At 41.1% G+C, this 72,089-nt stretch overlaps 3 protein-coding genes and 1 pseudogene across 5 annotated transcripts; all 4 read right to left on the reverse strand.

Moving 5' to 3' along the window:
• Positions 1 to 5,686: 5,686 nt before the first annotated feature.
• On the reverse strand, positions 5,687 to 9,427 carry LOC139408357 (zinc finger protein 271-like). Of its 2 annotated transcripts, none has more exons than XM_071152131.1 (3): positions 9,179 to 9,427; positions 8,504 to 8,657; positions 5,687 to 7,987 (listed from the first exon to the last, which is right to left on the reverse strand). In XM_071152131.1, exons 1-3 carry the CDS (start codon positions 9,308 to 9,310, stop codon positions 6,174 to 6,176), a joined length of 2,100 nt encoding a protein of 699 aa, XP_071008232.1. In that variant the 5' UTR covers positions 9,311 to 9,427; the 3' UTR covers positions 5,687 to 6,173. The 2 variants fall into 2 exon arrangements, with proteins under 2 accessions (XP_071008232.1, XP_071008231.1); XM_071152130.1 differs by having other exon boundaries at positions 5,974 to 7,987; positions 8,498 to 8,657; positions 9,179 to 9,398.
• A 7,255-nt stretch (positions 9,428 to 16,682) lies between these two features.
• Positions 16,683 to 25,715, reverse strand: LOC139408356 (zinc finger protein 665-like). 2 transcript variants are annotated; one of them, XM_071152128.1, is made up of 5 exons: positions 25,491 to 25,714; positions 21,317 to 21,337; positions 20,872 to 21,163; positions 20,589 to 20,684; positions 16,703 to 19,070 (listed from the first exon to the last, which is right to left on the reverse strand). In XM_071152128.1, exons 1-5 carry the CDS (start codon positions 25,632 to 25,634, stop codon positions 17,314 to 17,316), a joined length of 2,310 nt encoding a protein of 769 aa, XP_071008229.1. In that variant the 5' UTR covers positions 25,635 to 25,714; the 3' UTR covers positions 16,703 to 17,313. The 2 variants fall into 2 exon arrangements, with proteins under 2 accessions (XP_071008230.1, XP_071008229.1); XM_071152129.1 differs by lacking the exon at positions 21,317 to 21,337 and having other exon boundaries at positions 16,683 to 19,070; positions 25,491 to 25,715.
• Positions 25,716 to 29,870: 4,155 nt separating this feature from the next.
• Positions 29,871 to 34,276, reverse strand: LOC139408358 (zinc finger protein 708-like; annotated as a pseudogene).
• Positions 34,277 to 37,172: 2,896 nt separating this feature from the next.
• LOC139408359 (gastrula zinc finger protein XlCGF57.1-like) lies at positions 37,173 to 41,419 on the reverse strand. Its single transcript, XM_071152133.1, has 2 exons — positions 41,134 to 41,419; positions 37,173 to 40,521 (listed from the first exon to the last, which is right to left on the reverse strand). The coding sequence occupies exons 1-2, from the start codon at positions 41,327 to 41,329 to the stop codon at positions 39,368 to 39,370; spliced, it is 1,350 nt and encodes a 449-aa protein (XP_071008234.1). The 5' UTR covers positions 41,330 to 41,419; the 3' UTR covers positions 37,173 to 39,367.
• Positions 41,420 to 72,089: the final 30,670 nt, after the last annotated feature.

The following is a 72,089-nucleotide window of genomic DNA, read 5'->3' on the forward strand; positions in this document are numbered from 1 at the left end:
GGCTGAGAAAGGCTGGACTGAGGGCTTGTAGGCCTGTTGTAGGCAGGTCCTCACCAGACATCACCGGCAACAACGTCGCCTATGGGCACAAACCCACCGTCGCTGGATCAGACAGGACTATCAAAAAGTGCTCTTCACTTTGGTCGGGTTCACGTTTATCGTCGAATGAGCGTTACACCGAGGCCTGTACTCTGGAGCGGGATCGATTTGAAGGTGGAGGGTCAGTCATGGTCTGGGGCGGTGTGTCACAGCATCATCGGACTGGGCTTGTTGTCATTGCAGGCAATCTCAACGCTGTGCGTTACAGGGAAGACATCCTCCTCCCTTCCTGCAGGCTCATCCTGACATGACCCTCCAGCATGACAATGCCACCAGCCGTACTGCTCGTTCTGTGTGTGATTTCCTGCAAGACAGGAATGTCAGTGTTCTGCCATGGCCAGCAAAGAGCCCGGATCTCAATTCCATTGAGCACGTCTGGGACCTGTTGGATCGGAGGGTGAGGGCTAGGGTCATTCCCCCCAGAAATGTCAAAAAACTTGCAGGTGCCTTGGTGGAAGAGTGGGGTAACGTCTCACAGCAAGAACTGGCAAATCTGGTGCAGTCCATGAGGAGGAGATGCACTGCAATACTTAATGCAGCTCGTGGCCACACCAGATACTGACTGTTACTTTTGATTTTGACCCCCCTTTGTTCAGGGACACATTATTTCATTTCTGTTAGTCACATGTCTGTGGAATTTGTTCAGTTTATGTCTCAGTTGTTGAATCTTGTTATGTTCATACAAATATTTACATATATTAAGTTTGCTGAAAATAAACGCAGTTGACAGTGAGAGGACATTTCTTTTTTTGCTGAGTTTATATAGTAGTAAAACATATCATATAGTAAAACGTGTTTACAAGAGTCCTGTTCTCAAACTACGTGTCAAATGATTTCATGAGAAAACGTTCCTTCTGTTAGGGTGTGGCCATATCCTTGGATGAATCTCAATAGTTGTAGATGAACTTGTTAGGCACTTTATTAGGCTACACCCTAACAGCATTGTAAACAAGCATTCTTAAAACACCTACACAAATGTTCCAACCCTGAATGATTGACTACTGGCTCTTTGCCACTTGAAATACAACATTGCGTGCAGTTCTGCATCCTCCTCACAAACAAAGTGAAACTAGGCCTGAGCTTTGCTGCAGACTGCTGTATCAGTCGCTAATACTTTTAAAGGCCCCGTGCACTACTTTCGTGATTTTTTTTCTCATGACTAAATTTTTTTTCTTGTGATTTTTAGGGAAGTGCTGCAGCACCCTCACTTCCCGCAGCTATGGTTGTGCTGAAGGATGGCATATGCTCTAAAGCAGTGGTTCTCAATCTTGGTCCCGGGGACCCAAAGGGGTGCACGTTTGTTTTTGCCCTAGCACTACACAGCTGATTCAAATCATCAACTCATCAAAAGGCTTTTTGTGCTAGTGCAAAAACAAAAATTGATTGAGGATTGAGAACTTCTGCTCTGAAGTGTTGTCATGTTAGTCACCTACATTACACCTAATCTCGTTCACAAACACTTCCACCCAAACGCACGGAAGGTTTGGTGGACCAACGCATCAAACTTGGCCTTTATTAGTTAGGCTTAGGTTTCAAATCATATTTTAAGAAAATTAATTGTGGAAATAGGCAGGGTTTAGCCATAATTATGACTTTTTGACTGTGTTTAGTGACTATGACAAATACTTTTCTCAGTAAGTTCACTCCTAAAGAATTCTATGGTCACTCCCACTAAGGCCAACTTTGAATGGTTGATATCCCAGGCTTTTGTGTGCAATAGCCTGGGGACAACATTACATAAAGAACTACTTACCTTGATGAAAGCCCCAACCTAAAGAAATTGAGTGTCTTTCTCCTGAAATCAAGTTAGTTGTTCCTCAGTACACAAACACGCACACAACAAAAACGAGCCCTATCGCGCGGTGCTTGGCCCAATCAGGTCTTTGACACATTCACCCACTCCCCCGCTAAAAGATCAGCCACAAAATATTGGCACCAGTCTAACAAGTTGTAATCAGGTTGTAATCAAGACATCGCCTCCAGCATGGGAACAGAAGAGGAATACCTGGTGCGGTAGTCTCATCTTGGTTCTGACACACACACACACAAACAAGCTTTGCAGGTCCATCAACTCATTCAAATACCTCTCACAACCTACAGTAACCTGTGGATCATGAGAGAACCTTAAATCAGCTTTACTTGAATAGCTTATTTATTGACACTTTATGTAGTGTCCTGTAATACTTAGTTTGAAGTGAGACACCTTCGGTCTTTCATAACAAATACATAAAGACTCTATATCACATGGCCCTGTACTTACTATAAAGTCAAACACCTTTGGTCATTCAGAACACATACATAAAGGCTTAATGATGTAAACAAAAAGGTATTAACACTTAGTGATAATTCTTTAACAGCTTAAACAAATAAACATTAAAGACATGTTTAAACCATACTGTAACGACCCTGCCGAGGGTCATTACAATACTTTTTTATTTTACCTTTATTTAACTAGGCAGGTCAGTTAAGAACAAATTCTTATTTACTTATTTCCTTTTATTTGTCCATTTTTAAAACAATACAAATTCATGAAGTTTCAAAAAGCCTGCAATGCAATTACATTGAACATTACACAGGGCTGTGAATAGTGTAGCTTGTCACTGAGCTGGTGGATGAATGGTTATTGCCTCTTAACAAAAAGTGTTAGCAGGTCTGTTAGGAAATACCTTTGTCACACCATCTGGATAAGCGCATTTCTGTGCTGTGCCAGAAACTGTAAATGGGAAGATGGGAAACTCCATTCAATTCGTATTATTATATTTGTCTGTCATTTACTAATCTCATGACGTGCCTATGACACGTGGCTGTATCTTGAGGGATTTGTATTTAGCTGAACCTGCTAACTAGCTAAATTTCGGCTAGCTGGTAATTGATGTGAACCTACCGAAATTATTTGAATTAACGATTAAGGTGCATACAGTATGTAATCTAAACCAACACTTAACTATTACAAACTAATTTAAATTACAATAAATAAAGGTTAACTTGTTTTTCGCTGTACAGTGGCAGCAGAAGTGGGCATTTGATTTGTGAACCCATCACATGATTAGCGTCTCGTCAGCAACACAATAAAATACTTCCGAGTCAAGGAATTTCGAAAATGTTCAAAATAAAAGCCCCCCACGTGATTGTAGAAAAGTGTCAATAACCATTCATGATATATTCAAAATAATTGTTAAACATTAACAATGATTCGTATTTGTTCATATTTGAGTGACATTTGCATTCAACTTGGGTTTTAAAACATGTTCCAAGGTCAAATAAAATGTCCCCAATGCGAATCACTGTATATGGAATAGATATTGGCTTACAGCAAGAACGATTCAGGGTGCCCCAGTAAAAGTATTGTAGTGTGGCTGGCCTTTTACTCCCATATTCTAATGGCGGCTGAATCACATCACATGTGCGCTTACTGCACCACAGAAACCCGTAAAAACACCACTAGAGATTCACAGCTATAACTGTCCCTCTGTCAGGAGATACAACTCACCACTATAACTGTCCCTCTGTCAGGAGATACAACTCACCACTATAACTGTCCCTCTGTCTGGAGATACAACTCACCACTATAACTGTCCCTCTGCCAGGAGATACAACTCACCACTATAACTGTCCCTCTGTCAGGAGATACAACTCACCACTATAACTGTCCCTCTGTCAGGAGATACAACTCACCACTATAACTGTCCCTCTGTCTGGAGATACAACTCACCACTATAACTGTCCCTCTGTCAGGAGATACAACTCACCACTATAACTGTCCCTCTGTCAGGAGATACAACTCACCACTATAACTGTCCCTCTGTCTGGAGATACAACTCACCACTATAACTGTCCCTCTGTCTGGAGATACAACTCACCACTATAACTGTCCCTCTGTCAGGAGATACAACTCACCACTATAACTGTCCCTCTGTCAGGAGATACAACTCACCACTATAACTGTCCCTCTGTCTGGAGATACATCTCACCACTATAACCGTTGCTCTGTCTGGAGATACAACTCACCACTATAACTGATCCTCTGCTCTAGCCATTTGGTTGGCCTCCCTGTTGTTCTGTCTGTCTCACTGGCCAATCAGAACATGCTCCATGGCTAAATATGTGGTTGCTTCAAGTTGTGTATTTGCGGACTTTTATGTATTGCGTCCAATTTGAATGTTCATTATTACTTTTAGCAAATTAAACAAAAACGGGTGAAACCTTTAAAAAAAAAGTTTCTAAATACGAGATTCACCGGCACATCTTTCCTCCAATGGGCTCTGTGCTTCTGCTCTCAAAATCCATGCCATTCACTGTGTTACCGGTAAGACCTGCTTTTTGCCTCAACTTCTCATTAGCACTGCATGGAATGGTCACCTTTGCGCTTGTTTTTAAGGCCACGCCTCAAGCGAGCTGATGTTAGACCGGTAAATTGTCAAACCTGGCATTTGGGCTGGAAAATGCCAGTGCGCCAGTTTTTACATGACGAACTTGCAAACTAACGTACGTTTGACACTTGCACCACCACAGCACCAGCTGAAAATAGAACCCCGAGTGTTACAAAGCTCCAGACTAACACTTCCCCCTGCTGTCAGCTGGTGGAACCAGCCCATGATTTGGCCAACATCGCGCTTTATTAAGAAGTATGACACATACGACTAGAGGTGTTCAATAAATAAGTAGTTTCATCTAACAAGTCCAAGCTGGAATACATGATTCAATATATTTTTGTGCAACCTAATCCAGTGACGTTCATGAATTTTGGGTTGACAATTAGATTATAGTTGCTATTTGTTACTGTCAAAATAGGAATCCAGAATTTCCAGATTTGTTCAATAGAGATGAATTACATACATATTTATGTGCACTAATTAATATCATAGATATTAATTCATTATAAATGGAAAGAGGGCCTGTGACTGAACTTACACTTTTGTAAAGAAACAACAAACAGTACAGACGAGACTCCATCTTAACTCCTCCTCCACATTTACTGGATTGGTTGAACAGTTCAGAAGAGAACCTACCGCAACAGAATTTCTTGTCTGGACCAGTACGTAGGGGCATCTAGTTTGAGGAGTTTATTTTACACCTGCTATGTTAGGTTAGCTGCACGGTTACATTTGTGACCTGGATGAATACATCGCTACTAGCAGTGGGTATTGTATTTAGAGTTAGTGATCTAGTTAATGTTTGGAGTTTCCACTCCCTCAATTGTTGAACCATAAATTAATTAGCCTATGATATTCATCAATAACGACTCAGTACAACAGTGTTGTGTAGCACTGCATCTCAGAGCGCACAACTCCACGGTCTTTGTCACAAATGGGTTATTGCTGCAGACTACCACACCGGGTTCCACTCCTATCAGCCAAATAAAAGAAGTGGCTCCAATGGGTACATGATCACCAACACTGTACAACTGAGGAGTGGAAAAACATTGCCTGGTGGGACGAATCACAGCTCCTGTTCCGTCATGCTGTTGGTAGTCAGGATTTGGCGTAAGTATGGCGCCATCCTGTCAGGTGTCAACGGCACAGGCTGGTGGTAATAGTGTGGAGAATGTTTTCCTAGCACACGTTAGGTCCCTTGGTACCAATTGAGCAATGTTTCAACGAGCCGAAGAATTCAGGCTGTTTTGGCAGCAGCAAGGGGTTTGACTCAGTACAAGATGGGTGTACCTAATACCCTGGCCTCCGTGTAAATGCATTTATTTTTTACATAAAGTATAAAAACAAGAATTCCTTAAATTCCTGCCCAATTAGTCACCTGAATAACACACCCAGTGGTCCTATGTAGCTGACAGACAAAAGGTGAATACCTAGCTTGATACTTTCACACAAATTAATTTTTTTTATGATTTACACAATAGAAAAAATAACACATCGGAACCAATTCGGCATACTGTCAGAAATACACAATGCCTCAGACTGAACATTGACCATAAACTCTCCAAGCATTATGGCGGCCTGCATCTCATTTTCTACAAGGCGTTCTTGAAACCCAGAACTTTTAACCCTACTGAATACATCCATGTTGTTCCTGATGTCTGAAAGCAGGAAGTTGCCCCACTGTGAATGATAGAGATTATATCACTGAGTCGACATCACAGCAGCATTATGGCAAGCACTGCTGTCTTCACCTCCTTTCTTATTTCTGAAAGAGCGGTCTGAAGATTTACGAGACCGATCACATGTCGCTGCCACACCATTACAGCTATGGTTTTTGTAGTGTCTTATGTCAGAAAAGCCCTTTCCACATCTCTTGCAATAATAAGGCCTAACTCCAGTGTGGACTTGCATGTGGGCTTTGACGTTGTTGGCTTGGCCGAAACCTCTCCCGCAAACGTCACATTTGAATGGCTTCTCTCCCGTGTGGACTCGCTCATGCCTTTTGAGATTGGTGCCGACTGAGAAAGTCTTGTCACAATAACTGCATTTGAAGGGCTTTTCACCTGTATGGGTTCGCTCATGTCCTTCGAGAGCTTGCTTAAGAACAAATTTCTTTTCACAGTATTTACAAGGGTAGGGCTTCACCCCACTGTGAAGTCTCATGTGATAGTCAAAAGTATTTTTATAGGCAAAGTTCTTTCCGCAAATGGAACAAGAGTATTGCTTTTGTCCCGTGTGAATTCGTTGATGGTTTTTCAGAGTTAGCATGGAACTGAAGCCATTCAAACATACGTCGCAACTGAATGGCTTTGTTGAGGTTCCCGCTCTCTTGGCGGTTCGCTCTCTCGTTCTCTCATTTCTCTCTCGTTCTTTCTGCTTCTCTCCTTCAGCTGTGTGCCATTTTAGATGGTGTCGTCTCATTAGAAAATTGTACATAAAAGTCTTCCCACATAGGTCACACATAAATGGTTTGGTTGCCCCATGACGATGCATGTGAGCTTTTAAGAGGGTGGACTGAAGGTAGCTTGTCCCACACAATTTACATTTGTATGGTCTCTCCCCTGTGTGAAGCACTTGGTGTCTCACAAGGTTTCCTTTATGGCCGAAAGCAGCTCCACATGTCTCACATGTAAATGGCTTCTGCCCTGTATGGATTACCTTGTGTCTTTCAAGGCTGGATTTAGTCATAAAGCGCTTACCACACTCTGAGCATGAATGTGGACGTTCACCTGTATGTGTTCGCATATGATAACTCAGGCCACCACTCTGTGTGTAACTCTTTCCACACACAGCACAGCTGTATGGTTTTTCACCGGTGTGGATTCTCTCGTGCTCAATAAGCAGTTTCCTTGATGTGAAACCCTTGTCACAAGTCAGGCACTTGAACGGTCTCTCCACTGCATGAACAAGCTGATGTCGTTTCAGATCTTTCTTGGTAGAGAATGTATTTCCACAGATTTTGCAACTGAACGTTTTTTCTCTGTGACGCAACATGTGATGTTCGAGCTGCTTGGACATTCTGAATGTTTTGCCACACTGACCACAAGCGAATGGCCTCTCTCCTGTGTGAATTAGCTTGTGACGTACCAGCAAGCGGTTCCGGCTGAAGGTCTTGTCACAATCATCACACTTGAATGGTTTTGTGTGAGTTAGCATGTGAGATTCCAGTGACCCTTCCATGCTGAAGGTCTTGTCACAAACATCACACTTGAAGGGTCTTGTGTGAGTTAGCTTGTGTTGTATCAGCCGTTTGTTCCGGCTAAAGGTCTTCTCACAAATATCACACTTGAAGCGTTTGGTTTCTTTGGATCGTGTCCCTTTAGTAGTATTGCTGTTTTTCTGGCTTTCATGGCCGTCTCTCTCATTGCTCCCTGGCAGAGCAGCTCTCATATGCTCAACGTTGGAGTCAGTGTCTCTTGGGGAGGGGTCTGTATTCAGTCCATCTGTGTCTCCCAGAGAGGAGTCATTCTCCAATGAAGACATCTCTGTGGATTTACAGCAAACCTTTGCAGGACCTAAAGATAAAAGGAATATGAGTATATACACACACAAAACTATAAATAAAGTGGGCTTTACACATTAGCAAGCTAATTTCAAAATAAGTTGTCTTGTATTAATTGATTTCAGTGTCAAATCATTAAAAACATTTATTTTATGAATTCAAATGATTCAATTTATGCATTACACATTACAAATATTGAATTCAAATGGTTTCTGTTGTTGGCACTGAAAGCGCTCGATACAGAACGCCCCATTGGGCCGGAGCCTATAAATGTCCTGTTTCTGTTGCATGAGGCATCTTGATGTAGAAATAGACAAGCTGGAAACTTGTCTAATTTAGTTGGTCAAATAAGTCTACCAATATATGGTGGTCCATGCGATCCAGTTCCTTGGGACGTCCTAAACCCAATGAAGTTGGAAATTAAAATGGTTAGGGGGTGGACGTGTCATGGATTCCAGATTGCACTGACCCAACCCTTACGGCAATATCAATATTTTTTACATGAGCGTTAAAATAAGCATACTTTTACCAGGCTGTGTATTGTTTTCAAACAACTGGGTCATCTGCTCGACCTTGGTCTTCAGTTTCACGTTCTCATTTTGTAAACTCGAGGAAGCCACTAGGAATAGTTGGCAGATTTTACGAATAGCCTCCTCCATCATCAGATTCATAATTGTGCAAAGCTGTGTAGAGAGAGAGAAAAAAAATATGTTTTTCAAAGTTTATTTCTATTCTGCCGAAGAATAGTCATGGTGAAACAAGTATACTGACAAAATGACTCAATTACACCAGTATGTAACAGAAGGCATCTTTAGACATTGATCCTTAATGCATATAAATGAGGGCTAACACAACTAATGGTTATAGATAAAGACAGTAATGAAAATACTGATGGTCTATATTGACAAGAAAGCAAGAAATTGAAAAACATGTTACCTAAGTAACTGGCTAAACTATACGCTGCTACAGCAAAGAAGATGAGAAACCAATAGGTCAGAAAACTAGTTAATGTTAGCTAATAAGCTTAGCCGAAGGCTGAGATAGCTAGCTAGTAACGTTAGCCTGCTAGAGAAGCAAATTGCAGGAAGCTAGCTAATTTAGCCCTAGTTACATAATTTATCATGTGGGTAAAAACCAACGTTGGATCGACTAGATAGCCAACGTTACGCGTAGTCACCAGTATATTGACGTAACTTTAGCTCACCTCTCTCTCCGGATTGCTAACGTTAGCGTAAGAGTTTGGCCAAAGTTTGTTAATTTCTGTAATTGCCGCCTCGACAACAACGGCCATAATCGATGTTGTTTCTGATTGGTACGTGTTGTAAAATGTAGCCATGTTGCCCTCAGACTCATTAGCATAGAATAATAACCAAGCTAACTATATACTGCCAGCAACGGGAAGCTAGTCGTCAGAAATACTGAGACGGCCGTGTCTCCGTTTAACAATGAGAGTAGTTGTCCCAGACGCGGGAAGGCAAGGATTTGGCTAGAAGGGATACTGTTTTTGTCCAAATGAACTTTTCGTAGCAAGTTAGAAAGTACGCAGAATATTTGGATAATTAACGTAACAGAACATCAGGACATTATTAGATTAAGGTTAGGCAAAGTGTTTGCTAAAATGCCACCATTTTTTTCTCCAAACTGTATACAAAAGTTTTTTTTATATAACTAACCCAAGAAAGACCACAGCCTATCGTTTCCAATGAGAGCAAATTAATCCTAGTGGGCAGAGGAAGGACGAGCTAGCGTGAGCCTATCAGCGCGTTCTAGCACGTATTTGCATATTTCCGTCAGGGAACTTCTACTTTGAATTGAGCGTGTAAAAATAACTAAATTCACCCTTCCACTCCTTCTAAACAACACAACTTAGTCCACTGTCCGTAACAGATGTTAGTATTGGGAACAGAAAATTACGGAGATCAAGTGTTTCATCGATGAGAAAATGAGCAGAATGTAAGCCAAAATCCATCTTCTCCCACTGCCGGCCATTGTCCTTCCTCTCACCACCCTATTTGGTGTTGAGTGGAAACCCCAAACGGACACTTCACATTTATACATCTGGTAAAATATCTCTCATATCTGCGTATACCTTCTAGACATGACCGGAAGGCAGGTAGTCTTCGGTTATTACTAGTTACCACAGCCACAAAGTAAAAATAGGTTATATCGTACAAATTTACTAAAACAAAATATAGCTTAATTTACAGTTTGCAGTGTGGTTACGGTTAGTCTTAAAAATCGAATTTTAATAGTGACAACCTCAGTCTTTTCCTTCTATGGTATTATGGCAGGCTGCAAACATACGTTAGATGTGTATGCTGCCACCTACTGTGTGGGCTATTTTGGAGTGTGAATTTATTACACTTTGTGACAGATAAAGGACTATGAGTTTCTAAACCCAGAGGTGACACTTGCGAAACAGACTAAGCCGACTAGGTGGGGTTTGAGAAGTCAATGAGAGAAGTAAAAAATTCTTCCATAAGTAGTTGAACATGTAACAACTAAGACAATGATATTTGTGAGTCTAACTTTCTCACTCATTCACAAGTCATCAGCTCTATCTGTACTGATGGTAGCAATCACATTCACGTAGCAGTGTTTAGAAATATATTATATTCTTATTTACAATAAAAGTGACTCCAAAATGACACAATACATTATTTACCATTTACTTCTATTGAGCACAAAATAAACTGAAACATCCAAAACAAATAGTAAAACGTATCCAACAAATTTGACTGTCATTCATATTCCATTCAAACCAGCTCAGTGTAACATCGATAGGTTTAGGCTACTATATGATACTAACATTTTCCCAGTACCCATCTTGAGGTTTCTACAACCTACACTGTCTCCTCCCTTTCATCTACACTGATTGAAGTGGTGACATCAGTAAGGGATCATAGCAAAAAAAAGAAGCCCCATAGACTTGAATGGTATTCTTCATTCCCTCCACCACCAGAGAGAGAAGATAGGAGAGAAATCACTATTTACCTACAGGCTGCGATTGCCTATATACAGTGGGGCAAAAAAGTATTTAGTCACTTCAACTATGACAGACAAAATTAGGAAAAAAAATCCAGAAAATCACATTGTAGGATTTTTAATGAATTTATTTGCAAATTATGGTGGAAAATAAGTATTTGGTCACCTACAAACAAGCAAGATTTCTGGATCTCACAGACCTGTAGCTTCTTCTTTAAGAGGCTCCTCTGTCCTCCACTCGTTACCTGTATTAATGGCACCTGTTTGAACTTGTCTGTCATAGTTGAAGTGTACCTATGATGAAAATTACAGGCCTCATCTTTTTAAGTGGGAGAACTTGCACAATTGGTGGCTGACTAAATACTTTCCCCCCCCCCACTGTATTTATTTAGTTGTCCCCCATGATATGTGGCATCTATGGACAAAGGTCTCAAACCAATATTGTCTAGACTGGTACATAAAACACAACCAATAAACATTCACGTGGGCGTGGTCTGGAACAGAAATGCATATAAAATCAATCCAGGATATTGTTATTGTAACAATTTGATACACATGTTGCGAACACAGTCGAGACTCAACATATGTAAGAACATTCATATCAACCACACTGTAGCGCTCTAACAGGCACATGTTTATATCTCGATCTGTTTGAAATATGGCACACATGCTCAGGGATATGAGTCTAGCTATCCCACGCAATATCAAACACCACTGGCCCAATTTTGACAAAACTTGGATGAATGATGCGTCTTGCCATAAAGATCCGGCATTTACAAAATTACACTGATTGGCCCAGGGGGGCTGCAACATTTGTGGGAGATGACGTTTACTGTTGCTTTGTTTTGTCATTGTATCGTTTTGTTTTCATGGAATTCATTTAGAATTGATCCGAAGACATATTTTTATCAGCTCTGTGAAAAGAGTGAGGGAGCGCTGCTCTCCCACGCTGTGGCAGCAAAACATCCCTGTTCCTTTGTCTCATACACTCCTGCACACTTCTCACATCTAGGAATCCACTTCCTACACACTGCTGCAACATGACCATAAGCTTGTCACCTAAAACCTTGTAATGGGTTCGGAACAAAAGCTCTCACAGGATAACTGACATTGATGGGTAACGATGCCATCAAAAGTCAGCGTCTTCTCGGTTTCACCATGCTCTCCACCAGTTCTGCTCACACCAAACAGCGGGCATCAGTTGATCCTCCTCAACACCTAATGCCACTCCAGTTATCACTCCTTTCAACGGGGGCATGCTCCGGAGAGCAAAACAAGTCACCAGTCTTATCCCAAGCTGCGAAGCAAAAAAATAAAACATGAGTCCACAAAGAGATACAATCCCCAACCTCTTTTCCAGTTTTAGAATAAGGCTGTAACGTAACAAAATGTGGAAAAAGATAAAGGGGTCTGCCTTATTATTATTCGACCATGCTGGTCATTTATGAACATTTCAACATCTTGGCCATGTTCTGTTATAATCTCCACCCGGCACAGCCAGAAGAGGACTGGCCACCCCACATAGCCTGGTTCCTCTCTAGGTTTCTTCCTAGGTTTTGGCCTTTCTAGGGAGTTTTTCCTAGCCACCGTGCTTCTACACCTGCATTGCTTGCTGTTTGGGGTTTTAGGCTGGGTTTCTGTACAGCACTTTGAGATATCAGCTGATGTACGAAGGGCTATATAAATACATTTGATTTGATTTGATTTGAATACTTTCCAAAGGCACTGTACACACAGTATATTTGGGAAAGTATTCAGACCCATTGACTTTTTCCCTCAATCTACACACAATACTCCATAATGACAAAATGAAAACAGGTTTTCAACAAACAGGAATACCTTGTTTACATAAGTATTCAGACCCTTAGCTATGAGACTCGAATTTGAGCTCAGGTGCATCCTGTTTCCATTGATCATCCTTGAGATGTTTCTACAACTTGATTGAAGTCCACCTGTGGTAAATTCAATTGATTGGACATGATTTGGAAAGGCACGCACGCACATCTAATCAAGGTACCACAGTTGACCGTGCATATCAGAGCAAAAACCAAGCTATGAAGGTTGAAGGAATTGTCCTTAAAGCTCTGAGACAGGATTGTGTCGAGGCACAGATCTGGGGAAGGGCACAAAAGCATTTCTGCAGCATTGAAGGTCCCCAAAAACACAGAGGCCTCCATCATTATTAAATGGAAGAAGTTTGGAACCACAAAGATTCTTCCTAGAGCTGGCCAAACTGAGCAAGGGGGGATTGGGGTAGAGAAGGGCTTTGGTCAGGGAGGTGACCAAGAACTCGATGGTCACTGACAGAGCTCCAGATTTCCTCTGTAGAAATGGGACAACCATCTCTGCAGCACTCCACCAAGCAGGATTTTATGGTAGAGTGGCCAGATGGTAACCACTCCTCAGTAAAAGGCACGACAGCCCGCTTGGAGTTCGCCAAAAGGAACCTAAAGGACTCTCAGACCATGAGATAGAAGTTTCTCTGGTCTGATTGAAACCAAGATTGAACTATTTGGCCTGAATGCCAAGCGTCACATCTGGAGGACACCTGGCATCCTCCCTATGGTGAAGCATGGTGGTGGCAGCATTATGCTGTGGGGATGTTTTTCAGCTGCAGGTACTAGGAGACTAGTGAGGTTCAAAAGTACAGAGAGATCCTTGATGAAAACCTGTTCCAGAGTGCTCAGGACCTCAGACTGGGGTGAAGGTTCACCTTCCAACAGGACAACGACCCTAAGCACACAGCCAAGACAACGCAGGAGTGGCTTCGGGACAAGTCTCTGTAAAATACCTGTGCAGCGACGCTCCCCATCCTACCTGACAGAGCTTGAGAGGATCTGCAGAGAAAAATGTGAGAAACGCCCCAAATACAGGTGTGCCAAGCTTGTAGCGTCATATACAAGACTCAAAGCTGTAATCGCTGCAAAAGGTGCTTCAACAAAGTACTGAGTAAAGGGTCTGAAAACTTATGTAAATGTGATCAATTCTGTATTAATTTTATAAAAAGTGAAAAAATTTATAAAAACCTGTTTCTGCTTTGTCATTATGAGGTATTGTGTGTAGCAGCTTGATAAGGGGGGGAAACAATTTAATACATTTTAGAATAAGGTGGTAACAGAATGTGGACAAGGTCAAGGGGTTTGAATACTTTCTGAACGTACTGTAGATGCAAAGGTAAAGACAAATTTGAGAAATCAAGGCGACAGACATACACATTCAATAACACCTTGCGCAATCTTGTCTGCATCTTACTGATCTTGGGTGTAATCATTAGTCCAACAGTTGTAAACGAGAGTTTCTATTGGACAAATGAAGGTGTTTATCCCGGTTTTGTTCACTTCCCTTTAACAGAATCGGCAGAATGAATACACTTAAAAAAAAAAAACTTTCTTACCCAATTTTGTGGTATCCAAATTGGTAGTTACAGTCTTGTCTGTCCGGGAGTTGCAGCGATGAGACTCGGGAGAGGCGAAGGTCGAGAGCCACGCGTCCTCTGAAACACAACCCAAACAAGCCGCGCTGCATCTTTGACACAATGCCCACTTAACCCGGGAAGCCACACCAATGTGTCAGTGTACACTGCGCCCGGCTCGCCACTGGAGTCGCTGGTACGTGATAGGACAAGGACATCCCTGCCGGCCAAATCCCCCCCCTAACCCGGACGACACTGGGCCAATTGTGCTCCACCCCATGGGTCTTCTGGTCGTGGCCGGCTGCGACAGAGCCTGGACTCTAACCCAGAATCTCTAGTGGCACAGCTAGCACTGTGATGCAGAGCCTTAGATCACTGTGCCACTCGGGAGGCCCAGAATGAATACACTCCTGATCATAGCAGCCATATAAAAACAGCATGACCCCTTTAATCACTTGATAATTCCTTCTCGCCTCTACGCACCCTTTCCCTTCATTTGTGGACATGAGACATAACAGGATCATTATGCATGGAAGAGAGTCTGAGATTAATGGTAAGTCTTACATACAGTACTGGTGGAGTTGCTTCCTGTACCATTATGAGGTGTTTTCTTTGTGATCCAGGACACTGATGACCAATAAACAGGGAATCACAGCAGAATGAATGCATCACACCACTCAATAAATTAGTAGACTTTGATCTGAAGCCATTCTTGTGATTATTGTGACTTTGCCATTGTAATCGTTTGTAGACTTGTGTAGTCAAATTAATCTATGATCGTATGCTATCCATTTGTTGTTTGTATGCTGTTCTTTGTATGACATTTTAATATTTGATTATTAACCAATGATATTAGGCCACTCTTGGCCATGATTACAGACACCTGTGTCTTTTGACACTATATAAACGAGTCATCCCACAGTGTTTGTGATTATACCCTGATGAAGACAGCTTGGCTGTCGAAACGTTGGTAATTAAATGTTTGCATCTGAGCTCCTAGAGTGTGCGGCTCTCTTATTTTCAGGAGTTGCTTCCTGTACCATTATGAGGTGTTTTCTTTGTGATCCAGGACACTGATGACCAATAAACAGGGAATCACAGCGGAATGAACGCATCACACCACTCAATAAATTACAGTAACCTTAAATCAGGAGGATATGGCACAAACGTGTTGATAAAAATGAAATACTGTTGTAACAATTGTAATGACCCTCATAAAATAGCCTGCTATAGTATGTACGGAAAGAAATGAACGTTGCCATCTAAGGCCTAGAAGTTATTCAGTCCACAATTACAAAACAAATGAGGCAATAGGTCTAGGTTGAGGTCAAGGTCTATTGCTTCACTATTATTCACTGACTTAAGATTCTTCATAGAAAAAGACCAGTAACACGGAACCCAAACCGGCTGCACGTTTGGCTATCGTGCATAAATTTATTTTGCCCCCCACACCAAACGTGACTACGACAAGCAGGTTAAAATATCAAAACAAACTCTGAACCAATGACATTAATTTGGGGACAGGTCGAAAAGCATTAAACATGTATGGCAATTTAGCTAGCTAGCTTGCTGTTGCTAGCTAATATGTCCTGGGATATAAACATTGAGTTGTTATTTTACCTGAAATGCACAAGGACCTCTACTCCGACAATTAATCCACACATAAGGCGGCCAACCGAATCGTTTCTAGTCATCTCTCCTCATTCCAGGCTTTTTCATCTTTGAATTTATAAACTTTCATTGTATTACCACTACAACCGGCAACAAAGTTAGTCTTTCAATTACCCACGTGGGTATAACCACGTACCTGCTTCTATAAACCAATGAGGAAATTACTTTCAGCGCTATTTGCGCCTGAAATAGGAACGACTTCTATTTTAGCCCTTGGCGTTGCAGACGCTTGTTGGCGCGCGAGAGCGAGCAGTGTGGGTGCAATAATTGAATAACATGGATTTCTAAATTTATTTTGCGACGCTCGCGCACGAGACGTGTCCGGTCTGGTCAGCATGTAAGCCCTTTTGCAACAGTTTTTGTTTATGGGGCTTTGAACAATTCATGATTATTTCTTCCACACTGCCCTAAGCCAATAAAGTGCTGCTTCTACAGAACAAATCTATTACGCACCCTAAATAATTCTGAAAGTATTAATTGTAAATGTAATAATTATAAAAGTAGAACTGACGCAAGGTTTTTGTCAAGCAGAAAGGTAAGAGACATTTTGAAAATAAAACTTGGGAATACTGGGAAAAGTTGTCAATTACTTGCCCGCCCAATTTAAAATGAAAAATAACCAAAATCCAGGGAGACGACCAAAGTTTAGAAACCAGGAAAAAAGGTATTCAGGTTCATTTTAATGCCAACATATATACAGTGAGTATACCAAACATTAGTAATACCTTCCTAATATTGCGTTGCCCACCCCCACCATACCCGTTTAAAAGGCACTTACACATTTGACATGCCCATTCACCCAGTCTATGTATATGGACAGAGCAGGTGTTCTTAATGTTTTATACACTTAGTGTACGTATATGCTGTATAAAAAAAGAAATCCTTAATTCTTGTCCAATCAGGACAATCTTCTGAATAACTAATCTAGCGATCCTATGTAGCTGACGGACAATAATGTAAATGAGAAGTTCTGATATTTACACATGAATTAGGTGTTTAATGATTTACACAACAGAAAGAAAAAAAACATTGTAAATGATTCAGCAGTCAGAAATAAACACGTCCATGAGAATGTGGGCTAATGAACAATGACCCTAAGATCTCCAAACATTACAGCAGGCACTCATCTCATTCCCTAAAGAACATTTTCTAATTTTCTACAAGGCTTTCCAGAAACTCACCCGATAACTTCTCAACCTACTGAATACATACATGTTGTTCCTGATGTCTGAAAGCAGGAAGTTGCCCCACTGTGAATGATAGAGATTATATCACTGAGTCGACATCACAGCAGCATTATGGCAAGCACTGCTGTCTTCACCTCCTTTCTTATTTCTGAAAGAGCGGTCTGAAGATTTACGAGAACGATCACATGTCGCTGCCACACCATTACAGCTATGGTTTTTGTAGTGTCTTATGTCAGAAAAGCCCTTTCCACATCTCTTGCAATAATAAGGCCTAACTCCAGTGTGGACTTGCATGTGGGCTTTGACGTTGTTGGCTTGGCTGAAACCTCTCCCGCAGACGTCACATTTGAATGGCTTCTCTCCCGTGTGGACTCGCTCATGCCTTTTGAGATTGGTGTTGACTGAGAAAGTCTTGTCACAATAACTGCATTTGAAGGGCTTTTCACCTGTATGGGTTCGCTCATGTCCTTCTAGAGCTTGCCTAAGAACAAATTTCTTTTCACAGTATTTACAAGCGTAGGGCTTCACCCCACTGTGAAGTCTCATGTGATAGTCCAAAGTATTTTTATAGGCAAAGGTCTTTCCGCAAATGGAACAAGAGTATTGCTTTTGTCCCGTGTGACTTCGTTGATGGTTTTTCAGAGTTAGCATGGAGCTGAAGCCGTTCAAACATATGTCACAACTGAATGGCTTTGTTGAGGTTCCCGCTCTCCTGGCGGTTCTCGTTCTCTCTTTTCTCTTTCGTACCCTCTGCTTCTCTCCTTCAGCTGTGTGCCATTTTAGATGGTGTCGTCTCATTTGAAAATTGTACATAAAAGTCTTCCCACATAGGTCACACATAAATGGTTTGGTTGCCCCATGACGGTGCATGTGAGCTTTTAGGTCGGTGGACTGAAGGTAGCTTTTCCCACACACTTCACATTTGTAAGGTCTCTCCCCTGTGTGAAGCACTTGGTGTCTCACAAGGTTTCCTTTATGGCCGAAAGCAGCTCCACATGTCTCACATGTAAATGCCTTCTCTCCTGTATGAACAACCATGTGGTTTTTGAGGCTGCTGCTTGTCATAAAACCCTTACCACACTCTGAACATGAATGCGGACGTACACCTGTATGTCGTCGCATATGAATACTAAGGCCACCATGCTGTCTGTAACTCTTTCCACACACAGCACAGCTGTATGGTTTTTCACCGGTGTGGATTCTCTCGTGCTCGATAAGCAGTTTCCTTGACGTGAAACCCTTGTCACAAGTCAGGCACTTGAACGGTCTCTCCACTGCATGAACAAGCTGATGTCGTTTCAGATCTTTCTTGGTAGACAAAACATTTCCACAAACTTTGCAACTGAATGTTTTTTCTCTGTGACGCAACATGTGATGTTCGAGCTGCTTGGACATTCTGAATGTTTTGCCACACTGACCACAAGTGAATGGCCTCTCTCCTGTGTGAATTAGCATCTGATGTACCAGTGTGTGAATTAGCTTGTGAGCTTCCAGTGACCCCTTCCTGCTGAAGGTCTTTTCACAAACATCACACTTGAAGGGTCTTGTGTGAGTTAGCTTGTGTTGTACCAGTAGGTTCTTCCGGCTGAAGGTCTTCTCACAAACATCACACTTGAAACATTTGGTTTCTTTGGATCGCATCCTTTTAGTAGTATTGCTGTTTTTCTGGCTTTCATGGCCGTCTCTTTCGTTGCTCCCTGGCAGAGCAGCTCTCATATGCTCAACGTTGGAGTCAGTGTCTCTTGGGGAGGGGTCTGTATTCAGTCCATCTGTGTCTCCCAGAGAGGAGTCATTCTCCAATGAAGACATCTCTGTGGGTTTGCAGCAAACCTTTGCAGGACCTAAATATGAAAGAAATATGAGTATATACACATTAGAAAACTATAAATTAAACAGGTTTTACAAATGTGAAGATTATACTAATTTCATTAATTGAAAGTAAGTAGCCTCGTCTGAGCCAGAACGGCCCATAGGTCCGGAGCCTATAGAGTAGGGCTGGGCGAAATGGCCTAAAAATCATATATTTTTTTCTAACTCATGGGCGATACACACTTCATATGTTCTCTAAATTAACTTTGTTGTACAATTAAAAGTCAAATACACTGCATTTCAAACAGTCAGCAATAATCTAATGAATTCAGGACTTCTGAAATTATACCGAGGCTATTAAAAAGCCTTCCACAAGACCCATTGATATGTTAATTATTTTATCAAAATAGTTTAACTTGATTTTTGCAATAATCAGTGATCTGGCTTTTAAGTCTATGAAAATGCCCTTTTGGTTAAACATTTAACCAGAACCATGCATAATCCAAATTCACTAATGACCAACTTCTTGTAGTAGGTGTTATAGAAAATTAACACAGGTCTCAAACAATCTCTCAAGCTCAGGTGCTAGCAAATAGCCAGCTAATCTTTATATTTAAAGTCAAGCCAACTTGGATCTATTTGCTAGCTTGCTAGTTAACAAGGCAGAACAGTTGACTAGATATGAACACACCCTTCTGTCCATCTCCAACTGTTTAAAAGGATGCTAGCCTGTCCTCTTTGTTCAGATGTTGAAATCAAGTGGCCTAATTTATTTCTCAGAATGAGAACGAGTTACTCCTTATATAGTTATATAGTTAATGCTCATTGCACATTTATAAAACAGACTAGACATTTAGTATTACTGTCTGTGGTTAAAATGCTGCTATCAGTACGTAGTACCGAAAGCAACAGAAGCTAAGCATTAGTTTTCCAGAATCAATGTTCATTGATACTCACGTTTTAACAGGTTATTCACACAATTTGAGTTGAGACATACAAATGGTATCGTTAGACCCTAACTTCTCCTCTATTACAGTAAAATTGTGTTTCAGTGTCCATATGACCAGTCCTGTTGGCCAAACCTCAATTGCAAATAGAGTTGAAACTACTTGTTGTCAGAGAGGAAGAAGTGATCTTTACTCTTTGTTGTTGTGTCAGGGGGAGGGGCTTGGTGGCAGGGGGAGTGTGCACAGTGCACAGAGACGAGCGAAGAAGACGTGACCAATAAGACAAATGCTCATAAAAATGGGAAATGAATTCAGCCTAGATTCTTGCGATACAGGCATTTGGAACGCTGAACTAACACACGTTTTTGAATTAATTTGATATATTGCCCTGCCCTACTAGAGAGCAAACTTTTATGTAGCATGAGGCATCTTGATGTACAAATACACTAGCTGGACAGGACGCTAGTCAAATAAATCTACCAATACATTAATTTATATCATTTAAAAATATAATAAAAATTTCGTTTTGGCCAATTTGCTTCCTAGTGAATAAGACCCTGGTCTGGTAACCATTATTCAAAATAAAATCCTCTTAAGGATTACCTGCAGAGACTGACATGGCGTTAGTGACTGGGTTTGCTTGACTGACATTCCCTGGCAATGTTGAAGCCGCTGTCATTCCAGACAATATTGGGAGACCTAAAAACATATCAATCATAATTACATTAAAACACGTTCAAAACGCTGTTTCGCTTTTCGTGGTGTAAGTCATGTAGGCCTAAATCGATACAAAAAACAAGCCAAGAACCCTAATAGCTAAAATGCTAGACATAGCTAAAGCCTAGGCAGTAATGACTAGGTAGCTAGCTAGGTCTAACACACTCACCAACTGGTGGTATTGCAAAAATCATTCCATTAAGCAGAATATGCGTGGGTCCTTTTGGTTCTGCTTGTGCCTGCATTTTAGCCAGTGATGCTCTATAATGTTCAGCCTTCTCAGTCAATGCCTTCATATCTTCATTCATCTGCTCCACCTTGGTTTTCAGAACTTCATCCATCTGCTCCACCTTGGTCTTCAGTTTATCGTTCTCATTATGTAAACTTGAGGAGGCCACTAGGAATAGTTGGCAGATTTTCCTAATAGCCTCCCCTGTTACAAGATTCATAATTGTGCAAAGCTGTGTAGAGAAATTTAAAAAAGGTTACCCAAGTAGATAGCTGTGCAGCCAGCCACACTGAAATGAGGAAGTGAAACCAGTAAGTTAACTAGCTAGATGGGATAGCAATAGAGTTCGCCAGCCTGTAGTCATAAAAAAACGGAAAAGAGTTACCTCTGGTTCGTTCAGCCATTCCTATGGGGAAAGAATAGGGTTTTGGAATGAACACAGAAAATAAGGTCTGAGGTTAACACAGGCTTAGGAGATCTTATAGGTTTTGTTCTATGACATTATAGTCGTTGGTTAACCTGGCCTTCATGAACTATGAAGCCTTTGTGATTTTTCTGATAAATGCTTCAAAATTCACAAAAAGTTGTTACCTGATGAAGACTCTCTCATTGAACAAAACATATAAGAACTCATAAGCCTGCATTTACCACAGACCTAACTTTTGCCGTTTATCCAAAAACGCTACAAAAATCTCCATTCATTTCCCCATAGACTTTGTCCAAACGAACCATGGCGGTGTTCGTGCCTACAAAAAGATGACATTACCAAAGACTGTACAGCATGAAGACAATAGAAATCCCCGATCACGCTTCTAGGCGATGGCATAACGGTCGTCTCGAGCCATACTGCGCATGTGCAGGCCATCAAATCAAAAGCACTCCGATAAAGATGTTTTTGACTCAAATTACAACTTGTCAGTTTGTCACTTTCACAAGGTTGGAGTCATAACATGTTCAATTACTCAAAACAATAACTCAAATCTAGGTTGTGCCTAGATTTGTTAGAATTTCTCACTTCCCTCACTGACTTCTCAAACCCCAAACTGGTCTGCTTAACTTCTCTAGGGTAGGGGGCAGCATTTGGAATTTTGGATGAAAAGCGTGCCCAAATTAAACTGCCTTCCACTCAGGCCCAGAAGATAGGATATGCATATATATATTTTTTTACCTTTATTTAACCAGGCAAGTCAGTTAAGAACAAATTCTTATTTTCAATGACAGCCTAGGAACAGTTCTGCCTGTTCAGGGGCGTTTTGTTCAATGAGAGAGTCTTCATCAGGTAACAACTTTTTGTGAGTTTTGAAGCATTTATCAGAAAAATCACAAAGGCTTCATAGTTCATGAAGGCCAGGTTAACCAACGACGTACCTTGTCAGCTCGGGGGTTTGAACTTGCAACCTTCCGGTTACTAGTCCAACTCTCTAACCACTAGGCTACGCTGCCGCCCCGGCAGCTAGTAGATTTGGATAGAAAACACTAAAGTTTCCAAAATTGTTAAAATAATGTCTGTGATCTGTGAACTGATTTGGCAGGCGAAAACCTGAGAAAAATCCATTCAGGAAGTAGGATTTTTATTTATTTATTGTTTTAGTTTTCTATTCAATGCCATTACAGTATCCATTGACTTAGGACTCAAATTGTTTCAGGCTTGTATTCTGAAAAATGAGGGAGTAAGAGCAGTCTGAATGAGTGGACCCTGCCGTGTCTCAGAGCTTTTTCATGCGGACGACCGAGAGAGTGCCTTTCTTGTTAACCTTTTATATTGACGACGTTATTGTCCGGGTTGAAATATTATTGATTATTTAGGCTAAAAACAACCTGACGATTGAATATAAACATTGTTTGATATGTTTCTATGAACTTTACAGATACAATTTGGATTTTTTGTCTGCCTGTTGTGACTGCGTTTGAGCCTGTGGATTACTGAAGAAAACGCGTGAACAAAACAGAGGTTTTCGGATATAAAGAGAGACTATCGAACAAAAGGAACATTTATTGAATAAATTAATGTCTGAGTGCAACCATATGAAGATCAAAGGTAAGTGATTAATTTTCTCTCTATTCCTGACTTGTGTAACTCTTAGACATGACTGGTTACTGTTTGTAATGATTTGTCTGCTGGGCTATGTTCTCAAATAATTGTAAGGTATGCTTTCGCCGTAAAGCACTTTTGAAATCTGACACGGTGGTTGGATTCACAAGAAGTTCATCTTTAAACCTATGTAAAATAGTTGTATCTTTTCTGAATTTTCATAATGAGTATTTCTGTATTTGAATTTGGCGCTCTGCAATCTCACTGGATGTTGGCCAGGTGGGACATACCCTAGAGAGGTTAAGCTGTTTCACAAGTGCTCCCGGAAGTCTCGAGATGTTGCGCTTCTGGGTTTAGAAACTCTGGCATTACTATTGAATAAACAGAACATTCCTCATTTAAGTAAATATGCGTTAAATGGAATAGTAATTGAAATCTGGACACTGACTGCAGGCCTATAACTTCTGACATGAAGCGTAATGTAATATTAACCATTGCAGAATTATCTATATCTTGCAGTAAAATAATACAACAAATATGTCTCTGGAACACTAGCGTTATTGCGTTTCCTGTCCCCGTCTCTTAAACAAAATTGACAACTTTACCAGTGTTAACTAAATGACTAGTGCATTCAATGTATCAATGTAAGACATTCTGGTGAGCAATACTTTAGTATTCTGGGGCAACAAGTTATGACAAAGCACCAATTCACCAATTTAAGCACCAATTGTCAGAGCAGCTCACAGATTACTGCACATGTACATAGCCCACCTATAATTTAGCCCTAACAACTACCTCTTTCCCAACTGTATTTAATTAATTTTGCTCTTTTGCACCCCATTATTTTTATTTCTACTTTGCACATTCTTCCACTGCAAAACTACCATTCCAGTGTTTTACTTGCTATATTGTATTTACCTTGCCACCATGGCCTTTTTTGCCTTTACCTCCCTTCTCACCTCATTTGCTCACATTGTATATAGACTTGTTTATACTGTATTATTGACTGTATGTTTGTTTTACTCCATGTGTAACTCTGTGTTGTTGTATCTGTCGAACTGCTTTGCTTTATCTTGGCCAGGTCGCAATTGTAAATGAGAACTTGTTCTCAACTTGCTTACCTGGTTAAATAAAGGTAAAATAAATAAATAAATAAATATTCAAAACGGAATACGATGTTAACATGCCACAGTATCAGAATATACCAGGCATCTTGTCCGGGTTTCTCATAACCGTGATATTGTAAACAGGATATGCTGTTTACATGTCAACTTAAAAACAGAACACTTCGAGTATCCCGAGTAATAACAGGACATTGGTGTGCATGTAAACGTGGTCAATGAGACAAGTGAACAATTATTCCTTAGTTCCTTTTCTCGAAATCTAAAGGCACAACGCCGATGACACTGCTTCTCAAAGGTCCAATACTTTGACTGCTGATACCTTAAGAGTAGAGTAAAATGTTCCTTTAAGTAGCTGAACATGTTATTAATCAGACCTCCTGAAAGTTATAAACTGACACGTTTATATTGAAGGAGTGTCTTTGAGTTGACGGCCTGCACATGCGCAGTTAGGTGCGATGACCATTAGACCCGATGAGCTTAATGGTGCATTCAAGACAACTGGGAACAGATACAAATACGAGGTTGAAATTATGAAGTCGGTAATCTTCAATTCGGATCTCAACAAAGAAGCCAGAGTTCCCGAGTTGGATGACCATTCAAAACGATATTCCCAGTCGAAGCTTGTCTATTTCCGGTTTCCCAATTGCCTTGAACACACTGAAGTCAGAAATGACTGAGTTACCAGTTCCGAGTTCCCAGTTGTTTTGAACGCGGCATAGCTAGCCAACGTCACATTGACATCGCTTCCAAGCGTGATCGGGGATTTCTATAGGAGAAGCAGTTTCTGTCCATCTTTATACTGTACTGTCTTTGCTATTGCACTCTAGAACTAACGTAGTCATAGTTACGCCAAATACTATCATAGTGGATAAACTATTAAATTAGCAAAGATTATGGATATACTTACAAGATACTTGTCTCTTGCCCTAACAATTGAGTGAGATGCTATGCTACTAGGCCTCATGCTATAAATATGTACAGCCATTTCGAGACCACTACCGATGGTTCTCTCACTGAGTTGCTGGTTTGTCACGTGTCCTACTTATGCCAGTACACTCGTAACAACCTATGACCATTACAAAACTTATAATCAAATAAACTTTTTATGCCCAAATTCGACACTTATTGACCTCCATACAAAAACTCCTTGCTTGGTTGGCGAAAAAAAAAAACGCTACATGCCGTAGGGACTTCCCGCCGAATTAGGCCTCTATTTTTACCTCGTCCTCTCTATTAGACAACGTAACGTGTAACCAAATATTTGTTTTAATAATTGTTATGTGTGGTGTAACTTTAGCTAGTTAGCTAAAGTTAAACGTTACGTAGGAAGCTCAACTCCGACCGTTGCCAGAGATCCAGTCTTTGCTGTAGTGCAATTTGCACTGTAGGCTACAGCTACTCACCTCTCTCTCCGGATTGCTAACGTTTGGGTAAGAGTTTGGCACGGGGTGCAGAAATCGGCTAATTTCTGTCATTGCCGTGTCAACGACAACGGCCATAATCGATGTTGTTTCTGACTGAAACCCATTATAACAAGTTGTAGCCATTTTGCGCTCAGATTGACTATTTTGAATTTGTGGCGTACAAACCCAGCACCTGCCAGCAATGAAGCTAGTTCAAATTTGGTCACGTGCTCATACGCCTCATTCAAAATAAAAGTCGCCCGACTTGGAAATGCAAACATTTTTTTTTATCAATGAACAAAGATCTAAGTTTCACTGTATTATTTAAAAGTCTATTGGTGACGCTTTTAATTATAATCCCCTGTATAAAACAACACGGGTGATGGTTTTAAAAGTTAATCCTATTTGACATTGGTTAACATGTTTGAAGAGAGCATTTTCATATCCACACGTCTGCTTCTGTACCGTTTCAAACTATAGAAGTTGTCAAAGTGAAAGAGGCGTTTCAGAATCCTCAGACCCTCCACTAATAGTGCCACGTTCAAGACAACTCGAAAATGTCAGACTTGGAAACTCATTGTAGAAAGATGAGGTGAAAAATATCACGAAGTGCCCTTGAGCAAGGCTCTTAACCCTAATTGCTCCTGTAAATTGCTCTGTATAAGAGCATCTGCTAAATAACTCAAATGTGTCATACCATTAAAGTTTGCATCATCGGGGCATTTATGGGGTACAGCTAGTTACCTGTACCTAGATTTTTATCGAAATAACTAGGCACGTAAATTAAGAACAAATTCTTATTTACAATGACAGCCTCCCCTGGCCAAACCCGGACGACGCTGGGCCAATTGTGCAACGCACTATGGGACTCTCAATTGCGGCTGGATGTGATACAGCCTGGATTTGAACCAGGGACTGTAGTGCCGCCTCTTGCATTGTGATACAGTGCCCTAGACTGCTGCGCCATTTGGGAGCCGAAATGCAGGATGATGGTCAAGTTAAAACAAAAGATTCTGAATCAATGGACTTGAAAACCATGCCAATGGAGGAAATAGATTTGTCTATCAAAGTGAAATCAATGAATGGAAACAAAGATCATTATGGAACATCAAACAAGTCATGATGTTGTTAATCAGACAGATGCTCATGTAGAGGATGAAGGTGTCAGATTACCAGTAAAGACTCAACATCAATGTTCTTGGAAACCATGCCAATAGAAAAGCTGAAATTCTATTTCCTCTATGTGGAATTAATTGTTGAAAATAAGATGAGCACAGCAACACAAACTAGTAAACTATATAATGATTATGATGTTGAAAATTCTGATAAAAGATAACTCAGAGGATGGGATTGTCAGGTCATCAGTGAGAGATGAAACAAATTCAACATTCTAAATCCGCTGCGGTCTATCAAAATGGAATAAAAATGAAAGTGAATTTAGAATGAGTGAACAAAACATTAAGGACACCTGCTCTTTCCATGACATACCTGGGATCATCAACTAGACTGAGCCATGTACCGATTTGTGTTCTTGATCGGATGGCCGGGCAGCCGGAACATAATTACAAATCATTTGTAATGTCAAATCGACTGTAAGAAGCCCAAACAGATCAAATTTGACTAAAATAATTTCTAAACTTGCTTACATTTGTATACGATCACATCTCTGTTGTGTGGGAACATTTGGGAACAGACTTCCAAAATTAAATAAAGAGCCGATTTCCTGGTGTTTTTAATCTTTTATATCCAACAATGAAAACTGTTTTTTTGCTCAGCAAACTTCGGGGGCCAAATAAAGCCACCCACACCAGTTGTGCAACCTTGAGATAGCTTGACCAGGTGAAAGACATTGAGGGTGAATGGGCAAGACAACATATTTAAGTGCCTTTGAATGGGGTATGGAAGTATGTGCCAAACACACTGGTTTGTGTCAAAAACTGCAACGCTGCTGGGTTTGTCACACTCAACAGTTTCCTGTGTGTATTAAGAATGGTCCACCAGCCAAAGGACTTCCAGACAATTTGACACAACTGTAGGAAGCATTGGAGTCAACATGGGCCACCATCCCTGTGATACGCTTGACAGTTTGTAGAGTCCATTCCCTGACGAATTGAAGCTGTTCTGAAGGCATAAGGGGTGTGATGCAACTCAATATTAGGAAGGTGTCCATAATATTTTGTACACTCCGGTGCGATTTCGCAGACACAGATTAAGCCTAATCCTAGACTAACTGCATTTAAATTGGACTAACTGAATTGGCTTTTCTCAGACATGGTTTAATAGTCTGATTTGCCCTAGTCTAGATTTTTTTTAAAGTCAGATTTCCAGAAGGACTATTAGAGTTTCTAGATCGAAGTGAAAGCTTACATTAAACCTGTCCAGAAGTAGGTTTAACTTCAGATTAATGGATGTTGGCCCCCAGGTTCACCTTGGCACCAGAGTGGCGCAGCGGTCTAAAGCACTGCATCTCAGTGCTAGAGTTACTACAGACCCTGGTTCGAAATAACAATTTGTTCTTAACCAACTTGCCTAGTTAAAGCCAGGGCTTTCATCTGACTCTTTACAGAAGTCCCATCCCTCCTACTACTTATCACCTTGAGATTTTTGGCATCTTGGACCTTCATTGTGAAACAGGAGATTTGTGTGGTGTAAGTGAACCGACTGTATTCCCAATAGTCTACAAAGCTTTGTGTGAACTGTAATAAAGCCCTTTTGTAGGGGCAAGCTCATTCTGTTTGGCTGGGCCTGGCTCCCCAGTGGGTGGGCCTATGCCCTCCCAGACCCACCCATGGCTGCACCCCTGCCCTCCCAGACCCACCCATGGCTGCACCCCTGCCCAGACATGTGAAATCCATAGATTAGGGCCAAATTAATTTATTTCAATTGACCGATTTCCTTATATGAACTGCAACTCAGTAAAATCTTTGACATTATTGCATGTTGCATTTAGATTTTTGTTAGTATAAATTAGGCTTCAAAGATTAAATGGTTAGTCCTTACTTACCTTAGTCTGAGACGCCCTAGTCTAGAACCAATTAATCTGAAGTCAAACAACATCTCAGAAAGACATTTTTAAAATCTGGATTAGTTTAAATCGATTGAGCCTAGTACTTAAATGAAAAGTCTGTCCGGGAAACCACCCATCGGTGTATAAAACTGATTAAAGCAACAATTTTCAGCATCAGTTCCAGATAATAAAAATGTTACAATAAATTATACCATCATAAAAAAGTAAGACACTGAGAATACATGGGAAGGGACTAATGCGGATACAACTCAAGAATTGAGTCCTAAATGTAGTATTTAAAAACCATAAATGCAATGTCGCAAATAAAAGGAGATCCAATGCACTTCTCCTCAAGCTAAAAGGCTACTTCTCCCAAAAGTTATTTGAAATGGAACTAACCAAACAAGGTAAAGACATTCTTAAGTCTCTTACAACGGAAAAATAGTACACCAAGGTGAACAGCTTAAAGCTGGGCATTAAATCATGGGCATTCATATAGAGTCGGTCCCCCTTTGCTGCTATAACAGCCTCCACTCTTCTATGAAGGCTTTCCGCTAGATGTTGGAACATTAATGCATTGATTTGCTTCCATTCAGCCACAAGAGCATTAGTCCCCACAGCAATGTTCCAACATCTAGTGGAAAGCCTTCCCGAAGAGTGGAGGGAGGCTGGATTAGCAGGAAAGGGGGGGACCAACTCCATATTAATGCCCATACCTTTGGTCATGTACAGTATTTCCACACTATGAAGTTGGAATAATACTGTGAGAATGATAATTCCCTTTTAAAGTAAGAGTTGTTTGAAAAGACCGGCTGACATTTCAGCCTGTTTTGGTGGGATGGAGTTTCTGGTGATAAATGAGTTAATAGACCAATAAGGAAGAGTTCCAAACCTCTGCCAATAACAACAGTTTTCCCCTCCCCACTCTGACAGTCCAAGCAAAATTCTTGCTTTAGAAATTGCTCATAGCTAAAAAGTGATTTTAAAATATATTTTAAACCATTTTAATTGAAAACAAGCAAAATGAGGTACTTCAATTGTTACCAAGAAATTATATGATATTGACATAGAAACAGCCAAATTGGACCTTTAAAAACAAGAATTCCTTCAATTCTTGCCCAATCAGGACAATCACCTGAACAACAAATTGAGCGTTCCTATGTAGCTGATGGACAAAGTATTAATGTGTAGTTCTGATATTTTCACATGAATTAGGTGTTTAAGGATTTACACAACAGAAAAAAAACACATTGTAAATGATTGAACACAGTCAGAAATATACAACGTCTCCATGATAATGTGGGCTCATGAACATTGACTAAGATTCATAGCAAAATCTCCAAGCATTACGGCAGATATGCCTCTCATTTCCTACGAGGCTTTCCAGAAACTCACCCGAGAACTTCTCACCCTGCTGAATACATCCATGTTGTTCCTGATGTCTGAAAGCAGGAAGTTGCCCCACTGTGAATGATCAAGAATATATCACTGAGTCGACATCACAGCAGCATTATGGCAAGCACTCCTGTCTCTACCTCCTTTCCTACTTCTGAAAGTGCGGTCAGAAGGTTTACGAGACTGATTGCGTGTCACTGCCACACCATTACAGCTATGGTTTTTGTAGTGTCTTATGTCAGAAAAGCCCTTTCCACATCTCTTGCAATAATAAGGCCTAACTCCAGTGTGGACTTGCATGTGGGCTTTGACGTTGTTGGCTTGGCTGAAACCTCTCCCGCAGACGTCACATTTGAATGGCTTCTCTCCCGTGTGGACTCGCTCATGCCTTTTGAGATTGCTGTTGACTGAGAAAGTCTTGTCACAATAACCGCATTTGAAGGGCTTTTCACCTGTATGGGTTCGCTCATGTCCTTTGAGAGCTTGCTTAAGAATGAATTTTCTTCCACAGTATTTACATTCATGGGGCTTCTCTCCACTGTGAAGTTTCATGTGATAGTCCAAAGTATTTTTATAGGCAAAGGTTTTCCCGCAAACAGAACAAGAGTATTGATTTTGTCCTGTGTGAATTTCTTGATGCTTTTTCAGAGTTAGCATGGAGCAGAAGCCATTCAAACATACATCACAACTGAATGGCTTTGTCAAGGTTCCAACTCCCCCAGGAAGGTTCTCTCCTTCAGCTGTGTGCCATTTTATATTGTGCTGTCTCATTTGGTAATTGTAAATGAAAGTCTTTCCACATAGGTCACACATAAATGGTTTGGTTGCCCCATGACGGTGCATGTGAGCTTTTAGGTCAGTGGACTGAAGGTAGCTTTTCCCACACACTTTACATTTGTATGGTCTCTCCCCTGTGTGAAGAACTTGGTGTCTCTGAAGGTTTGCTTTATGGCCAAAAGCAGCTCCACAGGTCTCACATGTAAATGGCTTCTCCCCTGTATGGATTACCTTGTGGTTTTCAAGGCTGGATTTAGTTATAAAGCTCTTACCACACTCTGAGCATAAGTGCGGACGTTCACCTGTATGTCTTCGCATATGAATACTTAGGTCATAAGACAGTCTGTAACTCTTCCCACATTCAGCACAGCTGTGTGGTTTTTCACCGGTGTGGATTCTCTCGTGCCCCATAAGCGCGGCCCTTGATGTGAAACCCTTTCCACAAGTCAGGCACTTGAACGGTCTCTCCAAAGCATGAACAAGCCGATGTTGTGTCAGATCTTTCTTGGCAGGGAATATACTGTCGCAAACTTTGCAACTGAAAGTTTTTTCTCTGTGACACAACATGTGATGTTCAAGCTGCTTGGACATTCTGAATGTTTTGCCACACTGACCACAAGCGAATGGCCTCTCTCCTGTGTGAATTAGCTTGTGACGTACCAGCAAGCGGTTCAGGTTGAAGACCTTGTCACAAACATCACACTTGAAGGGTCTTGTGTGACTTAGCTTGTGAGCTTCCAGTAACCCCTTCCTGGTGAAGGTCTTCTGACACACATCACACTTGAAGGGTCTTGTATGTGTTAACTTGTGAACTCTCAACAACTCTTTCTTGCTGAAGGTCTTCTCACAAATATCACACTTGAAGCGTTTGGTTTCTTTGGATCGTGTCCCTTTAGTAGTATTGCTGTTTTTCTGGCTTTCATGGCAGTCTCTCTCGTTGCTCCCTGGCAGAGCAGCTCTCATATGCTCAACGTTGGATTCAGTGTCTCTTGGGGAGGGGTCTGTATTCAGTCCATCTGTGTCTCCCAGAGAGGAGTCATTCTCCAATGAAGACGTCTCTGTGGGTTTACTGCAAACTTTTGCAGGACCTAAATATAAAAAGGAATATGATGACACACATTGTAAAACTATGGCCCAAGTTAAGAGGACATAAGAAAACAAAGTTGTCCAAAACCAATTTGGTTAATTAGTCAAATAAAAATCAACCAATATATGGCAATATTCTGCAACAAAACGAACACAAGTGTTTCTTGGACAAGTTCAGGTAGTCACTCACTGTTTTGGTTCCTAGTGTCCTGCTGAATGCTGGAGCTCATTCAGCAGGACACAACGTGGTGCAACATTTGATTCAACAGAAACAGCGATGTTCTGAACGACCAGTCCAAGAATGTTGAGATTAAGTTGGCCCCGAGGGTGATTGTTTGCAGCACAAGTTTTGCGATTTGAAACAGCCACATATTGATCAGGCCAAACCCACTTGACCCACCAAACATAACTAAAAGAATGATTAAGAAAAGCGCATGCATCATTCAGGGAAAACATATAGTTCAAGTAGAACCCATCACGCAGCCAACAAACATTGAACTAAACCATAGACAACATTTAACTAAATTGAATGCACCCCTGGTTTGTCAACAATTATTCAAATGAACACCAACTTGAGGATATTACCTGCACGGACTGATGCTGCGTTAGTGACAGGGTTCGCTTGACTGACATTCCCTGGCAATGCTGAACCCGCTGTCATTCCAGGCAACACTGGGAGATCTAAAAGTAACATGCAATATTACATTGAAATATTTACAACTCTTCTCCCTTTCTTTCCACTCAATGTGTGTGATGTAAGTTGATAAACAAAACTATCAAAGATATAGGGGAAAAAAATAAGTTAACTAATTTGCTATAGACAGTAATGACTGTAGGTCTATAACACTCACCAAGTGGTTTAATTGCAAAGATGATTCCATTGTGCAGAACATGGGTAGGTCCTTTCGGTTCCGCTTGTGCCTGTACTTTAGCTAGAGACATTCTATAATGTTCAGCCTTCTCAGTTATTGTCTTCATATCTTCCTCCATCTGCTCCACCTTGGTTTTCAGTTTCCCGTTTTCATTTTGTAAACGTGAGGAGGTCACTAGGAATAGTTGGCAGATTTTACGAATAGCCTCCCCCATCACCAGATTCATCATGGTGCAAAGCTGTAGAGAAATTTTAAAAAGTAAACTGATTAGCTAGCTACTACACTGAACATAAATACAAAACACAACATGTATAGTGTTGATTCCATGTTTCATGAGCAGAAATAAAATATTCCAGAAATTGTGCACAAATCTGTGAGCATTTCTCTTTTGCCAAGATAATCCATCCACCTGACAGGTGTGGCATATCGAGAAGCTGATTAACAGCATGATCATTACACATCATTACATATGAAACTATAGCTACCTAGCAAGTTAGCAACATAGCTTAGGACTTGCCAGAAGATGCTGTCCCTACCGTTATGCTTGTTTACACCGAGTTGCACTGGGGTCGAATGCAATCATGGTTACATTAAGACACCTCAATTAGATCTATGCTAAATCTGGGATGGGACATGCACATTTTACCTTTATCCACACTGCGAAATCGAACAGATTTAAATATTGCTAGTGTAAAAGACCCCAAAGCTCAATCTGAACATTAACACTAGTCTCTTGATGTCTGGTTAAATTGGTAAGCACCTTGATAGGGCTTGGTTCATGCTCCCACATGGCCATATCTCCATGTTACAGCGCTTGTTTACGTGAGACAAAAGGCTAATAAACTATCTAGCATTGTTTGAACACCTGTATAGGCATAACTCGGGAAGTGTAGTTTCGTTGGATGTAGGCCCCAGCTGTATAGATCTATGCAAAACTGTTACAGTATGTACATTTTTTATTTGAAATATTTTATTTTTAATTATCGCTGATTAAAGATAAATGTCATTTTTCGAAAGCCATATTTACAAGCGATTATTGACGTTTCTAAACGTTATAACAGCGCGTCGGGATTGTTCACATGTAGTGGTGGGCGAAGCTAATGCCTGAAAACGAGGCGGCATTCTGCCTTCTCTCTAGTTTTCGAGAGCTAATGCCGCGTTCAAGTCCTAGTCGGAAATAGGAGACTCGGAAATTAGACTAGCAAACTGGTTTAAGTTACACGTGCCTCGTTCAACCAGTTATCAAGTCGGAAATGTCCGAGTTTCCTAGTTCCGACTAGGACAAGAACGCGGCATAAGGTATAGCAGTAGTGACGTTACCTAACTAAACAATTGAGAAAGCTAATTATCTAAAACTTTGGTTCGACTTAACTGTATTCACTACGCACCCGCCATCACGCTGCTCAGAAGAGTATTTGTCAGTGCTCACCTCTCTCTCCGGTTTACTGCAGTCGTTAGCGTCCGAGTGTTGCGCGTTTGAAAGATGGCAAATTTCTTTCATTACAGTCTCGACGACAAAAGCCATAATCGATGTTGTTTCTGACTGGAACATATTGTAAGTTGACATTTTGCCCTCAGACTCATTCACGTAACGTTCAAATAAAATAAAATAGCTAGCATCTTTTGTGTGCTACCGCTGTGAAGCAGGCAATAACAGAAATATTTGAAGAAACTAGGATTCTTCGATGACGTTTAACGGCGGTTGGTATCCAATAAATGTTGCATTACCGCCATCTACTAGACTGGAGTACAACTCCCTTATACTTTGCTTGATTTTTTAAATAAATACAGACCCTACCATTAACACTACACTCAGAAAAATATAAAAATAACACCATTCTACTCCACTATTTCTAAATCTATTTAGTCCTACCTTAGGCCAACAACCTGAAAGGATGGGCACCACTGCTTAACACACCCTGTAATTTGTCTGATGTCAAGTCTTGCACACCCAAATACTTCTCTGCATCTGCCACCAAAACCTACATTTTCGTAGACTTACATTCTATCCCTGCAGTACAGTTGATAACCATTGCTATAAATGCAAAAAATCCAATCTTACCGAAATATGTAACTTATTGGCCTATCCCTCTGTACTGGTACCGATCTACTACTCACACCACTCCTCTCAGGATCCCTCCCCCTTGACCCATCTTACTCTACTTTCTTCACTGTCTCAGCATATGACAACTTCTGCACTACTCTAACCCTGGAAACCTCAACCGGCCTCTCTCGCATGGGTCTTTTCTGATCCCCAGTCCCATGGGCACCACTACAATTAACACATACCACTACTTTCCCCAATGCTACACATTCCTTTGTCTCATGCCCTTCTGCACACCTAGGAACCTCTCTCCTACACACTGCTGCCACATGCCCATAAGCTTGACACCTGTAACAACGTAATGTATTCAGCACAAAAGCTTGTACAGGATAACGTATATATCCTAACATCACTGTCGGGCAAAGCCTCAACATAAAAACTCAAAAGAACAGACTCTTCTGTTTCACCAGTCACGCCACCCTGTGTGTAGCACCAAACGACGAGCATCACAAATACCAGAAATCTTCCTTTTCAGTTGGTCAACTTTTACATTTACTGCTACAGCAGTAATCACTCCTTTCAATGGCACCCTTTTTCTTGAGAGCAAAATAATTCAAATTTCTTGCTCCCTCCCATTCGTTTAACGTGCAGCGCCATCTCCCTCTGACCAACAGAAACACAAACAATTATTACGACCACTTCTGGTTACCCTCACCGATTCCACAGCACCCAACTCTGTTTTTAGCCACCCTGCAACCACAAATGGATCAGCCAAAAGGCAAGGGTCCACTTTTTCCAAAAACGTCACTCCTACTGTCAGACATATTTATCCTGACCCTCAGTGCAAGCCTCGGGCTCAGAGAACTTCACACCTACCACCGCCAATACTTCGACCTCATTCACTTCCATTTCCCCTCCTGTCTTCAGCTCACTCTGCTACTTTCTACCATCCTTCTTTAACAAACCATCTCCCTTTTTTCTGCCATTTTTAACCGACTCAAGCTCACCCTCTTTCTCCCTCAGACCTCCTCTGCCTCGCTTTTTCCCTCCATTCCTCCTTCGTATTCCAAGTATACGTCTCCTTATGATAATACTGCACTTCTGACACGTTTTGTTCTTGCCTTCTCAAGGGATGCCATTTAACCGGCTGTCACAATCTCTGTACAATCAGCACAAACCCCTCTGGATGTAGCACTTAACAGTGTATCCCACTTATAAAGTAGCTGCTTCATCTCGATGTTCTTCTTTATCAAAAGCTACCGCAACACTTTTCAATTTCAAACAAGCGCGCTCTTCCAACCACCATCCATCGTCTTGCTTCATGCCTCTCCCCAAGAAATGAGGATAGTAATCTCAGTGGTTAATAAATGGAGGAATGTATAACGCCTGCCCAGCATAATATCAACCAATCATGCTCACGTTGTCATGGTGTGTCACGCGGTTACTAAATTATTCGTCACGAAAACCCTTGTAAAAAGCCAGGGTATAGTCACAGATAGAACAATGAGATTAGATTCAAAACAATTGGGAACTCGGAAATCTCACACTTTTGAAAGGTCATCCAACTTGGAATTCTAACCAGGGAACTCGGGCTTCTTTCTAAGGCTCCGATCTGAAGATCACTGACGTCATGATTTGACCTCGTATTTTTTAAATATCCCAGTTGTTTTGAATTCGGGCAAATGGGCGTTAATACGAATCGAGTTTAGGTTCACCATCTCTTAATTTCTTAAAATACTTTTGGCAAAGATTTTTTTATAACTAATTCAAGATAGACCACAGCCTGTCGTTTCCAATGGGAACAAATTAGTCATAGTGGGCAGAGCCAAGCACGAGCTAGTGAGATCCTATTGGCCTGTTCTAGCATCATCTGTATATTTCCATTACAGAACGCCTACTCTGAAGTGTGCTTGTGCAATAACGTAATTAGCCTTTGCACTCTTTCGAAACAACACAATTTTTTTACAACTTTGGCAAAGGATAAAGTCTTCAAGACTTGGTCCACTCTGTTCATGGCATATTTCAGTTTTGGGAACAGAAGACTTGAGATCAAATGTTTCATCGTTGAGAACATGCAGAATCCATCTTCTTCCACTGCTGTTCACTGGGCTTCCTCTCACTACCATATTTGGTAGTGAGTGGAAACACCAAGCAGATGCAATTCTAAGAGCTTTATTGGCAGGGAAACATATGTTTACTTTGCCAAAGCAAGTGAAATAGATAAACAAAACATTTACAGTAAATATTACACACACAAGTTCTAAAAGAATAAAGACATTTCAAATGTCATGTCAATATACAGTGTTGTAGCGATGTGCAAATAGTTAAAAGTACAAAAGGGAAAATAAATAAATATGGGTAGTATTTACAATGGTGTTTGTTCTTCACTGGTTGCCCTTTTCTTGTAGCAACAGGTCACAAATATTGCTGATGTGATTGCACACTGGCATTTCACCCAATAGACATGGGAGTCTATCAAAATTGTATTTGTTTTCGAATTCTTTGTGAGTTTGTAGTCTGAGGGAAATATGTCTCTCTAATATGGTCATACATTTGGCAGTTAGGAAGTGCAGCTCAGTTTCCACCTCAATTTATGGGTGTGTGTGTGTCTCATTGTTCTATCTGTGCTTCTGGCAAGAATAACGATGCATTCTGGGAATGATCAGTGCCAGAGCCATAAGTTGTGTTCGAATACTATACCACAGATAGAACAATGAGACAGATATTTCACTGGAAGTATTAATGTGAAGCATTCGGTTAGCGTTACCACTCACTACCAAATATGTGAGGAAGCCCACTGATAGGCAGTGGGAGATGGATTTTAGCCAGCCTTTGGCAAATTTTCAATTAAACATTTGATCTCAATACCGTTTTCTGTTCCCAAAACTAGAATATGTTATGAACAGTGTGGACTAAGTTTTGTAGACTTTACCCTTTGCAAAAGTTTTTAAAAATCGTGCTGTTTAGGAGTGCAAAGGCAAATTGAGTTATTGTACATGCACACGACTATCCTACCGATCCTTGACTTCGGCAATGTCATTTACAAAATAGCCTCCAACACTCTACTCAGCAAATTGGATGTAGTCTATCACAGTGCCATCCGTTTTGTCACTAAAGCCCCATATACTACCCACCCCTGCACCCTGTATGCTCTCATTGGCTGGACCTCGCTTCATATTCGTCGCCAAACCCCACTAGCTCCAGGTCATCTAAGTCTTTGCTAGGTAAAGTCCCGCCTTATCTCAGCTCACTGGTCACCATAGCAGCACCCACCCGTAGCACACGCTCCAGCAGGTATATTTCACTGGTCATCGCCAAAGCCAACTCCTACTTTGGCCGCCTTTCCTTCCAGTTCTCTACTGCCAATGAATGGAACGAATTGCAAACATAACTGAAGCCTTATATCTCCCTCACTAACTTTAAGCATCAGCTGTCAGTGCAGCTTACCGATCATTGCACCTGTACACAGCCCATCTGTAAATAGCCCACCAAACTACCTCATCCCCATATTGTTATTTATCTTTTTGCTCTTTTGCACCCCAGTATCTCTACTTGCACATTCATCTTCTGCACATCTATCACTCGTGTCAATGCTAAATTGTAATTATTTCACCATATGGCCTATTTATTGCCTTACTTTCTTAATCTTACTACATTTGCACAAACTGTATATAGATTTTTCGATTGTGTTATTGACTGTAAATTTGTTTATCCCATGTGTAACTGTGTTGTTGTTTTTGTCACAATGCTTTATCTTGGCCAGGTCACAGTTGTACATGAGAACTTGTTCTCTCTCAACTGGCCTATCTGGTTAAATAAAGGTGAGGGAAAAAAACACTTCCCAGAGTAGGTGTTCCCTAACAGAAAGGGACTTCCCAAGAGACCATTTTGGAATCCTCCAGAATAAGAGTCCTGTCCTGTTTACCTTGTAAACAAATAGTCAGGGGGAAAATATGCACTATTGTTGATATATTTAATGATAGTTATCATCTAAATAATTGAATGTATTTATTTTTAAGCTATTGTGATTTTTTGGGGGGGACTATACACACATTTCTGGTAATTGTGTCGCAGTAAAAGTGGGGTCCATTCTACACAGGAGCACCTCGTTTCTAAATCCACCTTTTACACACCCAAGGTGGTTGTGCAAATGTTTTGTCCATTAATATTGGGAAATCTGCTTAAAGTCCTCCAGTCTCCCTTTCACCTCATTTAACCCGATTTACTTTAAAAAAGCTAATCTCAATAGGTGGTCCAGGTATGATGTGACATGACACAAGTGGGGGCCTTGCCTCTTTTTTTATTTATATATTATTTTAGCGAAAGAGGAATAGTCACATACAAAAACAAACTTTTTACATTGCCAGGAGTCCTCCCCAAACAAATCATATTGATTAATAATAGTGCCTTTGTTTTTAATTGTATTTAAAATAGTGCCATATTAGTTAAATCAGACCATTAATTTTGAAAATATGAATTTGACCTATAATTATTAGCAGTTGAATTAAATATACTAAATTCTTATCACTCATTTCTGAAATAAGTAATTATCAAAGCCATTCAATTGTGCATGTTCTGTTTGTCAATCCAAAACATTACACTATAAATACAGGTAAAATATCCTTCTCCATTCCACAGAAATAACAATTATAATTAATATTCAGCTTGGATCTTTCCAAAACATTTGTACGTGTTCTCATTCATTAGGGCTATTCCTTCTATGAGTTCGCAGATGTCTTTTTAGACTTGATTTTAACTTCAAGTGAGTTCCACACAAATGACATTGAACTCCCTCCCCTGTATGAATCTTCATATGCGCTGTCAGGCTTCCCTTCAGACTGAAGCATTTGCCACATTCGTTACAGCGATGTGGTTTCTCCTCTGTGTGAGTCATCATATGCTTTGGAAGGCTTCCCTTGTCGCTGAAGCATTTGCCACATTCTTTGCATTGAAATGGTTTCTCCCCAGTGTGAATCCTCACATGCTTTATCAGGTCTCCCTTAAAGGTGTAGGCTTTGTCACATTCTTTGCACTGATGCGATTTCTCAGTGTGATTTTTCTGATGCACTTTCAGACCACCTGCAGTCGTCATGCATTTTCCACACACATCACATTTAAAAGCCTCCCCTGTATGAGTACCCATATGATTTTTCAGGATGGACTTGTGAAGGAAACATTTGCCACATTCAGTGCAGCAGTGTTTTTTCTCCTCTGTGTGAAGCTTCATGTGCTGGGTCATATGGTCCTTCCGGATGAAACATTTCCCACAAGTGTCGCACATGTGTCGTCTCTCCTCACTGTGCCGATATTGCCGATGTCGTTGCAGATTACGTGCTTTCTCAAAGCATTTTCCACACACATCACATTTCAGATCAGGAAACTCACAGTTTTTTTTCTTTGGCTGTCCTGTTAGTCTCCCTTCACTGTGCAGATTTAGCTGATGCCTTTTCAGACTACGTGCTGCTGTAAAGCATTTCCCGCACACGTCACATTTCAGATCGGGCAACTCACTGGTTCCTTTCCTTGGCCGTCCTCTTCCTCTCTTTGATTTGAGAGGCTTTAATCCTGACAGTGGTATTCTACTCTCCACTCCATCCACGTTTCCATTTTCACTGTTGTCACTGTCTGGACTTACTTCAGAGGGGGGCTCATAGTCACTGGTTGATTCAGATTCTCTGTTGTGGCTCTCGCCATCAGATTCTGTTTGGTTCTCCACAGTTATGATGTTGAAAGAGTCCCACATAGATTCTTCGGTATCCGACTCCACCGGCCCCAGACCAGGGCTCCATTCCTGCTCACAGTGACTCTGCTCAGGAATAACCTTTTCGGTGAGAGTGAGCTGCTGGAGGTCTGGAGAAAGAATCAAATGTATTTGCATTTATTGAACTAGTTAAGTTAGTTAAGAACATTCTTATTTACAATGACGGCCTACCCCGGACAAACCCTAACCTGGACGACGCTGGGACAATTGTGCGCCACGCTATGGGATCGAACCAGAGTCTGTAGTGACACCCCTTGCACCGAGATGCAGTGTCTTAGCTCAGGAGCCCATCCACAAAATAAATGCCGAAATGGAAGAAATAGGATTACTTGACTGATTTATCGGACTGAACACACGAGTCCCAGTAAAATATAATACCTTTTCAAAAACGGATTAAAGACTATTTAAGACAAAATGACAAATAGAACACTTTTTTAAAATGCATTTAATGGACAATGGCCATATTTTCTTTGAATATTTCGTCGTGAAATTGGTATGCTATTAAATTGTAATTAAAGTAATTGTACATGCTTGCTAGCTAACGTTATGTAGTTAGCTAGCCATACTGCTTGCGTTTCCCCCACATCGTGTATTGTTACTCGTCAGTATATGCTAATGTACTAATCAAAGCCTCAAATTTTAATGATTAATATTGGGCTACACTGTAAATGCATGTCAAACAGAGACACGTCGTCACAAACCTGCTAATCTTTGCAATTTTATCTCTGGTTTGAAAACCAAATCCAGCAGTCTTCGTAGACGTGCAACCGCCCGCTTCAAACGGGAGATTTCTCCCTGGTACTCTGCTATCGTTGTTTTAACTACTACGGATATCTCCAGGGGAACTGCAGCTAATTTTTCATCGAGAACCTCATTAAGTAGCTGTAGTTTAGACATTTTGGGAAAAAAAATAGTGGGAGAAGTTATTGATTTCTGTGCTGCTCAAGAGTTGCTATAGCTAGCTAGTTACAAAAACTGGTGTGAAGTAGGCCAGAATGACTAAGTACTTCCAGGTCTGATTTTTGGGAATATTTCAGAATAAGAGTCCTGTATCGTATCAAATCAAATAATGTTATTTGTCACATGCTTCGTAATCAACAGGTGTGGACTAACAGTGAAATGCTTACTTACAGGCCCTTCTCAACAATGCAGAGTGATATATATATATATATATACCGGTTAAAAGTTTTAGAACACCTACTCATTCAAGTGTTTTTCTTTATTTTACTATTTTCTACATTGTATAATAATAGTGAAGACATCAAAACTATGAACTAACACATATGGAATCATGTAGTAACCAAAATATATTTTATATTTGAGATTCTTCAAAGTAGCCACCCTTTGCTTTGATGACAGCTATGCAGACTCTTGGCATTCTCTCAACCAGCTTCATGAGGTAGTCACCTGGAATGTATTTCAATTAACAGGTGTGCCTTGTTAAAAGTTAATTTTCTTAATGCATTTGATTAATTTCTTAATTTTCTTAATGCTTTTGAGCCAATCAGTTGTGTTGTGACAAGGTAGGGTGGTATACAGAAGATAGCCATATTTGGTAAACACCAAGTCAATATTATGGCAAGAACATCTCAAACAAACAAAGAGAAACGGTAGTCCGTCATTACTTTAAGACATGAAGGTCAGTCAATCTGTAAAATTGAGAGAAGATGTACACTTTGAGGTGAAGGAGCTGGTTGTAGCCCAGGAGAACGCAGTTGAAGCCTTCATGGAGTGTTTGGAACAGGAGATCACTGAGCAGAAGAAGAGTGAGGTTGAGCTGGAGAAGCTCACACAGAGGCTCACATCCATTTCTTGGAAGTAACCTCACTGAATGATTGTCTGTCTGTCATTGGAAAGGGTACTCATTATTGTGGGGTGGGTTTCCCAAATCCTTCATAGGATGCTGGTAGTACGTATATAACATTATTTTACTTGCCAACCTAGACTCATATCTATTGAACATCAAAGAGCTTCATTGATTGACTGTCAAACTCTCTTTCTCTCTCCTCCCCCTGTCAGAGTGATGCTTTACCATTTTTATTTAACCTTTATTTAACCAGGTAGGCCAGTTGAGAACAAGTTCTCATTTACAACTGCGACCTGGCCAAGATAAAACAAAGCAGTGCGACAAAAGAAACATACCAGAATACATTGCCGTATTCTGCGAATCAATTATACATTTAAAAATGTTAGTCATTCAGCAGATGCTCTTATCGAGAGCGATTTACAGAAGCAATTCAGGTTAAGTGCCTTGCTCAAGGGGACAGATGTTTCACCCAGTCGGCTCAGGGATTCGAACAGCAACTTTTTGGTTACTGGCCCAAAACTCTTAACTGCTATGCTACCTGCCGATAAATGAATCTCAGAGGGTTGACTGTCACAGATTAAGCTCTCTGTAGTCTAGATAGATTAGAGATTATTTCTCCCAAATCCTAGGATTGTGAAAATGGAAGTTCTGTCTGGGAAAATGAATGTATTAATTTCTAATCTAGCTAATGTTTTAGAGGTATTACCTCTGAAGACAGCATAGGAGGAAAGTCAGAGTGTTTCTGTAACGTTCGTCGTCGTCCTCTGACGAGGAGTAAGAGATGTCGGACCAATTTTCAGCATGGTAAGTGTCCATTTTAATAAGACAAAATACAAAATAACAAAGTGACACAAACGAAACGGTCCCGTGTGGTAACTAACACGGAAAATAATCACCCACCACTCAAAAGTGAAACCAGGCTACCTAAATATGGTTCTCAATCAGGGACAACGATAAACAGCTGCCTCTGATTGAGAACCATACCAGGCCAAACACAGAAATCCCAAAACATAGAAAAGGGAACATAGACAACCCACCCAACTCACGCCCTGACCCATACTAAAACAAAGACATAATAAAATAACTAAGGTCAGAACGTGACAGTTTCTGTTGATTTGTTTCATTTCAGACTTTTATGGTACTGTACATAATTTGAAAGCCAGTGCCAATTATGAATGCAAAAACTATTTTTTTTAAATGCTTATGATAGGCCTACTACTATCAAAAAATGATTGTGATAAGTGGTTGTTTTATCTACCTTAGTTGAAGGTACGGATTGTACAGTGCTCTGGATAGGTGTTTGCTAAATGACTAAAATGTCATGTAAAATGTCAGCATAACACATTACAAAGAAGCAAAATAGAATTCAACATGTATTTATTTTTTCTAAATAGCTGACAATGTTCCAGCAAAGTCCCATGAATTTCACATGTGAGGGTGGGTGGCAGGATAAGCCCACGACAAAGTTGTACATTCAAACTGTGGGTAGAATTAGAAACCCTGCATTTTCAATGGTCCTTTGCTGGATTGTTACAGATAATATCTTCCTTATTTTTATTCTCCTGGACTAAACTAAAACAAGTATGTAATGACATCACCAGAGGGCAGCAATATACAGGGGAATGGGGGGAAATGTACTAGCCCTGAGTTGACCACAGTCAGGTTATGCCTGGATGTGAAGTGTGCTACATTCAAATGAGCCGTCTCCGCATATCTCCTAGGTTGGACAACACAGTAAGGAATTTCTCACTTGGTTTTGATGTCTCTGGCATCACTGTACCTGGGACATCTAGCCTACATCTAGCTTTCTTGGGGCGGCAGGTAGCCTAGTGGTTAAACCGTTGGATTAGTAACAGAAAGGTTGGATCAAATCCCGAGCTGGCAAGGTAAAAATATGTCGTTCTGCCCCTGAACAAGGCAGTTCCTAGGCCGTCATTGAAAATAAAAATGTGTTCTTAACTGACTAGTTAAGGTAAAAAGGTCAAATAAAACATGACTTGCCTAGTTAAATAAAAACATATACATATTACCTGGACTAACCTGTGCCCCAGCACATTGACTCTGTACCACCTGTATATAGCCTCGCTATTGTTATTTTATTGTTGCTCTTTAATTATTTTTTATTCATTTATTTTTTACTTTAGTTTATTTGAGTAAATACTTTCTTAACACTTATTTTTCTTAAAACTGCATTGTTGGTTAAGGGCTTGTAAATAAGCATTTCACTGTAAGGTCTACCTACACCTGTTGTTTTCAGCGCATGTGACAAATAATGTTTGATTTGATGAGCATTTATGCTGTCGATCCTGCAGGCTGCATATAATATATATAAGCAATAAGGCATGAGGGGGTGTGGTATGTGGCCAATATACCATGGCTACGGGCTGTTCTTAAGCACGACGCAACACAGAGTGCCTGGATACAGCCCTTATCGGTGGTATATTGGCCATATACCGCAAACCCCCGAGGTGCCTTATTGCTATTATAAACTGGCCACCAATGTAATTAGAGCAGTAAAAATACATGTTTTGTCATACCTGTGGTATATGGTCTGATATACCTCGGCTATCAGCCAGTCAGCATTCAGGGCTCGAACCACCCAGTTAAAAAAAAAAAGATATATATTCTACAGGGTTGGGTAAGTTACTTTCTAAATGTAATCCGTTACTTTTAGATTACTTTCCCCTTAAGAGGAATTAGAAGAAGACAAAGCATGTTTGTTACCAATTGAACGACATTTATTGCAGGATAAATCAATGTTAAAGTTTACATAGCTGGCCATACATTGGGATGTTATATTTTACTTTATGGTTTGGTTATGTAGGCTTCTTCTAACCGATCGCTTTCTACCACATAATAATACGATTCTATTATATCTTTATATTTATCATTTATAAGTCCAAAATGGATGTAGCAACTACGTATTGTTCTTTTAAGTCTATAAAAACTGTACGAGTTTGAGCATGTGTCCATTAAGCCTAAGGATAAAAACATTTTTATCAGCATGAATTAGATTGAGCAATAAAACCCCCACTTTTATTCCATAGGCTGGGTCCCGCACTATGAGCTGTCGTAAGAGCGCATTTGTCACTGAATGTCCACTGGTTTCAAAAACAATGTTTGATAAGCAGCTTAAACTTCTTGAATTCAACCATTATTTGGTTTAAATATCACACATTTAGATTTGTGAACAGCCATCCACAACAACCACAATCGGTAAATCGCAAATAGCTAAATGAGAGAGTAGCAGTGTGATTCACGTCAATCCGCTTTGTAGATATCAATAATAAGTGATCCGTATCGCTGTAGACTACACCACTGCTGTCATCCTTACCTCCAAGCGTTTATTCAAGTTACATCATCTTTGGATGCCGGCAGCAGTCGCATCATTGGAAGACATAGCTTGGACTGTAGTCTACAAAAGCCCATTCCTCTAATATTTTTCCCGCGATCCATCAAACCCATTTGGTGTGTCATCGTAGTGGTCTCTGACTTGTGGTCAGACTCGCTCAGGGGAACAAATTTACATTTTCACATTTTTTCAATGCTGATTTGGATGACACTGAGAAAACAGAAGTGTCAAATATATTTTTTCGTAAAAATTATTTCTGAATATAAAAGTAATCCTCAAAGTAATCAGATGTTTTTTCAAAAGTATCTGTAATCTGATTACAGTATTTTTGCTAGTAATGTAACGGATTACAGGTCGTTTCTTTGTAATCCCTTACATGTAATCCGTTACTCCCCAACCCTGTATGTACTGCACCAGTCAAACGTTTGGACACAGTTACTCATTCAAGGGTTTTTCTTTATTTGTACTATTTTCTACATTGTAGAATAATAGTGAAGAAAACAACACTATGAAATAACACATATGGTATCGTGTCATAACCAAAAAAGTGTTAAACAAATCAAAATATATTTTAGATTTTAGATTCTTCAAAGTTGCCACCCTTTGCCTTGATGACAGCTTTGCACACTCGTTCCATATTAGGTAAAGGGTTTGTGGAAGGAGGATCTCTTTCTCTCTCTCTCTCTGATATCTGTAGATACAGTATTTATACACTAAACAAGAATATAAACGAAACATGGGACCAACACTTTACATGTTGCGTTTATGTTTTTGTTTAGTGTATATACACTCTACAGATATCAGAGAGAGAGAGTCATCCTCCTTCCACAAACCCTTTACCTAATATGGAAATCAGTTCCATATTACAAACAGGGCATTATCATGTCATGATCTCTTATGGATGGCATTTAGCTTTTCAGAGGTGAGAAGCAGGTCAACACAGTGTAGCTGTGTTTTGTACTGTATTTTGTCGTTAGGCCTATCACAGACACTACTAAATATTACATTGTTTGAAACTGTTTGAAATACAATGGATGAACTAGTAGGTTATTTCAGACATTTTAGACTAATGTTTTTAGACTGTCCTAATACAACCCCACAATGATTGAATCCTACAAATCCCAGAATTCAGACGCCAAATAGTGTTTCGTCACGTGATTCATGAAAACGTCAAGGTGTGTTTTGTAGCACGAGAGTGGCGCAAAATGTTTTTTCTATGAACTGGCAGAGGCAAGAAGTGGTTCTTCTGTAATTAGCGACCTGGATGAAAACATAAAGGAACATTTCGTAATTTCCAGAGAACAACTGTCGACACCAAGACGAAGATCTATTTAGCGGTAGGAGAATGGAGATTGAGAAGAGGACAAATGGATTTGAGTACACTGACCGGAGCAAGTCAATTAATGGTATGTCGCCTCTATCATTTATTTTCAATTGTGAAATTAACCATAATTCCACTTTCCCAAACACCCATGTAGCCTAATTTCTCAAATTAAAGCAGAAGCTGAGGCTATATCCACGGTGATATTGGCAAAGTGGTTGCCCATTTTTAACGCTCTGACTCCCCAACCCAAATAAAGTGCAAGGACAACATTGAAGTGAACGGCTCTATTATGTGAAACCATTGTCACATTGACTGGGGTGGGCTGACAGCCTAATTGTGATATTCCTCGTTGATTTTACAGTGAGGTAGTTTAGTGTGCTTCAAGCAGAATCAGCGAAATCCACCTAATTAAAAAGACTTGTAGGCTACACCTACTTTTTGTATAAACTGTATCAACAGCCATAATTAGTCAATGCAGATGGTTACATATGAGTAATTATTCTATTGTCACAAATAGGAAGAACTGGTCTTGAAATGTTATGCTGGTGATTAGTGTGCAACCCCTACTAATTATTCTGTTTATTGATCTCTTTAATTTGCCTATCATTAAGTAAAAATACAATTGAATAAATGTAACATTAGACCACTCAGATTATTCCAGGTCTGATTAGTCTGTTCCAAGATTGAATCATTTAATTTTGTGGGGTGGATCATCTTAGGCCATAACACAAATTTGACACATTCTTTGTATGCTTTTTGGATGTCTCTATTACAATTAAATGGTATTGTAGGCATTTAATGTTAACTAAGGGCAATTCCATGGTAACAGAGTGACGCTGAGACAGATGTTTCACATTTAAAATGTATGTCAAACAAAAACCAATGATTGCAAAGTTAAACCATACAATACTACGCACAAGGACTACTTTGAACATTTTCCACTGAACATTTTACAAAAACACATTTACTTTAAGAGCATTGCAGATGCAAATTTGGTAACAGAATGGCAGCACAAGCCGTCATTCTGTGACGAAACTTTGCATCCGCACCATTCTAAAAGTAAATAGGTTTTTGGAAGAGTTTTAGTCCTTGTGCATAGAGTAATGGTTTGTTTAACTTTGCAATCATTGATTTTAGTTTGACAAAACATTTTAAAGTGAAAAATCTCTCTTAAGCATGACACTGTTAATGTGGAATTGCCCTCAAGCTACAAGGACATGTCTCTCAATTGTGGTGTTACCAGGTGTAACCTGCAGATCAAAGCCTAAAAAAAACGTGTTTTTCTAGTTTATTTCTGTAAGATAGACCAGTAGGAGGGCTACAGCTGCTGAAAACAAATGATGTTTGTGTCATTCTACAAATAGAGTGCATTTTTAGGAAGTGTAATTTAAAAATGAATAAATAAATTCACCAAATGTTAACATTCTGTCATGAATAGGACTGTGGCGGTCATTACATTTTGTCAGCTGGTAAATGTCTAGAAAATAATTGCCGGTCTTACGGTAATTGACCGTTAATTAACATAAACATGTTGAGCATCTCCTGGCTTCAACACATAGTCTGCAAGCCACTGATGCAAACCTTTGGAACATCTACATAAAAAATTCAATTTAATATAGCTTATACCATCACAATAAATTTATTATTTATTTTAGACAGCTCTAAAGAAACATGATATTAAGAAAATGTAGTTTATTTCAAAATAACAGAATAGCATACTCTGAGTTGTCCTTAAGTTTGGCTATGCCGTATGGCTGTGGGCTACACGAGTTCATTTAGCAGACAAGATTTGCTAAGAATTCCGTGCCGTTATTTTAAGTATGAACAATACAATTGAACATAAAATAGAAAGGATATTTTCCCCAAACGATTTGCGAGGGAGTACGCACATGTGGCTATTCTGTGTTGATTGTTTAACAAAGAAACAGGTCCTCCTATATGCTGAATTTAGTTATTTCTGCAAATGTAGTTGTGATATAAATGTTGGGCTATATGTTTTGATTTTTAAAACATTCTAAGGCTGCATGATGCGACTAGTGATGATTTAAAAAAAGTTGCTGCACACACTTCATCAGTCTCTCATTCAGAATTTGACGAGGACTTGATAATATTCTCACCAGGCCTCAAATTTCCCAGCGGCATCCCCCTTGTGTGGCCGTAATGCTCCCTAAAAAAATCCATGCGTTTTTGAATATAATAATTATGATTCCTATCTCCCAGCTGCCAATTACCGTTCTCTGAAGCACCTCTCACTCACATAGCTCTCTCAGATATCTCAATTGTTATTAGCCAATGCCTGTCACGTCATCGGGTCCTTCTCAAAGGCATCTGAAGTAGGCTACAATTGAAGACAGACACATCCGGTACGCAACTGTGTGCTTCCTTCTTATCGAATTCCGAGGCGAATATTGAAGATGCAAAAGAACTGTCTACGTTCACTTTTCGTCAGCCAACAAGATGAGTAGGTCCAACGAACAGCAAAAGCACTAGCCTATGTCAATCTACTCTCCCCATAGTACAAAAGTTGACCTATTCTGTGCGATAAATAAGTATTCCAAACATAGTCTGGGACAGTTGTGGGATGCGATAGATCCCAATTGAATACAACCAATAGCATCAAAAAAACTTTTAAAGTAAATGAGGCTGATCTTTTGGCTTACATTTTTTATAAACTATTAAGCTATTTCTTCACGTTATAAGTGCAGCAATGCGCACACACTATAAGCACAGATGTAAAAAAAAAAAAAAAAATGCAATCAATTAGCAGGAAAAAACCATTCTCAGAAGTGAACGCAAATGCCATTACGCATGTAATGCTTTATTATAAAGGTCAATTTTTATGGTGAAAATGATCTAACCTAACTTTAAAATCACGCGTCGCCTATGTATGCCGGTTAGGCTCTACACTGGTTGTAAAGCGGATTGTTATTTAGTTTTTTGGCCACTTTAGATGTGAAACAAACCTTATCAGGCTACATGAGGTGTGTGACTATGATTTGAAAAAGTCACAAAAAAAGATGTTGTTTCTTGCAATACTGCATCCGCTGGGCATCATTCACAGGTGATAATACATAATTCACAAGTAAAAGGCTAAAATTGTCACCTCATCAGACTATTCTTAGTTTAATGTTGTCTTTACATATACTGAATAATAAACAGTACCAGTCAAAAGTTTGGACACACCTACTCATTCAATGATTTTTCTTTATTTGTACTATTTTATACATTGTAGAATAATAGTCAAGACATCAAAACTATGAACTAACACACATGGAATCAGGTAGTAATCAAAAAAGTGTTAAACAAATCAAAATATATGTTATATTTGAGATTCTTCAAAGTAGCCACTCTTTGCCTTGATGACAGCTTTGCATACTCTTGGCATTCTCTCAACCAGCTTCACCTGGAATGCTTTTCCAACATTCTTGAATGATTTCCCACATATGCTAAGCACTTGTTGGATGCTTTTCCTACACTCTGCGGTCCAACTTATCCCAAACCATCTACATTCAAATCAAATCAAATTTTATTGATCACATACACGTGTTTAGCAGATGTTATTGCAGGTAGCGAAATGCTGGTGCTTATAGCTCCGACGGTGCAGTAAATTCTAACAAGTAATATCTAACAGTTTCACAAAATATACACGTACATCTAAGGAATGGATTAAGAATATATATGTATATGTCAGAGCGCCATTGGACTAAGATACAGTGGCACAGTATAGAGTACAGTATATACATATGAGATGGATGATGCAATATTTACACACAATTAAAGTGACTAAGATACCGTAGAGTACAGAGATACCGTAGAGTATAGAGTACAGTTTACACAGATGAGATGAATAATGGAAGATACGGAGACATTATTAAAGTGGCTACTGTTTAATTTCCTTGAAGTGGCCAGTGATTCCTAATCTAGGTATATAGGCAACAGCCCCTGATGTGCTGGAGATGGCTGTTAACAGTCAGTGGTGCAGTATAGAATGCAATACAGTATATACATATCAAATGGGTGATGCATGTAAACACAATTTAAACGTGCCTAAGATATTGTAGAATAGTGTGGAGTGAAGTTTATACATCTGAGATGAGTAACTCTAGATACGCAACATTTATTAAAGTGGCTAGTGATCAATTTCTAAAAGTGGCCAGTGATTCCTAATCTGTCTATAGGCAGCTGCCTATGATGTGCTAGTGATGGCTGTTTAGCAGTCTGATGGCCTTGATAGAAGCTGTTTTTCAGTCTCTCGGTTCCAGCTTTGATGCATTTGTACTGACCTCGACTTCTGGATGAAAGCCGGGTTAACAGGCAGTGGCTTGGGTGGTTGATGTTCTTGATGAGCTTTTTGGCCGTCCTATGGCATCGAGCGCTGTAGGTGTCCAGGAGGGTGGGAAGTTTGACCCCGGTAATGCGTTGGTCAGACCACACCACCTTCTGGAGAGCTTTGCGGTTGTAGGCGGTGCAGTTGCTTGGTAATCAAGCCTACTACTGTTGTGTCATCTGCAAACTTGATGATTGAGTTGGAGGTGTGCTTGGTCACGCAGTCATGGGTGTACAGGAGGGGACTGGGCACGCCCCAGTGTTGAGGATCAACAAAGAGGTGTTGTTTCCTACCTTCACCACCTGGGGGCAACCCGTCAGGAAGTCCAGGACCCAGTTGCACAGGGCGGGATTCAGACCCAGGGCCTCGACCTTGATTATGAGCTTGGAGGGTACTATGGTGTTGAATGATGAGCTGTAGTCAATTAACAGCATTCTTACATATGTATTCCTCTTGTCCAGATGGGACAGGGCAGTGTGGTGGTGATTGCATCAACTGTGGATCTATTGGGGCGGTAAGCAAATTGCTACCACAGCAATTGAGTTGAGGTCGGGTGATTGTGGAGGCCAGGTCATCTGATGCATCACTCCATCACTCTCCTTCTTGGTCAAATAGCCCTTACACAGCCTGAAGGTGTGTTGGGTCATTGTCCTGTTGAAAAACAATTGATAGTCCCAATAAGCGCAACCTAGATGGGATGGCGTATCGCTTCAGAATGCTGCGGTAGCCATGCTGGTTAAGTGAGCCTTGAATTCTAAATAAGTCACTGACAGTGTCACCAGCAAAGCACCATCACACCACCTCCTCCGTGCTTCACGTTGGGAACCACACATGCAGAGATAATCTGTTCACCTACTCTGCGTTTTACAAAGACACGGCGGTTGTAACCAAAAATCTCAAATTTGGACTCGTCAGACCAAAGGACAGATTTCCACCGGTCTAATGTCCACCGGTCCAAGCAAGTTTCTTCTTCTTATTGGTGTCCTTTAGTAGTGATTTCTTTGCAGAAATTTGACCATGAACGCCTGATACACAGTCTCCTTTGAACAGTTGATGTTGAGATGTCTGTTACTTGAACTCTGTGAAGCATTTATTTGGTCTGCAATTTCTGAGGTGCAGTTAACTCTAATGAAGTTATCCTCTGCAGCAGTTGTAACTCTGGGTCTTCGTTTCCTGTGGTGGTCCTCTTGAGAGCCATTTTCATCATAGCGCTTGATGGTTTTTGCGACTGCACTTGAAGAAAGTTCTTGAAGAAATGACTTGATGTCTTAAAGTAATGACGGACTGTCGTTTCTTTTTGCTTATTTAAGCCATAATATGGACTTGGTCTTTTACCAAATAGGGCTATCTTCTGTATACCGCCCCTACCATGTCACAACACAACTGATTGGCTCAAATGCATTAAGAAGGAAAGAAATTCCACAACTTAACTTTTAAAAGGCACACCTGTTAATTGAAATGCATTCCAGGTGACTACCTCACGAAGCTGGTTGAGAGAATGCCAAGAGTGTGCAAAGCTGTCATCAAGGCAAAAGGTGGCTACTTTGAAGAATCTCAAATATAAAATATTTGTAAAACAATTTTTTTGGTTACTACATGATTCCGTATGTGTTAGTTCATAGTTTAGATGTCTTGACTATTATTCTACAATGTAGAAAATAGTAAAAATAAAGAAAAACCTTCAACTGAGTAGGTGTGTCCAAACTTTTGACTGGTACTGTATGTGTGAAATGAGTTTTGATTTAGAATGGACCATTATCATGCACCTGTCTAGGGGGAAAAAGTTTGAAGAATTTGATTGCGTTAATGACTCGTGACTGCCGGTGTGGCGGTAATACTGTCACCGGAACAGTCCTAGTCATGAAGAGCACATGTTCAACTTTATTAACAAACATGTTTTGCCATCTCAAGATTAAATTAAGAAAATGACTATAGAAGTCACAGGTTTGACAATTACATATTAAAGGTTAAATAAAACTCCCCTTGTGACCGGGGGAATGGAAGCTTGTTGTGTGCAACAGGAAGGGGTTAACAAAAAAACGAAACATTTCGAGCCTATCTTTCTATTGGTAACTGGGTTGACATTTTATCCTCGACATGCACAGTTTTTTAAAAATAATTTAAAAAGTAGTAGTTTTACCATATTGAAATGGGAGTTTAGTTAACATTACAGGGTTGGCCATAAACCTGAGGGTCAAATGTAAATTAATCTCTAATCAAAGTAAAGATCTCCAGGAACTACTTTCCCAAAGCAACAAATGAACCAATGCTTTACAATGATGGTGAAAACCTGTGAAAATCTTGGGGTTAAGTGAGTTAAAACGTTGGACAAATGTTATGTGGGACATGTCAATATTGATATTTTCAGAGAACTGTAAAATGATTTGAATGAAAACACACTGCTATTGGAATTGTTTAATATGGTTTAGTTAGAGCATAAATGTATGTGATCCAACTGTTAAAATAAAATGTGCAAATGTAAATAAAATGCACACATACAAATAACAAAAGGTCTCTCTTCATATGGACCGACCGCTAAAATGTTTTTCTAATTAAGATTTTAGTGTATATGATTGAATGCTAGCCTACTATTTTCTTACCATGAGTGTAGGTTATTATTTATGCTCTGTACAAATGTGTAGTCATTTTCTTGAAACATTTTATATTGTCTCTTACTAATTTTAGGTTAAAAAAAAAACATTCTGGGGGAATTCTCTGCCCTCGCGTTAACTCCTGTACCTCATGGATTATTTGACTCATTTTTCAGAATCCTTTTTTGTTGGACATTGAAGTCACATTATGTGATCATGAGTTGTATAACAAAATCGAACATCAACAATTTAAACTCTGCATGTTTAAGCTTTGTAATTTGAATGTAACATGTTTACATTTTCTTAATCATTGTTTTAGCTTCTTGTATAGTAAATTATACACTGAGTATGGAGCAAGTTCCCCACTTTAAGCTACTGATCAGCCAAGGAAATAGAGCTGAACAATGATGCATGGTTTTCTTGTAAGAATCTCTCTCTCTCGTGTGTGTGTGTGTGTGTGTGTGTGTGTTTCTCTCTCTCTCAATATGTGTGTTCAGTCCTGCTCCTGCTATATCTGATAGGTCAAGGATATAATGTGACACTCTATGTATCTCTCTCTGTGTGGTCGTTGTGCGTGTGTCTCTGTGTGCTAGCCTGGAGGAAAAAGCCTGGCAGATGTTTGAGATGTAGCCGGCAAGTCTCTCCCTCTCTCTCGCTCTCTCTCTCTGTGTGTGTGTGTGTGTGTGTGTGGGGGGGGGCGACTGCGGGGACATGTTGATCTCTCTCCCCCCTCTGGGAAATAGTTGTTCAACTGTTGAGGCCACGGGGGTGGAATGACAGAGGGGGTTCTCTATTCTCCATTTCGCCCCCTCTCCCCTCATCAATCCTGTTGAGGCTTTCTGAACAATGATAGAGGCATACAGTACGGGGGAAGCAGTCTATTTTAGGGAGGAGAGATGTTTTCCTCTGTCTGCATTGTGAGGAGTAGCTTAGATCTGGTCAATCACACTTCAGCATGCTACTGCTATTGCAGCGACTCCGCATGCAGGCACACACCCACTGTCTTATTATCCATCCTGTTCATAGATCGCTGCGTGAAGTCTGTTCCCCCTTTATTTATCTTAGGTCATTTTTAACCATGATGGCGTCATGAGCAGTGTTTTCATAATGACTTGAATTTAAAATGATCATTTACACTGACCATTATTCATCCATAGCTTTTCATCAATGACTTTTCATTCATGCATGTTGCAATTCATATCCTGTCACTTTCTCTTTGTCTATGAACTTGCAGCCTTTTTCCTCCAGAAAATGTTATTTGTTTCTCAAACAAATGGCTTTGTCAAGTCGTTTTCTAGTAGAACTTTATTTTATCTTCTAACAGCTTCTAGTAGAATGATATTTCTACTAGAGTAAAATATTTGATCACTGCCATGAGCTCGCATAGATTAGAAGGTGTCCTGCCAGTGTCTTTGTGTTTTCATCTGATGCCAAGAGTAGATAGTGTGCTTTGCTTTTTCAGCATTGTGTTCATTAGGGGGCGCAATAGAAAACAAAGATAGTTTCTTATTTGTCCTGGAGGTCCTCTGTTTCAGTCCATTTTCATTCATGCAGTACCCACAAAACACCAGTCTCAACGTCAACAGTGAAGAGGCGACTCAGGGATGCTGGCCTTCTAGGCAGAGTTCCTCTGTCCAGTGTCTGTTCTTTTGCCCATCTTAATATTTTATTTTTATTGGCCAGTCTGAGATATGGCTTTTTCTTTGCAACTCTGCCTAGAAGGCCAGCATCCCGGAGTCACCTCTTCACTGTTGAAACTGGTGTTTTGCGGGTACTATTTAATGAAGCTGCCAGTTAAGGATTTGTGACAAGTCTGTTTCTCAAATTAGATACTCTAATGTTCTTGTCCTCTTGCTTATTTGGGCACCGGGGCCTCCCACTCCTCTTTCTATTCTGGTTAGAGCCAGTTTGCGCTTTCTGAACAATGCACAAACTGTGAAGGAAGTAGTACACAGCGTTGTACGAGATCTTCAGTTTCTTGGCAATTTCTCACATGGAATGGCCTTCATTTCTCAGAACAAGAATAGACTGAAGAGTTTCTTTGTTTCCGGCCATTTTTAGCCTTTAATCGAACCCAGAATTGCTGATGCTCCAGATACTCAACTAGTCTAAAGAAGGCCAGTTTTATTGCTTCTTTAATCAGACAACAGTTTTCAGCTGTGCTGACATAATTGCAAAAGGGTTTTCTAATGATCAATTAGCCTTTTAAAATTATAAACTTGGATTAGCTAACACAACGTGCCATTGGAACGCAGGAGTGATGGTTGCTGATAATGGGCCTATGCAGATATTCCATAAAAAAATCACCTGTTTCCAGCTACAATAGTCATTTACAACATTAACAATGTCTACACTGTATTTCTAATCAATTTGATGTTATTTTAATGGACAAAAATGTACTTTTCTTTCAAAAACAAGGACATTTCTAAGGGACCCCAAACTTTTGAACAGTAGTGTATAAGGTCGGGATGCCCATTAACAATGCTGTACAATTAAATCTATATATTACATTCTCTAGCGGCCCAAGGTCTACAGCTCCTTATGGACATGAACATGACAAGCGAGACACACAATCCACCTCCTACCTCAGCGAGTTGGCCTTTCATCAGGTCCACAACAGCTGAATGGCGTCCTGGACCCTCTAATGGGGTTGCTATTGGAAACTCTCTCTCCAGTTCTGGATAGCCCCCCTGTGCATACCAGTGTGTGCAAGCCACAGCCTTGACCTCCCACCCCTGCTTGACCCCTCAGAAAGCGGTCATAGGGGGCAGGTATCGAGCAACAGCATTTACATGATCATCCAACCTATTTGACTTTGGCCTTGTCTTGAAGGTTGCTTTATGTCTGTGCTACGATATGTTTTAGCAGTGAATGCTATTCAGACCCATGTAGGATGGATGGAATTCTTTTCAGATCTGTATAGAATGGATGGAACTCCATTCAGACCCATATAGAATGGACGGAACTCCAGGGTTTCTTTCTGTAAAGAAACATGTTTTTTTTGGTCCGGCTATGTCCCAACAATAAAAAATTATACTTTTTGGAATGTAAAAAATGTTTTCAGTGGAAACTTAAACAACTAAAACCAGATATAAAGTATGTTGAAAAGATAATGGACCAATATAATTTTTAAATAAGAACATTTTTGAGAACGAACAATTACCAATATAAGTCAGGGAAATCTAAAATTCCAAAAATGATGTATTCCGCAGTATTTTTGTTATTGCATTGGGCTCCTTTGAATTTTATAACGTTTGAGTCACTCGGATAGCATAAGCCATGGATGTTTGAGTCACTCGGATAGCATAAGCCATGGATGTTTGAGTCACTCGGATAGCATAAGCCATGGATGTTTGAGTCACTCGGATAGCATAAGCCATGGATGTTTGAGTCACTCGGATAGCATAAGCCATGGATGTTTGAGTCACTCGGATAGCATAAGCCAAGGATGTTTGAGTCACTCGGATAGCATAAGCCATGGATGTTTGAGTCACTCGGATAGCATAAGCCAAGGCAAAATATGTAGAATTTAAGTTCATTTTTGTATTTTATTTAACCAGGTAGCCAGTTGAGAACATGTTCTCATTTACAACTGAGACGTGGCCAAGATAAAGCAAAGCAGTGTGACAAAAACAACAACAGAGTTACACATGGGATAAACAAACATACAGTCAATAACACAATAGAAACATCTGTATACAGTGTGTGTAAATGAAGTAAGGAGGTAAGGCAATAAATAGGCCAATAATGGCGAAGTAATTACAATTGAGCAATTTACACTGGAGTGATATATGTGCAGATGAGGATGTGCAAGTAGAAATACTGCTCTGCAAACGAGCAGAAAAACAATTATGGGGATGAGGTAGGTTGTTGTTTGGATGGGCTATTTACATATGGGCTGTGTACAGCTGCAGCGATCGGTAAGACACTCTGACAGCTGACGCTTAAAGTTAGTGAGGGAGATATGTCTCCAACTTCAGTGATTTTTGCATTTTGTTCCAGTCATTGTTAGCAAAGAACTGGAAGGAAAGGCGGCCAAAGTAGGTGTTGGCTTTGGGGATGACCAGTGAAATATACCTTCTGGAGCGCGTGCTACGGGTGGATGTTTCTATAGTGACCAGTGAGCTGAGATAAGGCGGAGCTATACCTAGCAAAGACTTATAGATGACCAGGAGCCAGTGGTTTTGGTGACGAATATGTCACGAGGACCAGCCAACGAAAGCATACAGGTCGCAGTGGTGGGTTGTATATGGGGCTTTGGTGACAAAACAGATGGCACTGTGAGGAGGCTAATTTGTAAATGACATCGCCGAAGTCAAGGATCGGTAGGATAGTCAGTTTTACCAGGGTAAGTTTGGCAGCGTGAATGAAGGAGGCTTTGTTGCGAAATAGGAAGCCAATTCTAGATGTAACTTTGGATTGGATATGCTTAATGTGAGTCTGGAAGGAGAGTTTACAGTCTAGCCAGACACCCAGGTATTTATAGTTGTCCACATATTCTAAGTCAGAACCGTCCAGAGTAGTGATGCTAGTCGTGCAGGCGGGTGTGGGCAGCTATCGATTGAAGAGCATGCATTTAATTTTACTAGCATTTAAGAGCAGTTAGAGGCCACGGAAGGAGTGTTGGATGGCGTTGAAGCTCGTTTGGAGGTTTGTTATCATAGTGTCCAAAGAAGGGCCAGATGTATACAGAATGGTGTCGTCTGCGTAGAGGTGGGTCAAAGAATCACCCGCAGCAAGAGGGACATCATTGATATATACAGAGAAAAGAGTCGGACCGACAATTGAACCCTGTGGCACCCCCAGAGACTGCCGGTGGTCCGGACAACAGGCCCTCCGATTTGACACACTAAACTCTATCTTAGAAGTAGTTAGTGAACCAGGCGAGGCAGTCATTAGAGAAACCAAGGCTGTTGAGTCTGCCGATAAGAATACGGGGATTGCCAGGTCAATGAAGATGGCTGCACAGTACTATCTTTTATTGATGGCGGGTATGATATCGTTTAGGACCTTGAGCGTGGCTTTAAGTAAAGTAGCTTTAAGTAAAGTAGCTTTAAAACTGCACATGTTTCTCTCTGACCACATGGCGAATGTGTAGAATTGCTGGAAATTAGCTTTAAAACAGCAACATTTTGTCATTGCGGCCAACAGGACGGCCTATAATATTTCCGGTCAGCGACCGCACCAGTGGTCATGCCCACAGCCATGCCCCCTCCAACCCCACCACCTAAGCCCAATTTTGACCCAGAAAAAAAGTCAACTCTATTCAGACCCATTATAGAATGGATGGAGCTCAATTGTTAAACTACCAATAATGCTAAGGAGTGGACCTCATTGGCTTTGTAGAGTGCTTGTCTGCTTTTTGGCACCCACATCCTCTACTCTGACTGACTGTGAAGTGTATTGATGTGAGGCGTGTACATGTAAAATATTGTTTTATATATATTGTCATATTGTTGCAGGTAGAAACGTTAAGTGTAGAACAGACAAATTACTATTACAGTTTTTGTGGCATAGAGAATTTCTGTTTTACAATTGCGTTTTCCCAAATCCTGATCAACCGTAGGCCTACACAAAACAAAGTAGGTATGCTTTTTAAGCAGCCTTTCAAAGAAACAAATTAATCGTAAACTAAAGACCTTTTGAAAATGTCAAACCCCCCCCCCCCAAAAAAAAACATCTCAACTATCGATCGGTTGTCTTTAAATCGTTTTGTGTCAGTGACAGAGAAAGAAGCACCACGGCTTCTCATGTCTTTGGAGAAGGAGGGATTGAAGGTGATAAAGGGGCGGCAAGGTAGCCTAGTGGTTAGAGCGTTGGACTAGTAACCGGAAGGTTGCGAGTTCAAACCCCCGAGCTGACAAGGTACAAATCTGTCGTTCTGCCCCTGAACAGGCAGTTAACCCACTGTTCCCAGGCCGTCATTGAAAATAAGCAATACAGCGCCAAATAAAAATAGAGACGTTCTAATTGAGTGAGCTGTCAAAGCGGACAACCTGTTCGCCCTGCTTCGGTTGGGTCTTTACTTTTCAAAACAATGCATTCTAGAATAAATCAGACACACCTTGCACGCTTGCTTTTGGTGAGTTTAGGCCATTAGATGGAGTTAGGAGTACTACGTGATTGATTGTGTGACAAAGGTTTTGACTTGGAGTCATGGGATTTTGAGTGTTGACGTTTCACCAAAGATTTAGTGGACAGGCTTAGTTGCTCTATTCTTCTTAGCCAATCTTAAAATGGCAATCTCAGACGGTGAGCAAGGGGGAAAGGTCACAGTCAACAGCAAAAAAACACTCAATGGGCATTCTAACTGGAATCCCCCAGGAATGTTAGGATTCCAACACAAACTGACCATGATCCCGAACGACTTGCTGTGGATTGCAAGACCATGATCCCGAACGACTTGCTGTGGATTGCAAGTTAGTCTAGCAGCTCCAAGTCTAACTTGATTTAGATTTTTCCAAATGGGGGAAAAACTTTTTTCTCTCATACAGTTGCAATATCATTTATAACAATATACTGATCAAATAAAGCAGTACAAGACAATACACCCCACCCCCCTAGGTAAACCCAATCTTGCCTCTCATTCCAATCTGTGTTTTATTCCTCAGTATGTGCTCTAACTCTGTATCACAGCCTGTTACATCGTTCCATTCCCCAGTCCCTTTGTATTCATATCAAGATCTGATCAGTATTGGTGGGGGATAGCCTCTCGGGCATCAGTCATCCCATCAGCCCCATGGTATACACTAGCCAGGCCTGGTATCTAGCTCGTAAATCTCCGCCCTTTTATGTTGAAAGGGAAGATGTCCCTTTGAGCTTGTCACTCAGCATTGTGGTGGAATAACATCACCCTCCCCAGGCCCTTCCCCACGTCATAAACGCCAACTCCCCCCCCCCCCCCCCCCCCCCCCCCCCATCCCTGCCTGCCTCTGACCACGTCATAAACGCCAACCCCCCCATCCCTGCCTGCCTCTGACCACGTCATAAAGGCCAACCCCCCCTATCCCCGCCTGCCGCTGACCAAGGCTTGACCTTCTGAAGGTGTGTGTTTTGTAAGGGGGGAAACATGACCATTGACACTTCTTATGACTGACATAATCACTTTCACAGGTACCTCTCCTTTTCCGTGGGTAGCAAAGGGAATGTGTGGAGGGGGAGAGAGGAGCATGCCTGGACTCTATCCAAAAAAGTCAGATAGCCATTTTCTCTCTATCAACCTACTTCTTTCACTCTGGGAGACAAGTGACATGCCACACTGCTCTAGTTATGAACTTGTGTGCGTGCATGTGTTTTGCAATGACAGAAGGCTGTCTGATGGTAAAGATTGAGCCCTGGGGAGAAAGACTGGACACTGGCCTTCATTGAGCAGGGGGAAAAGGTCACCTGGAGGGGGGTCAGGAAAGTGACCACTGAGTAGCACTCTCAGAATAGGGCTCTTTCACAACATTTAGCAGCCATTTTAGGTATAGATTGATGATGATGGACAGAGCTTGATTGACAGCGTATCCCAATCCAGTCTGTGGTGGAGTCACAGTGAGAGTTGTATGTTTGAAGCTACAGAGGCTAGGGTTACATCCGAGTGCTCTACACAACTGGCAGAGATCGACCATCGTAAAATGCTCAAAGTTCACGTTTTTGTTACGTTTTTGTTGCTCTGATTACAAAATTGCTTACATTTTTAGTTTATCACTTACCTTTCTTTCAAAGATGATTTAATATGCATGGGCTTTGATACGATACAGCAGGGCTCCCCAACTGGCGGCCCAAGGGTGGTTTTCACATTTTATTGGTCACATACACGTGTTTAGCAGATATTATTGCGGGAGTTGTGAAATTCTTGTGTTTCCAACAATGCAGTAATATCTAACAGGTAATATCTAACAATTTCACAACACAGACACAACACACATCTGTTTTTTTTATTTCACCTTTATTTAACCAGGTAGGCCAGTTGAGAACAAGTTCTCATTTACAACTGCGACCTGGCCAAGATAAAGCAAAGCAGTGCGACAAAAACAACACAGGGTTACACATGGGATAAACAAACGTACAGTCAATAATACAGTAGAAAAATCTGTATACAGTGTGTGCAAATGAAGTAAGGCATAAATAGGCCAATTGTGGCGAGGTAATTACAATTTAGCAATTTACACTGGAGTGATATGTGTGCAGATCAGGATGTGCAAGTAGAAATACTGGTGTGCAAAAGAGCAGAAAAATTAAATATCCCCGAGGTAGATTGTTGGTTGGATGGGCTATTTACAGATGGGCTATTTACAGATGGGCTATTTACAGATGGGCTATTTACAGATGGGCTATTTACAGATGGGCTATTTACAGATGGGCTGTGTAGAGCTGCAACGATTGGTAAGCTGTTTGACAGCTGATGCTTAAAGTTAGTGAGGGAGATATAAGTCCCCAACATCAGTGATTTATTATTATTTTTTAAATGTATTTTTTGCAATTCGTTCCATTCATTGGCAGCAAAGAACTGCAAGGAAAGGAGGCCAAAGGAGGTGCTGGCTTTGGGGATGACCAATTAAATGGGTAGGTGTTGCTATGGTGACCAGTGAGCTGAGATAAGGCAGGGCTTTACCTAGCAAAGACTTATAGATGACCTGGAGCCAGTGGTTTTGGCGACAAATATGTAGCGAGGACCAGCCAACGACAGCATACAGGTCGCAGTGGTGGGTAGTATATGGGGGTTTGGTGACAAAACACATGACACTGTGATAGACTGCATCCAATTTGCTGAGTAGAGTGTGGGAGGCTATTTTGTAAATGACATCGCCAAAGTCAAGGATTGGTAGGATAGTCCGTTTTATGAGGGTACGTTTGGCAGCAGGAGGCTTTGTTGTGCAATAGGAAGCCAATTCTAGATGTAACTTTGGATTGTAGATGCTTAATGTGAGTCTGGAAGAAGAGTTTACAGTCTAGCCAGACACCCAGGTATTTATAGTTGTCCACATATTCTAAGTCAGAACTGTCCAGAGTAGTGATACTAGTTGGGCAGGCGGGTGCAGGCAGCGATCGGTTGAAGAACATGCATTTAGTTTTACTAGCATTTAAGAGCAGCTGGAGGCCACGGAAAGAGTGTTGTATGGCGTTAAAGTTCGTTTGGAGGTTTGTTAACACGGTGTCCAAAGAAGGGCCAGAAGTATACAGAATGGTGTCGTCAAAGTAAAGGAATGAAATTAAGAATAGTTCGCCCCTGGTGATGCGTTGGGCAGAAGCGCACCACCCTCTGGAGAGCCCTGCGGTTGCGGGCGGTGCATTTGCCGTACCAGGCGGTGATACAGCCTGACGGGATGCTCTCAATTGTGCATCTCTAAAAGTTTGTGAGGGTTTTAGTTGTGAAGCCACATTTTTTAAATATTTTTTGGCCTCGAGGTTGAAGAGGCACTGTCTGTGTGGGTGGACCATTTCAGATCGTCAGTGATGTGTACGCCTAGGAACTTTCCACCTTCTCCACTGCGGTGCCATCGATGTGGATAGGAGGGTGCCCCCTCTGCTGTTTCCTGAAGTCTACGATTATCTCCTTTGTTTTGTTGCTGTTGAGTGAGAGGTTATTTTTCCGGCACCACAATCCCAGGGCCCTCACCTCCTCCCTGTAGGCTGTCTTGTCATTGTTGGTAATCAAGCCTACTACTGTTGTGTCGTCTGCAAATTTGATGGTTGAGTTGGAGTGTGTGACCACGCAGTCATGGGTGAACAGGGAGTACAGGAGAGAGCTGAGCACACACCCTTGTGGGGCCACAGTGTTGAGGATCAGCAGAGAGGAGGTGTTGTTTCCTACCTTCAACACCTGGGGGCGGCACGTCAGGAATTCCAGGACCCGGTTGATGAGCTTGGAGGGACTGTGTACTGATGTGTACTGATGAGCTTGGAGGGTACTGTGTTGAATGCTGAGCTATAGTCAATGAACAGCGTTCTTACGTAGGTACAGTGCCTTGCGAAAGTATTCGTCCCCCTTGAACTTTGCGACCTTTTGCCACATTTCAGGCTTCAAACATAAAGATATAAAACTGTATTTTTTTGTGAAGAATCAACAACAAGTGGGACACAATCATGAAGTGGAACGACATTTATTGGATATTTCAAACTTTTTTAAGAAATCAAAAACTGAAAAATTATGCGTGCAAAATTATTCAGTCCCTTTACTTTCAGTGCAGCAAACTCTCTCCAGAAGTTCAGTGAGGATCTCTGAATGATCCAATGTTGACCTAAATGACTAATGATGATAAATACAATCCACCTGTGTGTAATCAAGTCTCCGTATAAATGCACCTGCACTGTGATAGTCTCAGACGTCCGTTAAAAGCGCAGAGAGCATCATGAAGAACAAGGAGCACACCAGGCAGGTCCGAGATACTGAAGAAGTTTAAAGCCGGATTTGGATACAAAAAGATTTCCCAAGCTTTAAACATCCCAAGGAGCACTGTGCAAGCGATAATATTGAAATGGAAGGAGTATCAGACCACTGCAAATCTACCAAGACCTGGCCGTCCCTCTAAACTTTCCGTTCATACAAGGAGAAGACTGATCAGAGATGCAGCCAAGAGGCCCATGATCACTCTGGATGAACTGCAGAGATCTACAGCTGAGGTGGGAGACTCTGTCCATAGGACAACAATCAGTCGTATATTGCACAAATCTGGCCTTTATGGAAGAGTGGCAAGAAGAAAGCCATTTCTTAAAGATATCCATAAAAAGTGTTGTTTAAAGTTTGCCACAAGCCACCTGGGAGACACACCAAGCATGTGGAAGAAGGTGCTCTGGTCAGATGAAACCAAAATTGAACTTTTTGGCAACAATGCAAAACGTTATGTTTGGCGTAAAAGCAACACAGCTGAACACACCATCCCCACTGTCAAACATGGTGGTGGCAGCATCATGGTTTGGGCCTGCTTTTCTTCAGCAGGGACAGGGAAGATGGTTAAAATTGATGGGAAGATGGATGGAGCCAAATACAGGACCATTCTGGAAGAACCTGATGGAGTCTGCAAAAGACCTGAGACTGGGACGGAGATTTGTCTTCCAACAAGACAATGATCCAAAACATAAAGCAAAATCTACAATGGAATGGTTCAAAAATAAACATATCCAGGTGTTAGAATGGCCAAGTCAAAGTCCAGACCTGAATCCAATCGAGAATCTGTGGAAAGAACTGAAAACTGCTGTTCACAAATGCTCTCCATCCAACCTCACTGAGCTCGAGCTGTTTTGCAAGGAGGAATGGGAAAACATTTCAGCCTCTCGATGTGCAAAACTGATAGAGACATACCCCAAGCGACTTACAGCTGTAATCGCAGCAAAAGGTGGCGCTACAAAGTATTAACTTAAGGGGGCTGAATAATTTTGCACGCCCAATTTTTCAGTTTTTGATTTGTTAAAAAAGTTTGAAATATCCAATAAATGTCGTTCCACTTCATGATTGTGTCCCACTTGTTGTTGATTCTTCACAAAAAAAATACAGTTTTATATCTTTATGTTTGAAGCCTGAAATGTGGCAAAAGGTCGCAAAGTTCAAGGGGGCCGAATACTTTCGCAAGGCACTGTATTTGTCTTGTCCAGATGGATAGGGTTTTAATCCCCCCCAAAAACTTTGGACATGGGATTGTAAAAACACTAGCAAATCAGCTCCAAGTGATTTTTTTGAGAGAAATCTGTTCCAAAGTATTCCCACTCATAATAGAGAGATATGTGATTGTATATAAATGTAAGCAAGGTTTGAAATGATTATGTTCTAGTTCAAATGTTTGGGTTTCTTGCGGTCAATTAGCAGTATACAAATTCTTTGGACTTATGTTCATCCACTCAAGAAAAAATCATCTTGTGGCTGAATCTAGTTGAGGATCCCAGCAATACAGAAACGATATGTTTTAGTTAGAAATTATTCGGTGTGATTCTGTTTGATGAGAGGAACGAATCGATGCGATTTGGTTACGATACAATTGGATTCGATGCACTAACATTTGTTTGTCTATGAATTTTACATGGCTGTGTGATCGATTTTAGAGGGAAGGTGGCTGAAATAGCCTAATTCACTAATTTGAAGGGGTGTCCACATACTTTTGCCCACTATTTGGTGGCAGAGGGGGAAAGAATAAGCTGTGGATATATAGAAGCTTCAACCAATGAAACAACCCTGGGGTGTATTGGGGTGTATGACCAGTTGAGTCACAAAATAAGTAAAGTCTTTACGGAAGTTAGAAAGAAAGTTGTATGAGTAAAAATGTTAGCGACCCGGCGGTTTGTAACATTTTAATTGTTTCTCTGAACTGATTCATTTGACTTTTGGATCGGTTTGTTGTTCTGCGGACCGATGCACTCACATCTTTAACATTTGAACCAGATCCCAATCCGTATCAATTATATCGTTATACGCTTATCACTTAGGGTACCGTTAAGTTTACCACAGAAACAGCTCTCTCTAAATTGCTGCTAGCTGTTAATAATAATAATCCTCCAGTCAAGCCTGGCACTTTTTTACACTGACATAATAAAGAAATAGGGTTACAGAAGCTAGGATTACATCAGAGCACTGCCCATTGTGCCGCACAAAACTGTCAACCATTTTGCTCCCCGGCATTTCCCTTTAGTAAGCACTGGTGGAAGCTTGACATTCCAGTTTCCTCACATTACAAAGTCGAATTTCAACAACGACAACTGGTCCCTTTTGAGAGTGAAATCCATTCTGAACCCACCTACAGTGCCTATTATAAGTATGGATTTCTTCAAATTGTATTGTGTTACCAAGTAGGATTAAAATTGATTAAATTGTAATTTTATCTCAACATTCTACACAAAATACTCTAGTGCCAAAGTGGAATAAAGAATTACAATATATATATTTTAAAGATGAATGAAAAATATTACACTAATATATGTTGATTAGTATTCACACCCTGAGTCAATACATGTTAGAATCACCTTTGTCAGTGATTACAGCAGTGAGTCTTTCTGGGTAAGTCTCTAAGAGCTTTGCACACCTGGATTGTGCAACATTTGCCCATTTTTATTATTTTCAAAACGCGCCTTCACCTTGGGGCTGTTATAAACACAGGGTGGACAGGAGGGTGGAGTGCATGATGGAGTATTGTCCTCTGCAGTGGTCAGACCTGGTTGTGGAATGCTGCGGGTGGATACACACACACACGGGGACATAAGTATTCACCCCTCTAGGATTTCTTCACATTTTGTCTCTTACCACGTGGGATTACAATGAATTTGAAAGTAATTTTTTTGTTGACAATCTACACAAAATACTCCTGTCAAAGTGGAAGAAAAATTCTGACATTTTTTAAAGATGAGTGGAAAATAAAACACTCATTTACACTGAGTATACCAAATATTAAGAACCCCCCCTTTACCTCTCCGAACAGCCTCAATTCGTCGGGGCATGGACTCTACAAGGTGTCAAAAGCTGGCCGACGTTGACTCCAATGCTTCAGTTGTGTCAAATTCGCTGGATGTCCTTTGGATGGTGGACCATTCTTGATACACACTGGAAACTGTGGAGTGTGAAAAACCCAGCAGCGTTGCAGTTCTTGACACAAACCATTGCACCTGGTACCTACTACCATACCCCGTTCAAAGGCACTTCAATCTTTTGTCTTGCTCAGTCACCCTCTGAATGGCACACATACACAACCCATGTCTCAATTGTCTCGAGGCTTAAAAATCCTTCTTTAACCTGTCTCTCCCACTTAATCTACCCTGATTGAAGTGGATTCAACTAGTGACATCAATAAGGAATCACAGCTTTCACCTGGATTCACCTGGTCAGTCTATTTCATGGAAAGAGCAGGTGTTCTTAATGTTTTGTATTCTCAGTGTATGTTTGATAAGTATTCACCCTGCCCGAGTCGATACGTGTTAGAAACAACTTTGGCAACGATTATAGCTTTTTGTGTGGGAGCTTTCCACACCTGGATTGTGCAATATTTGCCACTATTATTTTGAAAATGTTCAAGCTCGGTCAAGTTGGTTGTGGATCATTGCTAGACAGCCATTTTCAAGTCTTGCCATAGGTCTTGAAGCAGTTTAAGTCAAAACTGTAACTAGGCCACTCAGGAACATTCACTGTCTTCTTGGTAAGCAACTCGTGTGTATATTTTGATTTTGTCTGTGGTTATCTCTTTTACATTTCTTTTTATCCTGACAATCTCCCCAGTCCTTGCCGATGACAAGGATACTGTACCCATAACATGATGCAGCCGCCGGCATAAATATGGAGAGTGGTACTTAGTAATGTGTTGGATTTCCCTCAAACATAACGCTTTATATCCAGGACAAAAAGTTCATTCCTTTTTTTTTTTGCAGTATTACTTCATTGCCTTGTTGCAAACGGGATGCATGTTCTGGAGTATTTATATTTGTATTCTGTACAGGCTTCCTTCTTTTCATGCTGTCATTTAGGTTAGTAACTACAATGTTAGTAACTGCAATGTTAGTAACTAAGATGTTAGTAACTATGATGTTGTTCCATCTTCAGTTCAATCCTATCCCAGCCATTAAACTCTGTATTTTTAAAATCTCCATTCACCTCTGTGGTTTCCTTCCTCCAGTAACTCAGGAAGGTAACCTGCATATCTGTAATGACTGGGTGTATTGATAAACAATCTCAAGCCTAATTAATAGCTTTACCATGCTCAAAGGGATAAAGGGTCTTTTTTTTACCCATCTACCAATCAGTTCCCTTCTTTGCGAGGCATTGGAAAAGCTCCCTGGTCTTTCTGGTTAGATTTGTGCTTGAAATACACTGCTCAACTAATATTTGGGGGATGAATACTTATGATCAGCACTGTATTTTATCACTACACATTCTAGCCATTGCTAATGTACTTTACCGCTGCTATGCTGACCTAGCTAGCCTATAGCTTAACTCTGTCAGGTCTCACTCTTTCGGATATGTTAATTAGAGGACTTCCAAGACGCGCCTTCACCTTGGGGCTGTTATAAACACAGGGTGGACAGGAGGGTGGAGTGCATGATGGAGTATTGTCCTCTGTAGTCGGCAGTGGTCAGACCTGGTTGTGGAATGCTGCGGGTGGATACACACACGGGTGGACACGCGCACACACACACACAGAGGGACGCGCACACACACACACAGAGGGACACGCGCACACACACACACAGAGGGACACGCACACACACACACAGAGGGACACGCACACACACACACACAGAGGGACACGCACACACACACACACAGAGGGACACGCACACACACACACACAGAGGGACACGTGCACACACACACACAGAGGGACACGTGCACACACACACACAGAGGGACACGCGCACACACACACAGAGGGACACACACACACACACACACACACACACACACACACAGAGGGACACACACACACACACACAGAGAGGGACACACACACACACAGAGGGACACACACACACACACACACACAGAGGGACACACACACACACACACAGAGGGACACACACACACACACACACACACACACAGAGGGACACACACACACACACACAGAGGGACACACACACACACACACACACACAGAGGGACACACACACACACACACACAGAGGGACACACACACACACACACACACACACACACAGAGAGGGACACACACACACACACACACAGAGGGACACACACACACACACACACACACACACAGAGGGACACACACACACAGAGGGACACACACACACACACACACACACAGAGGGACACACACACACACACACACACAGAGAGGGACACACACACACACACACACACACACACACACAGAGAGGGACACACACACACACACACACACACACACACACAGAGGGACACACACACACACACACACACACACACACAGAGGGACACACACACACAGAGGGACACACACACACACACACACACACAGAGGGACACACACACACACACACACACACACAGAGGGACACACACACACACACACACACACACACACACACACACACAGAGGGACACACACACACACAGGGACAGACACACACTAGGGACACACTGACTTTCCCATCTGGAGACCCAAGGTTCTTCTGGGCACGCTTCTATCTGGTTTCTGTCTGGGGACGGAGGTTGGAGGAAATGTAGTTTTTTGGTATTTGGTTGGAGATTGGTTAGAGACTGGAGGCTGACTGAGGGGTCTGGAGCAGTTGGAGGCTGACTGAGAGGTTTGGAGGCTGACAGGGGTCTGGAGGCTGACCTGAGGGGTCTGGAGGCTGACCTGAGGGGTCTGGAGGCTGACCTGAGGGGTCTGGAGGCTGACCTGAGGGGTCTGGAGGCTGACCTGAGGGGTCTGGAGGCTGACCGGAGGGGTCTGGAGGCTGACCGGAGGGGTCTGGAGGCTGACCGGAGGGGTCTGGAGGCTGACCGGAGGGGTCTGGAGGCTGACCGGAAGGGTCTGGAGGCTGACCGGAGGGGTCTGTGGGCTGACCGGAGGGGTCTGTGGGCTGACCGGAGGGGTCTGTGGGCTGACCGGAGGGGTCTGTGGGCTGACCGGAGGGGTCTGTGGGCTGACCGGAGGGGGCTGTGGGCTGACCGGAGGGGGCTGTGGGCTGACCGGAGGGGGCTGTGGGCTGACCGGAGGGGGCTGTGGGCTGACTGAGGGGGTTTGGAAGCTGATTGAGGGGGCTGGATATTGACTGCGGAGGCTAACTGCGGTTGACTGACTGCGGTTGACTGAGGGGGTTGACTGCGGGGGCTAACTGAGGGGGTTTAGAGGCTGACTGAGGGGGCTGGAAATTGACTGAGGGGTTTGCTCTTTGGTATTTTTAATGACCTGGATAGTTGAATCACTGTGATTGTTCTGGATCAGGTGAAGCTGAATGGCTGGATGAGCTGCTTGTTCCTCGGATGTCGGTGAAATCCTCAGGCTTTCTGAGCTCCGAGGAGCAGCTGTTCCTCACTTGGAGGGAAAAGGCATGTCTTCTTGGCTTTGAAATTCCCACGTTGAAGCCATTTTTTTGAATACTTTTCAAATGCACCCTTATTTCCTCCTTTTAATCAATGATTTGTTCACCAGCAGTCAAACAACATGGCTTTAATGGCTGCTTTGGACCTTTCAAGCTATGTTCACAAGCAGCAAGGTGCACACACACTGTGTGTGTGTGTACAGCATGGCCCAGATGGTCTCTGTTCCGCTTGGTCGACAGAGGGGCACCAGAGACCGCCCTGTCCATGCCTGCCACCAGAGAGGGATAGTCCCGCTCGACACTTGTTACATGCAGTGAGGATGATCTCTCTATAACTGTGTGTGTGTGTCAAAGGTGAAAGACAGACTGAGTTACATACTTTGTTGTGTGAGGTCCTCCTCATGTTTAGGGACGTCTGTAGTCCACGAGCAGACCCTCCAAGGTCAATGAGAAAGGTGAACCTGCCGAAGTCACTAAATGACCTGAGTAGTGGTAATTTAAACACAAGCATTATACTAACTAAATTAGATTAAGTCATACTTACTTAATTAATTTTATACTAAATGTTATGAGGGGGTTATGGTATGTTGATTCTGTCATATCTCTTTCCAATGTACTGGTTGTTCTTGGTTCCAGTGGGAGGCACTATTAGTGCATAATTGGAGTAGGAGCTGGGTGGTGCTGGAGATGTTGTTAGATTAGTGAAAAGCATGAGCTGGCGCACATCCCAATAAGTTAGTAGAGGTGCTGACTAACAGAGAGTTAGCTGTAGGCTATAAAAATAGTTACACACTTTATATCAGGGATGGGCAACTTTGATGGGGGTGGATCTGAATTCATCATGAGGGGCCGTAGTTGCCCCCAGGTCTGCGTACAAACACATGCATTCGACCATGATTATTAAGTTAACTGGTCGATAAAATAACTTTACCAATCTAAAAACATGTTAGGTGACATGGCTTAATTGAGTGACTATCAGTGACTGACATAACAAGAGAAATACTTGGGATTCACATTTTGAAATTGCACGTTGTGTATTCTACTATTCTAACTTGCAACAGTAAGTTGAGACCTCGACTGAGTTTCCCCAAAAGTAAATATATGGTGCATTCGGAAAGTATTCTGACCCCTTCCTTTTTTTCCACATTTTGTTACGTTACAGCCCTATTCTAAAATGTATTAAAAATCATTTTTTTCCCTCATCAATCTACACACAGTACACCATAATGACAAAGCGAAAAGGTATTTAGAAATTGACAAATGTATTTAGAACAGAAATACATTATTTACATAAGTATTCAGACCCTTT

The sequence above is a fragment of the Oncorhynchus clarkii genome, chromosome 5 (genome assembly GCF_045791955.1).
Source record: "Oncorhynchus clarkii lewisi isolate Uvic-CL-2024 chromosome 5, UVic_Ocla_1.0, whole genome shotgun sequence".
In the NCBI taxonomy this organism is placed as follows: domain Eukaryota; kingdom Metazoa; phylum Chordata; class Actinopteri; order Salmoniformes; family Salmonidae; genus Oncorhynchus; species Oncorhynchus clarkii.

Coding starts and splice junctions, on each gene's coding strand:
- LOC139408359 (XM_071152133.1), bottom strand. CDS start 41,329: ATGTCTAAACTACAGCTACTTAATGAGGTTCTCGATGAAAAATTAGCT. Junction 40,522..41,133: donor AAAATTGCAAAGATTAGCAG/GTTTGTGACGAC, acceptor TTCTTTCTCCAG/ACCTCCAGCAGCTCACTCTC.
- LOC139408356 (XM_071152128.1), bottom strand. CDS start 25,634: ATGGCTACAACTTGTTATAATGGGTTTCAGTCAGAAACAACATCGATT. Junction 20,685..20,871: donor TTTTGCAATACCACCAGTTG/GTGAGTGTGTTA, acceptor ATATGTTTTTAG/GTCTCCCAATATTGTCTGGA. Junction 19,071..20,588: donor CGCCATGTCAGTCTCTGCAG/GTAATCCTTAAG, acceptor TTTCATATTTAG/GTCCTGCAAAGGTTTGCTGC.
- LOC139408357 (XM_071152130.1), bottom strand. CDS start 9,310: ATGGCTACATTTTACAACACGTACCAATCAGAAACAACATCGATTATG. Junction 8,658..9,178: donor TTAGCAATCCGGAGAGAGAG/GTGAGCTAAAGT, acceptor CTCTCTACACAG/CTTTGCACAATTATGAATCT. Junction 7,988..8,497: donor CAATACACAGCCTGGTAAAA/GTATGCTTATTT, acceptor TTTTATCTTTAG/GTCCTGCAAAGGTTTGCTGT.